The sequence below is a fragment of the Vigna umbellata genome, chromosome 1 (assembly GCF_029865625.1).
Source record: "Vigna umbellata cultivar VRB3 chromosome 1, Vumbellata_1.0, whole genome shotgun sequence".
Classification (NCBI taxonomy): Eukaryota; Viridiplantae; Streptophyta; class Magnoliopsida; order Fabales; family Fabaceae; genus Vigna; species Vigna umbellata.
In genome coordinates, this window is record NC_142165.1 from 46,894,676 (window position 1) to 46,955,623 (window position 60,948).

Below are 60,948 nucleotides of genomic sequence, written 5' to 3' on the forward strand. Positions count from 1 at the left end.
TCAACGATCTGCTTGGCGATTGATGATAATAACCCACCACTTCCATTCTCAGGGAGCCCTGTTTAAAAAGACTCGACCTTTTGAACACACGATGTATTTTCTGGTTGCAAGAAAGAGACTTTTAAATGGGGTTCTTCTTTAGGGGCACAAGGGTTGGGGTTAAGCCGCCATAAGGAGGTCCCGTCGTCGTAAGATATGCTCTCATCACCACTGCCTACACTCTCGACAATGGAGGAGGTGGAGGGACCTTGTTGGACGAGTCCACTGAGAATGCTTCTTCGATGCCACCATCAACCTCGTTGTCACGCGCAACCCACAACCTTGGTGGTGGCGTTTTCTGCTTGTGTGGCTGTGCATGGACGGATGGTGGTTCTGTTGTTGATTGATGGTGGCGAGGCGCGAGAATGTAGATTGGCCGTGAGCGTGGGCACAACGATTATGGGTTTCTCTGTGATTGGGTTTTTCTTTGCAGGTTGACGAAGGCGGTAATGGCTCGTGGTGCTCTGGCGATGGTGGACGGAGAAGATGAACGGAGATTCGTGGAGTGTGGTTGCTTGCGCAATGCGGAGAGACTCACCTAGCGATTGCGAGCGTGATTGATGTGTTGTGGTGGTTCTCTGTTTCTCTGCAGAAGCGTTAATGGCGGAGGCGCGAGGGTTTGGTTTCAATTGGGTTTTCTAGATGTTGGCAGGATGGTGACGGTTAGGATGGTTGGTGGCGCGTAGAGGTGATCGCGAGGGCGTCCTCGTGATAGTATTCTGGGTTGCGTTTGCAGGTGTGTGGCGATTACTATGGCCGCTGACATGAAGGTTGACGGTAGAGGTTATATGAAAGACATGTCAAAATATAAAGAATTCCACGTCATTTAAAAACAAAATAAGAATGTCATGTCAACTTAACAATAACACCGTTAGGTCCAATTTAACGGTAAGGATATAATTGATGTAATTTTCATAAAATAAGGACTCAATTTAGATAGTGAAAAAGAAGGAAACTTATTTGAGATTCTGGACAAAAATAGGACGTATAGAGGAAGATTAGTTTAGAAAAATTGTTTCTCAAAGTGATATATTTATGATTTGTTGTTAATGTTACGAAAGAATATTGATGATCAAAGGTATTATTAATTAATTTTAATTTTTTATTAAATTAAAATAAAATACTTAATGACTAAAACTGTCATCTTAACTTTTAACTTTTGATGTTTTAAAGCTTCGAGTCTCGTTTTGTTGTTTTATTTATTTTAGAATTTTATTTATCTCTATATTGGTTAATAATATAAAAGGAACGGGTGAAGTATATTCATGTCAATGAAGATTGTTTAATTTATGTTTGGAATAGTTTTAGTTTACATTTAATTTTTCTAAAGTTTTTTTTCCCTTTTGTGACAAATTTTTAAGCTGGGTTTATCTTTTTAGTTTATTCTTTTTTTCACACTTTTTTTCTTTCTCCTCCCATAAATGAAATGAATTTAAATAAATTGATAATATATAAATGATTAAAAAGGTATATTATAAAGCAGAAAGAATAAAATATGCGTGGAAAATTGAAAATGCAGGTTTTATGATTGGAGAAGAAAAGAAGAAAAGGATAGTGGGTATTAAAAGTATCAGGTGCCAAAAATTGAAGGAAGGAATTGTTGCAGAAAATGTAGGAGAATCCTCTGTTGTGTTCCACTTGTTGTTTTCAGCAAAGTGAACAACCCACGTGTTTACTCAACACTCTTCACAAACAAAAAACATAAAGAAAAACATTCTACAAAATATTTTTTATATTTAAATATTTTGAAATATCCTTAGTGAGTTATAAATAAATTTAGTTCAAACAGTTACATTTAATATCAATTCAGTTTTAAAAAACTAAAATTATTCAATTCATTTATTGTAATTAAATGCATTGCTATATATTGAGTTAAGTACAACAATAAAAATACATAGGAGTGTGCTCTTAAAAGATATTCTAAGTTTGATTATATCATACTTACTATAGTTATAACATAGTTATACCTATCTAATCATAGTAATGTTACAAGTTTGTATCAAAATACCTTATTAAATCTCAAAGATATGAGGTAGAAAAATAACATAAACTGAAATGTTTCAATTAATTAATGAAATTGAAAAGGTAAATTAAGAAACGGTAAATAAGAAGCAAACAGCATTTTGTTATGTTACTGTGAGCAATTATTGTTGTACTTATCAAATTGAAAAGTAATGATGTGGGCTTTGATCACAAAAATAAAAATATTTTTGTAGTTCATCGACAACCAAAAAGGGTCCCACTATGGTGCTTTCCTACCCTAAAAAATCTATCAAAATCTTGAAAAAAATGATCTCTTTCTCATATTATAATTATACCATACAAATTGATTAGTGTGTTATCCAACGTGATTTAATCTTTTGTTTAGATATATTGTTTTTCTTAAATTATTTTAAAACAAAATAATTCTTAAAAAATTAAATTATTACATGTTTTATAAAATATTATTAATATAATCTTCAAATATTAATTGGTGGGAATATAGTATATTAACAAAAATGCGCTTTAAAAATAGTTTAAAGATAAAAAAAGATATATTTAATTCTTATTTTTTTTAATCTCAAATATATATTTTTAAAATGTTATTCATTAAAACTTTATATAGTCGATAAAATAGACCATTAAAATTATAACAAGCTTAAATTAAAGATGTTTTAAGAATGACATTATTAACTAAAATCAAGTTATTTATGAATAAAACAAAATAAAAAATAGATAGAACTTATAATATTTGAAAACAACTTGTTAATAAATAATGTATGTATAAATATTCGTATAAATTAAAAATATAAGTGTTTCCGGTGTGGAGGTAAAACTAATATACAGGTTAAGGTTAAGTTGTGTTATCTAAAGTTCAAATGTTGTCTAATAGGTTGTCTCTCATCCGTTCAAAATAGTCGAAGAATACTTACAAAAAGCACTCCAATATCAAAATTAGTTCAACGCATAAGGCTTCGAAATCCTATGTACATATGAACGTATCGGTCAACCATAACCTAAACGGTCAATTATAGTTCACGTGGTCAACCAGTAAGCTAGCGAACCACCAAACAAGTCGGTTGATCATACACCAACCCAGATGGATGTTCTACAACCCAGAGTGGAAGCCATTGAACTTAATCAGTCACTAAATTAGTCGCCCGACCATGAACCACTTTGAACAGTTAATCATCGGCTTGGTGAACAAAACACCGAGTTTGATTGATCATACACTAGCTTAGATGAATTAAGCACTGACTCGGAGAACAGGACAAGCCTGGATGATCATTAAGTTTATTATTCGACCTTGAATTAGACGATCAGGATGAACAATACTTTAATAGATTAACCTTAAAGTTGATGAACTTAAAAGTAAAGTATAATTAATCACAAGTAGGTCGTAATTAGGCTAATATTAATAAAAAATCTACCATAAAACCTATGACCGGTTTGGACATACAGAAAACCACTTAAGAAAAATCTACCATGAAACCTTATGACCGGTTTGAACATACAGAAAACCACTTACTAGACAAGATTTAGACTTTAAATAACACAACTTAACTTAAACTATTGCTTTTGACTCTATATCTGAAATATTAAGATATATTTGTTTCATATTCAAGTGGAATAATATTATTAAATCAATTAGTGTAAGTGAAATATGTTTTGAAATTTGAAACCTTTGATACAATTAAAGAGTTAGAAAAAATTAGTATTTAAATTATTTTTAATACTAATTTTAAATTATATAAAATTATTATTACCTAATAAATTGTAGTCATTTATTAAAGATTTTAATCTTTTTTACAAGTACATTAAATTTATAGAACATTGAATAAGTATTTCCGAAATAAAATTTTAAATTTAATTAAAAAGATATATAAACAATATCATAGTACTTATCTTTTAATTAATTTTTTATTGGCATTTGGTGATAAGGACAATGAGTCACATTAAAATTACTTTATGGAAGGTCTATTGGTATCTAAAAATTGTTTGGTTACTGTTAGATAAGGTTGATATGTTGTCTAAGTAATTATCATACACACACTTATATATATAAATAGATGTGAAATATATAAACAATTTGTATAAAGAAAGAAGAGTAGGGTTGAATTAAATTCTTTAAAAAATACACATATATAATTTAATTTATTAAATTGGTGTGATGAGAAAGTGAGAAAATTTTATGACATATGATAAGGAAGTGACAGCGCATGATTTAGATTGAAGGTTGAAATCGTTGACTTCAAAATAGCAATAGCAATGCCATGCATGCATGCATTTCATGCATCTTCATGTTAATTTGGCAGACAAGCAGACAAAGTTTGGCAGGGTTAGAATTCTGTGCCTATTGCCCTATTACCCTACATTTTAATCAATTCCAAAATTGTCATATTTGAAACAGGAAAACAAAACTATATTTAAATATTGCTCTTTAGCATCCATTTAGTCTTCAAGAGATTGTGATCTCTTTGTTGATGGTTTTAATAGTTCTATTTTTTTTATTAGTGATTTTGATAATATATTGGAATGAGCTAACAAGATAAATTGTATTTAATTATATAAATTTAAATACCCCATAAATATGAGCGTGTGTTAAATAATATTTTTAGAGTATTTAGTATAAAAGTCTTGTTAACAAAAGTTGTATAAGAAAAGGTTAAATGATGATTGAGGTTTATATTTTTGTTTACTTATCTTAAATTAAATGGTTTTTTTTTATTTTTGTTTTTAACTGTATTCTTATTTGTCTAAAATGGATATAATTGGATATTTGTCGTTAAATTGACTAAATAATGTTAAAAATACATTAATACGAAATATTGATATGTGTATCGTGAGTTTCAAACATGATGAAACAATTAAAAAATCTCATTTTTATGCAAAACCCTAAAATCTAAAATCTCTAATTGATACTCTGTTGTCTCAAAAGCATGTGACGTTGTGTGACTCAGGACCAACAATGTTTAGTTGCATTCTCTTCTCTGCATTTTTTGAACTCATCTATTTTCTTCATCACTCGTAATTTGTTGAAGTGCTTTTGTGTTGTTTCACTTAGGATGGGCCATGACATTGTAATGTTGAGTTTGTGTTATCGTATTTGTTTTTAGGAAATAAAAATCAAAGAACAAAAATAAATAAGAAATCTATTTGGGACGAAAAACAAAAAATAAGAACCTTGAAAGAAAAATATAAAATAATTATATACTTTGTTGATAGTTAAAATGAATTAGTAGAGAAGAAACGGGTGAATTACGAGAGTGCAAGAATAAATTAATAGACTAGTATTGAATTTAATAATTTAAATGAGTTGTTAAAAGTATTTGTTGTGTAAAAAATATGTTAACATAATTAGTTGCATTGATTTTCCCCGGGCTTAGCCCCTTGATATGTTGTTAAAATTTGTATAGATGCTATTTGCACCCCTTTTTAAATGTTTTTTCAGTTTAGTATCTCTTTGTAGCCATGGTAATAATGGTAATAATCCCTCAACAACTTTACCTTTAACACTATTATCCTCTTTACCTTTACCTTCTCCTGTATCCTTATAAGTGATTCCTTAATATTTATTATCTTTACCCGTGATTATTTTTCTCCTCATTTTCAGTTGAGGGTCTATTTAAAAGAAAAATGAAACAGGTGGTGTATTAGTAAACTTGAAGGGTATCAATAATGAGAATGTGTAATAATTCTTTCTTTTTCTGTTGTTTACTGAGTCCAAAACGCAGACCCCTTCCAAGCCCAATCTGCCAAACAATAATAAATATATTGTTAGCTTTAAAATAATAAAACTTGTTTATAACAAAATTATTTATAATAAAACTATTTAATATTAAAATAATTGAATCTCTATATTATTTTTAGTTTTGAAATACTATTTTTTATTATTTTACATAATACATAATCAATTAAGTAGTTTTAAAAATCAATCGAGTATCGTGTGAAATATTTAATACATTTAATGTCAATATTTGTCATTTTCCATTTTAATTGGTAAATATTTATGGAGGAAAAAAATAGAAAAATAGTAGGATGGTTGGTCCTCTCACGCACTATTTGAAATATGGGTGGCCATTTTCTTAAGTTTACTCTTTTATTAAAGGTGTTCTAAGCGAACAAATTTTTAATTTTATATTATAAATAAATTATTGTCCATTAATTTATTATATTGATTAATTGATTTGTTATAATTATTTATGTAATTAATTTAATTATTTGTAAATAAGATTTTTCTTTTCGGAATAATATATTTTCTCTTCTTTCTTTATTTTTCTTTTTTTATCATAAATTTTATTTTATAATAATCAGTACAATGATCTAATCAACTAAATTAGTGGGGACGTTTTCTCTATTTATACTCTCCGTATTTTTTAATCTAGATTTGTTTTTATTTTCATTTATAATTTATTTTATATTTTTATTTTTGTGATAAAAATTATTTAATTTTATCAATTTTTATTTTTGTCTTATTATTACTATTATTTATATTTGATCATTTTTCTAGTACTTAATATTATTATATTAATTTTGCCGTTTCACATATTAATATTAAATTTATGGTCATGATATTACGGAACAACTAATTTACTTATGTAACAAAAATATTTTGAAAAAAAAATTCATAAATATTCTGAATATATTTCATATATTATTTTTGCTAAACAAAATAATGATTTTTTTTTTATGTTAAGGAAAACTTTAATAATGTTAAGGAGAAAGTGTGTTTTAAAATTGATATGATTTATGAGTCCACTGATCTTGTGGTGGATATCAAAGCAAATATTTATATATATATAGATAATAAATATACTTGAAATCTAAAAGTAATGCAATTTTCTTTATTGTGGTTGGAATTGACTGAGGAAAAAACCAATCAAATTATATATAATTGATATAGGTTTTGTTTTACTTAAACACCAAATTATATACGATCTTATTCTAAGACTTCTATAAATAAACAACCACAATTCACATTTTTCAATAATCATAAATAACATTTAAACATAAACAAACACAGCGTAATTCTTACCGTATTCTGTTTGACGTGATGGTGAATGGCTACACACATTTCTTATTTGTCTATTTCAGCAGTTTAAAAACGTTTGTTAAAAAAATAAAAAATATATAATATATTAAAACTGTTAAAATCCATCTCTCTTCATGTATGGATTTATTTATGTTTAATAAAATTTTAAATTAATTTAAAAATACATTTTAATCATTTAAAATTTTAAAAACATGGTTCAGTGTCTAAATAAGACTATCTTTTAAAAATTCATCTTAGGTTTTTTAAATTTAATATTTAGAAACTAAAATTGTTTCTGCAGTTTTTTTTTAATTTAGTTGACCAAAACTAAATTCATCTACAATGTATAATAATATAAATATAGGTATGACATTTATATAATTTTGGTACGCGTTCATTTATTAATATATATTGTTTTATTGAAAGCTGTCCACTCATTCGAAATTTGTCTTTTTTCATTCTTTAATTTAGATCAAAGAAAAATTTGTTAACAAATCAATTCACAAAAGTTACGTCCACTGATATAGCGAAATATTAATCATTAATATGCTTTTAAAAAAGTTTAAAATAATTAATGCATATATTACAGTAAAATGGTAATGAAAATTACATTTTCTATATTTTTATTGTTCAGTAATGGACTTTAATTATTTAAAAGGAACTCAAACTCATTATTTAATGAGATTATAATTTTTTAACCTTAAAAACATGTTATATATGGTATGATACTGAGTCCCATTTACAGTTTATTCCGTTTATAACAGAAAAAAAAGGCAACTATTTAGTATTTTGAGAAGAGACGTAAGAAATCTGTATATACATATTTTTGGATAATATTGGTATGAAATATTTTAAAAAGATATGGTCCATTATCATTTTGATATTTTTTTTACCACGTTTTTTTTATCAATTTGTGTTACAAAAAATTATTTAAGGATTAGAAACATTTTTCTTTTAATATAAACCTGATAAAGAAAATCTCCAATTTATTTTTTTATTCTATATATAATTATTTTTGTGGCCTTTTATTATTAATAATATAGGAGACTCTTGTCTCTGATACATTCACTTGTGTGTGCGTGCTGTGACTGTTGTGTCTGCGTCTTCTACTCTGTAATGGGTAGCGATATTCCAACAACGCAAATTTGACAAAAATTTGACAACGCCACGTGTCAACTTTTAAGTGGACGTAATTTGAATGTTATTTGTAATTAAAAATCTGATTTGGAGGGGCAGAAGTTAGGATTCCGAAAGTGCCCTCTTCATTTTCGAACTGTAACTTCTGTCGTTATCAACCTATTCTCTCTCCATTTTAGGGATTCGAAATGGAAAACGTTTCTTCAACACAGATTTTTGACAACAATTTGACAACAACACGTGTCTCACTGTCATTGGTTGTTTTTATTAAATTTTGTTTAAAGATTCATTTTGTTTTGGAGGGCATTTTTGGAATAATTTTCAGAAACTTTTTGGCGCTTTTCAGAAACCCTGCAAAAGTCTCTTTCCTCTTTTTCGAAACTCTCTTTCCCCCTCTGAAACTCTCTCTCCCCCTTTTCGAAACTTTCTCTCCCCCTTCACCGAAATATCCTTCAAAACTCTATCTCCGTCATTGAAGTTCCTTCCTTTGAAACTCTCTCTGTCATTGAAGTGGTGTCTCTGTCCACCGTTGTTCTTCCGTCGCTTGGGTCCACCAGTGTCTTTGGAGGAAGTCGTCTCTCTCTCTACGCCATTGAAGTGCTTTCTGTGCGCCATTTCTCCAAAGCTCTCGTTTTTCCGCTGGCACCGTTGTTCCTTCGTCGCTTAGGTGCATTGTTCCTTCCTCTTTGGTTAGCGAGTGGTTTTGTCACAAGCTCAGTACACCTATTTCCTTTAGCGATTCTGCAGTAAAACAACAGGGAATTCTCGTTCCCGAACCATAAAACCTCTCTCCCCTTATCATACCTCTCCAAACCAGATTAACCTAGGTTTCCTGTTACCAAATCTGCACTAAGTCAGCCACCGCTCACCCACTCTGACTCGGAAAGAATCAAATAACACCAAGTTACTGTAACCTCCCAATTAATCAGGGGATCCTAATATATTATGCTAGCTGCAAAGTTGCTTACCGGAGGGGTGATAAGGAACCCAAATTACGTTCAGCAAAAGTGGGCAGCAGCAGTTGGTGGTGGGTCTCTCCACCTGGAAGTGCTCCAGCCACCACCAGGAAACCTCCATCATCATCTCCTTAAGTGGGCTTGGCACTGAGAAATGGAAGGGGATGAAAATGGGGTTTCTGGTTTCTGGAAAAATCTGATGCGATTCTGTAGAATTCTGCAGAACGCGCGTACGTTCAATTTTGGTTAGTCAAAATTGGACGTTCGTCCAATTTGCTCGACCAATTAGTGGTCGGCCAAAATAGCATGAGCGTTCGGTTTTGTGTTCTAAGGTAACGAGCGTTCGCGTTCGTCCTTAGGTAAAGTTAGTAATATATTAGACATTCGTCCAAACAGTATCCAGTGAATTAGTGATTTTAGGCATTCGTCCTTAATTTAGTATTCTCATGAAGCAATCCTGAGCGTTCGGTCTTCACGTGGTATTCTTAGGTTGCAATCATGAGCGTTCGGTATTAATTTGATATTCACGTTCGGTTTTGATGTATTAGTGTGCGTTCGGTCTTAAATTGATATTCGTAAATTTAGATCTTGAACGTTCGGTTATAAATTGATATTCTTAAGGTTGGATCATGAACGTTCGGTTTTAGTGTATTAGAAATTTTAGCGCTCGGATAAAATTAGTACTCTCAGGATTTGATTTAGTACCGAACGGTCAGAATGGATTTAGTACCGTTCGGTCAGATTTTGATTTAATACTGTTTGGTTAAGTCGAGATCATTCGGCCAAGGTTCTAGACGTTCGGTCTGTACTCTATGTGTTCGGTTAAGTGATCTAGGTATTCGACGCAGACTATAAACGTTCGTCCTAATAGTTTCCGTCATAGGCAGCGTTGGGTCTCGAGGAGGCTTTATCTTTGAGCGTTCGTCCAAACAGTTTCTAGTTAATAGTATTCGGTTTAATAATGTTTGGTGTTTTAGTGTCGAGCCTAAAGAGATTGACTGAGTTTAATGGTCATGAGTTGTTTAGTGCAGCAATGTATGATGAACTGTTATGTACGTTTTCTAATACTGTTGTGTACTTTTTAATTTCAAAACTTATGGTTTGTTGAACTGTTGTTACGTTTTCCTATTAATCTATGTGGTTGTTAATATTGTTATAATTTTTCATTACTCAATACCCTTTATTTTTCCTTTTTTATTTGTTTAATATTGAAGTATTCCAACTTGAAGTATTCTAATAATGATCCATCCAAAAAACCTTCAAAACACAGTCAAAAGGACTCCAAAATAACCCTGGGGAGTGCTTAAGTCAGGCCTGGGTAGTTCTTCTCAACTTTCAGCACAAAAGGGGAGTTTTTTCCTGGTAAGCGATTACACGGTCCCAATAATCGATTACAAGTGCATCTGTCCTGTGTCAATGGTGCAGGACCTCACTTGTAAACCTATAAACAACCTGTAAACTCCTCCTTCACTTCACATTCAAAGTTATTGTAAAAATCATGTTGGTTACAGTGTAACCACCTTCATCTTTATTCTTCTCTTCAAGCAGCTTAGCCTGCAATGCAGATAACTCTTCTTCAAATTCTTCAATTACAGCATCTTGTTCCTCTAAAGCATCATTAATAACTTTTATGTGTTTTCTATTGATTGTTGATTTTTCTTGTTTCTTCAAATCATCTAAATTGACAACCAACAAACAATCCATGTAACAAATTTACCTGCAACACATATACACAAACAACTGCAAAAAACAATTGTTTTTTGATACAAATAACCAACGTAAGTCACAACCCAAAAGTAAAAAACATCAAAAAAATGACGAACAGATGCAAGACCAAAAACCCAACCCCAAAATACGAATACGGAAACATGAAAAAGTTCATACCTTGTTCGAAGAACCATTGTCACCGGACGAACCCATTGCACAAAAAAGGTAACAACTTCGATAAAATCGACACCGAACGAGACAAGCGTAATCTCCAACTCAAACAAAGAAGACGAGTTCACAGAGACACCGAAGGAGACAACGGTGATCTACAACTCAAACAAACAAACCCAATGTCCACAGAGATTCAAACCAAAGAAATGGTCACAGGGAAGCGGGACAGAGAGATCTTCAAAACAAACGAAACCCTTACAATGGAGGACGAACAACAGTTATGAAGAGAGAAGTTCAAATGAATTTCAAATCCCTAAAATGGAGAGAGAATAGGTTGATAACGACAGAAGTTACAGTTCGAAAATGAAGAGGGCACTTTCGGAATCCTAACTTCTGCCCCTCCAAATCAGATTTTTAATTACAAATAACATTCAAATTACGTCCACTTAAAAGTTGACACGTGGCGTTGTCAAATTTTTGTCAAATTTGCGTTGTTGGAATATCGCTACCCATTACAGAGTAGAAGACGCAGACACAACAGTCACAGCACGCACACACAAGTGAATGTATCAGAGACAAGAGTCTCCTATATTATTAATAATAAAAGGCCACAAAAATAATTATATATAGAATAAAAAAATAAATTGGAGATTTTCTTTATCAGGTTTATATTAAAAGAAAAATGTTTCTAATCCTTAAATAATTTTTTGTAACACAAATTGATAAAAAAAAACGTGGTAAAAAAAATATCAAAATGATAATGGACCATATCTTTTTAAAATATTTCATACCAATATTATCCAAAAATATGTATATACAGATTTCTTACGTCTCTTCTCAAAATACTAAATAGTTGCCTTTTTTTTCTGTTATAAACGGAATAAACTGTAAATGGGACTCAGTATCATACCATATATAACATGTTTTTAAGGTTAAAAAATTATAATCTCATTAAATAATGAGTTTGAGTTCCTTTTAAATAATTAAAGTCCATTACTGAACAATAAAAATATAGAAAATGTAATTTTCATTACCATTTTACTGTATATATGCATTAATTATTTTAAACTTTTTTAAAAGCATATTAATGATTAATATTTCGCTATATCAGTGGACGTAACTTTTGTGAATTGATTTGTTAACAAATTTTCTTTGATCTAAATTAAAGAATGAAAAAAGACAAATTTCGAATGAGTGGACAGCTTTCAATAAAACAATATATATACTAAATGAACGCCACGTGTCAACTTTTAAGTGGACGTAATTTGAATGTTATTTGTAATTAAAAATCTGATTTGGAGGGGCAGANTATATATATATATATATATATATATATATATATATATATATTCCAATTTCTAAATAAACATACACGTATATTTGAATTAAATTATTTCACTTCTCTTATTTTATTGAAGAATATTATATTGACTAAAATCTAAACAAATTTTTGAAAATTAAATTTTTAAATATAAAAAATAAAGATTTTTTTTAATAAAATTTGAATGGTTTAATTATTATAAATTTAAGATATCATAAAGGTTATATCATCAATAAATTACAAATTATTCTAAAAGAACATAAATCTACACCATTGAGAAGATATTCTTTTAATATATAAAAAATAAATAGTCACAATATATAAAATTTAATTTATTAATATAGTATTATATTTTTATATAGTTTTAATATAAATAAAATAAAAAATACTTGTTATTTAATTAAAAAATTATATTTTGTTGCTTATTTTTTTATATAAAATTTCAATTTGATGTTAGGAATGAAATAAATTATGTGGATATTAGTTGTCTTGGATGCATAATATTAAAAATGATATTGATTTAAAAATAGTGAAACTCGATTATTTTAATATTAAATGATTTTAATATAAATCGTTTTAGAATTAGTTTTATTATTTTAAAACACATAAAGTTCTTCAATTTTTCTAAGAATTCTTATCCTTTGTTTGTTATTGAAGAATCGAGAATGTAGGATTGATTCTTGCAACGAGTTCTTTAATTCCGATCGATCAGGTTCTTTGTTTGAGTAAGTTGAATTTCAACCATTTTCTTTGGTTTTTTCTTTTATCGGTTGCACGTGAGCCTTGTTATGCTTGCATGTGTCTTTTGAGTTATCAATATGAGTCTCTACTAAAATGTGATCATAATGATATATCCTCATCGTTCTTGTGATGTTTCTATGTGTAGATAGAACATCATCCTGCAAGTTGGGAGGAGTTTTGCTAGTTAGGGTCCTTTGAGTTGTTGGTTAAGTAAGGGAAGTTAGATGCTTTAGTATGTGTAGGTTGGATATTGCTAATTGAAATTGGTATTGTTGAATATGATTGTTTTTCGTGCTAAATTGAATGATATGGTTGATTGATTGAATTGAGTGTTTGGTTTGGGTTTGGATTATGGTGATTGCAGAAATTGAGGATTTGACTATTTAAGCAAGTAGGTAGACACTTTAACATTGAAAATTGTTTTTAAACCAAGCACTAAGTCCGGCATACCAATTTGATCATTCAAACAGGTTTATGATTTTCCAAACCATAAATTTGAGTTGGTTATTTTTCGGTATGATGTTAAGTAGTATTGGTGCGGCGCTAGCACAATCTTAGTTATACAAGTATGGAAGCAATTTTGCTCCAGACTGCTAAGCCCCCTTTTCACTCTTAAGTGACCTTTTTGCGAATAGTCTAGCGCTTACGCTGTGTTCACTTGAAGGTGATGCACTGTTTATGAGTAATAGTGACGATTGATTTGTGGGTAGGTGGTGTTCGCTTTGGACGATTTGCGAAGATGGAACGCAGCGGATTTGTGAGATACAATCACTCGCATATATGGGATGATTTGTAGTGAATTGAAGGCAAATCTCATCTTTGCCCTTCCTAGATATCATAATACCATATAAAAAGAAGAAAGTCGTTGCTATATTCGGTTCTGGGGTGTGCGTATTCGGTTACACTCCAGTGATAGACGAAAGCTTTTGGTGTATTTGATTCTGGTTTATTGTATTCAGTTCCAGGCGTTCGTTTCTTGGATTCGGTTTTGGGGTGCCTCTTCGGTTGACACATATCTTGATAGTTCTAGCCAAGGGCGCTCCATCGTCTTCTTGTAATGGTTCTTCCTCGTCTTCTTTAGCAGCAGTAGCAATAGATGGCGATGGTGTTTGAGTGTAGAAGGCGACGAGCGTGGCGGTGTTGGGCAGGAGCGTCAGGCGTTGGAGGAGGTACTGGTTGATGAGGAAAGCGAGGAGGTTGACGTAAGCAGCGGGAATGAGCAAGGACTCGACGAAGGAGTGGGCGAGGAGGAGAACGGTCGAACGGGTCTCGTGGGGGCGCATGAAGAGGTCGAAGAGGGAGCCGGAGGGGAGGTCGCAGTAGTAGAGTAAGGATTCGAGGGAGTTGAGACGGCGAAGGACGTCGTCGATGAGGAAGCCGGTGGTGAGAGGGGAGGAGGAATAGTGGGAAGACGAGAGTTTGAAAGCGGGGAAGCGTGGCTTGGTGAAGGTGAAGAGAGAGAAGTGAGAAGGCAGAGAGAGGAGAAAGAGAGGTTTTGGATTTGGATGAAGAGAGAAGTTAGAAAGGCTGTGTTTGGGTGGTGGTGGTTGTGTGATTAATTTTTTTTGTTTTTAAAAATATTCAATTTCACCTTGGTAATAAATAATAATACAATTAAAAATAAATTCATTTTACTAAAGTACATTTTTTGTACAATATTAAAATTAATTTTAATAATTAATGTAAATATTTTACTCTTTATAAACTTTTTTACAATTAAATATAACATTAACAATTATCATTTTATATTACATTAATAACTAAGGGCCTTTTTTGTAATCTTCAATTTCTACCAATTAAACAATTTTTTTATCTCTCACATCAATCAAATCCTACACTAATTCTCATAAATTTTACTTCCAAATCTACTCTCATTTACCTCCAAATCTACTCAAATAAACAACAATTAATTCACCCTCAAATTTATCCACTCACTCTCCCCCAATTTCTCTCCTCCAAGTGAACAAAGCATTAGCGATGACAGCGAACAGTTGAGCTCCATTTTTCATTGCAGATCTAGAACCATTTTAATTTCAGGTCATTGAATGACAAAAATGGTGTCGTTGGGCAAGCCATTTTTCAAGAAGAATGACATTGAGTGCCAGAGTTGCCATTAAGCGCCACCTTTGTGCGAGAGGTTTCGAGCTGAGTGCCACCTCGAGTGCTAATTTATGTGATTACTTTGGTTTATTCCTTTGATTGTTTTGTATTGATTTGTATCATTCTTAATTTTGTTGGTGAGTATATTGACTGCATGAATGTATATGAGAACCTTTGATATGTCTATGTGTGATATGATTGTTGAGAGAATTTCAAAGAGAAATTCTATGTTTTGGTGATGTTTAGTATATGCTTGACATATGAGAGTTCAAAAAGGAGATATTTTGATATACTACCAGTCATTCAAATCATATAGAGATCAATAGGGGAGAGAATGACAAAAGAACTTTACCCTAGACTTTTGGTCTTAGGCGTGAAAGATTAACCTCGTGAGTAGTAGGGTGATAACTCATGTGTTTATGACTTTGTAGAGCATAAATTCTATTACGAGTGTACACATACAGTGAAGTCATATGTCAAAGTATGTATTTAAATAGTTGAGTCTAGAGTCAACTGTATGTATGTTGTTTGTGAGTTTCTAATACTTTATAAATATTGATCTAGTATGTGATATAATTAAAAGGTTTGATGATGTCTTCTTTTGAAAACTAGCTTACTCTGTTGTCTCTTTTGTTGTCTTTTTGTGTATTGTTTGTTTCTTTTGCGATGATTATCTTATTGGTGTAAACAGATGAAAGATATGCATTGAAACATCTCTGATGAAGGATGATGATTCTACGTAATATTATTCAGTGTCGGCTAGTAATTTTCTGTAGTTAATTTAGATATATTTTATTAGTATAATTATTTTTTTTATAAATATATTAATATCATATGTTTATATGTTGAGACAATCTATTTTATTTTATTAGTTTTATAACATCTTATTTTACCATTATAAGCGGCTAAAGTGGAGACTTATCCAAAACTAATTATATATCATAGATCATAATACGAAAATACTTGTACAATTATACTAGTGTGATATTACGTGTTACTAACACTCAATTAAATCTTCTGCGGTATTTATTAAGAAATAGTTTGTTTCTAACGTTTATCCTTGTTTGTTTGGGCTTTGATATGTTTTATGTTTTATTTATTTTATATAATTTGGTTCCTTAAGTAAGAAGAATATAATTTAATTATTTTATCAAATCTAAACTAACATCACTAATTCTTCGTATTTTAAGGTAATTATTTTTCAAAATAGTGATAGTTAAAAATTAATTTCAAATTTCAAATTATAAAGATAATACTGTATCTCATCTTCTAAACAATGTAGTATACTACTTAGCATCCACTCAAAGCAAAAATAAATTGTGTTAACTTCAAAACCCTAATACCCTTCCACTGGTAGCATCTTTGTTGTTGCTGACGATGGCAACTCCAACCTTAGTCCTGACTTCAATCCATGTGGTTCCAATTAGGTAACTAATTCTGTTAACTGTCATTGGAATTAAGTGTGTGCTATACTCCAAATTTCGAAAGTGTTGTTTTCTCCAAATGTTTTTGTTGTTGTTTTGATAAGCAAATTTACAGAGTTAAAAATAAAATGAAAATTCTTAAATAGGTAAGGGATCAAACCATAAACTAAAACAGTTTTGGTGAATCTGATGTTAAACTATCAATAGCAGTTAGTTATACCGTACACTGTCAACAAATTTTCATTTTGAAAAGGAATACAACAAGTTATAACAGATTTTGATAATATTTCGACACGTGTCATTTTGTTATTGTTTCATTTTCTATTTTTAATGTGCTGACGTGGAAATTTGAAAGTGCATACTTTTAATGTTGCATCTTCTGTAATTATGTAAAACTTTGCTTAATCAGATGAGAGAAAATAGAAAAAGGCATAACTTCTAATTTGCATAACTTTGACATGTAAAAGCATGAAAAAAAATAGAAAAAGGCAGACTATATTCCTAAATATACAATGTTCTTTAATTTCCATGGAAAGGAAGTGGGCCTTCTTTTAATTCTACAAAAAGAACAAAGGCAAACGACTCTTTGGCTCCAATTCCTTTTCATCACACATATATTAAGAAAAAAAAAGAAAGAAAGACATCATGGTTCGAGTGATTATAACGGAAAGAGATGGATGATCAAGAACTACATCAACCATTGGAGGCTGAAGTTATTCTATAGTCACCAAGTCCAAATATTTCTAAACAGTGTTATAAATTTCATTCATTATTTAAACCATTTAAGAAGAAAGGAGTACTATGAATATGTTTTGCAGCTAACAGAACGTTCATCTCCGCACCATATATACGTAATATATAAATAAATATATATATTCCATTTAAATGGACACACAACGTACGGCATTAAGAAGTTAAACGACCAAGAGAACATGAGCCAAAGGAAAAGAAGGAAGAAAAAAAATTAAGTTTCTACTTTCTGAAAAGAGAAAGAAAAATGGTTATAATTACATTCTTTACGGTAAGAGAGGGTTCCTCCCTGTTATCCATGAAAGCCTCCGAGGCTATATAAAAGACTATGAACAAGCAGTGTCTTGTGATTTTTCTTAAAACCTCTTCATAATTAGTGCTTATGATATAACTTTACTTATAGATAGGCACTATATCAAATAGTTGTTCTGAGAACCTGAATTGAATATTTTATAAGAAAAATTTGTGCAAAAAGTTCAACATATTTGCTCTCTACTGCTTTGACAATTTTTCTTTTAAAACAGTGTATTCATGCAGTTGTGTTCATAATTACTACAAGTGAGACTTACTGATAGTACATCGAAATGGTTGTTATAAAAACTTTGAACGAATTATATTAAGAAAATGTATCCAAAAACTCTAACATAACTACCTACTTATTTGGTCATTACTATCCACTTAATTTTGATGTTTGTTTTAACCGTTTTTTTTTGAAAGAACAGTTTGCCCTCATAATTAATACATGGGATAACCTTATTAGTAAATAGACAGAACATCAAAATGGTTGTTGTGAGAACCTTGAACCTATTACATTAAGGAAAAATTATACAAAAATCCAAAACAACTACTCACTTATTTGTTCTTTGCTTCCCACTTAATTTTGATGTTTATTTTAACATTTTATTCTCAAAACAGTGGGTGTATTGATGTAGTTTGTCCTCATAATTAGTACTTGTGATAATCTTGCTAGTAGATGGAGGATACATCAAAATGGTTGTTGTGAAAACCTTGAACAAATTACCTTAAGTAAAACCTATACAAAAAATGCAATATAGCTACCCAGTTATTTGGTTGTTGCTTCCCACCTATTTCTTATGTCTGTTTTGACAACTTTTCTTTTTAAAACAGTGGATTCATGTAGTTTGTGTTCATAATTACTACTAGTGATGATCTTACTAGTAGATGGACAGTACATCGAAATGATTGTTGTGAGAACCTTGAACGGATTACATTAAGAAAAATTTATGCAAAATATCCAACACAGTCACCCACTTCTTTGGTCATTGCTCTTTACTTAATTTTGATGTCTATTTTTGATAATTTTTTCTTAAAGCAATTATTGATGCAGTTTGTCCTCATAATTACAACATGTGATGAATTTACTAGTAGATAGTACATCAAAATGGTTGTTACGAGAACCTTTAATTAACGAATTATCTTAAAGAAAATTTGTGCAAAAAGTCCAACACAACTACTCACTTATTTGGTCTTTATTCCCCACTTATTATCGATGTTTGTTTTGACACTTCTCTTTTTAAAATATGAGTGTATTCCTGCCGTTTGTGTTCATAATTACTACCAATGATGATCTTATTGGTAGATGGATAGTACATCAAAATGGTTATTGTGAGAACCTTAAACAGAAATATGTTTTGACATTTTTTTAAATAGTGAGTGTATTCATGCACATCGACTTCATTGAAAAACTGTGAAACAAAGAGCAAGGAACGAAAGAAAATCGAGCAAAATAGAGCAAGCTAGGTTTTCCACTTGAACTCGCAACTATGAATGGACAAAGAACTCGTATCTGAAAGAAACAACTCGTGCCTAAGAAACTCGCCAACCACAACAAAATGGCCTCTAAATGGGGGCAAAGGACACAATACTCAGTCCAAAGGTTGCCAACAACAAATGAAAGGAACAACAAAGGAACAACACGAAACCAAGAAGAAACAACTAAAATGCGAAAACAAAAGCTCATGACCTAGGTTTTGTAGAGTAAAAGTTCAAACGTGAAATGAAAATTGTAATGAGTCAATGAAAGTGTGCACTTTTAAGTTTTCACATAAATACAAAAAATAAAAAATGAATTAGTGACGAAATAATACGTGATTGTGTCAAAATATTATCGGTGTTGTTAACTTATCGTTTCCTTCATCATCCTTCATCATTGTATCTATTAAGGATTTGTAATAATATAAATATGGTGGAACACCAAATGCAACAACGGTTGCCAATTTTGCAGTGATCAACTTTTAATTTCTATCTTTTTCTACATTATTATTTATTAAATTACCAAAAAGCTGTTTAAAAAAAATTGGTCAATGTATAGTGAACTATTATTTTTGTTGTAGTTAGTTAACTAAATTTACCTATATATAAACTAACTAAGAAGAAGAGTTGAATTTGGTTATAGTAATTCAATTTTTTAAGTGAAGCACTAGTCAAACACGCACAACCCTTTCAAGAGAGAGAATGTGTAGAATGCATATAAGTGATTAAATACTAATTGAGTGTAAATGTAATCACCAAACCTAAACAAAGTACCTTTAAAGTCAATTTCTTTATATTCAAAACTAATTAATTGCTTTTTCGTTCTCTGATTGTATTTATTAAAAGTTACTTGAGTGCAACTTTCTTAAAGAAGGCACAAAAATTAGAAGTAAATACCACCATGAACATGTTCTGCCATTTTTCTGCCATGAATTAAAGAGTTAAAGTGGGCTATTTACTCTTTTTAGTTTTTACTTACCCAGGAAACATAGTACTATTAAATTGACGAAGGAGATAATTAAGAAACACGAAATAATTAATTGTTAGCTACGTTTATGAACAAAACTTTCGGCAATAATTAAGGAAACAGAACTTTAAGCATTGATATGTGATATCACTCTAAGAGGGGAACGTCTAAGCTACTTATTTAGAGATAAACCCACCAATGATTAAGTGCTGATATAATTAGTATTCGTCAAATATCATAATTAACATCTCCCATTAAATACATTTTTTTATTCAGCATGCTTATAATTTGAAATTTTACTTAGTTAAGTTATATCTTTTTGTAGGCTATAATGGAGATGTCAAAAGCTAGGATAAAGTACTTTTTAGTTTATTGAAATATTTTGAAATTTAGTTTTAATATTATCAAAACTGGTTTAGCTTGATCCTTCGTCAAAAACTGAAAACAGGTCTATTTCTTCATAAATAACCAATATTTTGATTATTAAAAACATGTTTTATGTAAGTGTTTATATTTTTTAATAAATTTACTTGTTTAAAAAAACACATCTTATCTTTCAAAACATGTATTCTCATTTAGAGGAATTAATTTCCTAAAAAAGTAGTTAAATAATTTTCAAACACTTCTCATTTATTTTTCTGAGACCATTTATATTTAAATAAAATTATTTGAGGGAAGAACACTAAAAACAAGATGGAGCTAACTTTTTTTATACACAAGAATTATATCTTAAACTTTATTAAAATAAATTAAACAAACAGTTCCTAAATCCAATAATCCCTCACTTGCTTGTTTTACTTTTTATTTATACTGTTAAAACATGCTGTTTAAAACAAAATTTCCTATGACTTGATTGGTAAATTTGTTTCTATGTTGATGAAATTATTAGTTCATAATTCATTTTAAATTTTAAATAACATTTATACATTTAAAATATTTATTTATTACATTTTTTTCATTTATAAAAAAAAGTAGTCGTGAGGATATATATGAAACTGTTACTAACATCTAAATTTATTTTTAATATATTTAGAGTTTTGATTTTAGAAAGGTGGCAGTAATGAAGTACTACTCAAAGTAATATATAAGAGAGCGGAACGACACATGTTCGGCATGTACATCGCACCGTGTATGCATTTGTAGCTGCCAAAGTTTGTTACATTATTATTCGTAATTGTAGGTGGCATAGTTAGATGCAGTTGCAAATTTCAAAGAAGAGGATTCAGATTATATAATAATAATCATTCTTTTCATTCGTTATCGTTGAAACGTATTTTCAAATCTCACCCCTCGTTCATACTCACTCACTTCATTCCTCACTCTCAAACAAAAAACCAAAATGCAGAAAACCATGCCGCTACGAAACCCTCACTCTTCCACCTCCGATCTCCTCACATGGTCCGACCAACCTCCGCCGCAATTCTCCCGTTCCGGCCACCGCTCTCGCCAGGTCACTACTGTTACTGCCTCTGTTTTTCTTTGAAAAAATTATTTGAGCATCGCTTTGGTTTGTCCAATTCAATCTGTCGTGAAAGATGTATAATGATTGTTTTGTTTGTTTTCTTCAATTCGTTATCGGTATCTTAGCCTTCCGATAAAATCGGGGAAGTTCTCCGCGGAAGCCAGCTCAGGGATGAAGAAGCGCAGAGTGTTGCCAAAAAGTAATATTATCATCTTTATTGTTTTTTGTTTTTCAATTCTATTCCAGTGTTGGTAAGTGTGCATTCAGATCTGCTATTTGTGTTGTTGTGTTTTTTCATGAAAATTTCTTTTTAATTTACGTTGCTGAAGCTTTTACTTTTGCGGGGTAGTTTGTGTCGAGTTTTTTTCACTATTTTTATGTCTCCTTTCTCATGAAAAGAGGAAAAAGTATGGATTATGATTTTACCCTCAGCCTCTTATGTTATGAAATTTGTGTAAAAATAAGAAATTAGAAACAAGACGTTATTAAAATTTTAATATGAAAAATTATATATTTTTTCTCTTTAACATTAAATAGAAAACCAAAATTAAAAAATTATAGTAAAATAGAACCTCAAATAAATTAATATATTTTAATAATTTAAAACAGAAATACCTATTTATCTCAGTAATATATATATATATATATATATATATATATATATATATATATATATATAATAACGCGACTTTTGAAATGAATTGATGAATAAAACAGAAACCCTTCTTACGTTCATCAATTAGTAATTAGAAGAGAAAAAACTATTGTGAGAACTTATATATTTTTTATAAATATTTTTAAATTTGTTATTTTCACAGCATAACCTATACTTAGATATATTTTTGTGTATATAACTTTTATTTTCAATTTATCTTTTATAATATAATTATTAATTAATTTTGAAATTATAATTATTGACTGATTTGTTAGAAACTAACGTTAATTAAAAATATTTTATATAAAACTATCATACATTTTTTTCTTTTTATTTTTTATTATATTTATAGTTTTTACTACTAATATTAAAATATTTTTCATTATTTTTATTTTTTTCTCTTATATATTAATTTAATTAATTTCAATATAATAAATATAAATATTTAAAAAATTCAGATTCACAATGCATGCCTTTATGCCAGATAGTTATAGTCTATAATTTATAAACTTTTTTTTATAGTAATAAAATAATAAATTTATTATTATTATTTATGTTTTTTAAATTAAAATATCTCTTTTCTATTTATTATTTATTTATTTATTTATTTTTCATCTGAATAAGTTTTTTCTTCTCTTCCTGCTTTTTTCCATTTCTCTTCTCCAACCCTTACTGGGAACATAATGAAAAGCTGGTCATTGCTCTCCTACATTCAATTGTTTTAAAATTCTCAGACTCTGTAATGATGAGCAATCAACGCCAAATTATTTTTGCATGCTTAAAGCATGATTGATTGGTTTACTATTAAAGGAATTTTTATTAGTAGCATAATTCTAAATCCTCTCACAAAAATTGTTTATATATTAGTTATGGACTCAAATTTCATACAGATTATTAAATTCTATTTGTTACTTTTATTTTATAAAATAAAGAAATATATTTTTAAATCACCTTCAATCATATTTATTGGGCTTAGTATCATTGTGTAAACATAAAATATGTTAAAGTAATACAATTAACTGAAATTGAGGCATTTAAAATTTAATTTTATTTAAGTCACTCAATATAACTTCTTTTTTGTTTACGTATCGTTGAGAAGAAGTATTTTATATGATGAATATGGATTTTTGTTTTGGTTTCAAAACATAGAATGCATTTTTTTTTCAATGCATTTTTTTTGTTCTGTATTAAAGTAGTTTTTTGGAAATATTTATTATTGTTCTTATTCTTAACCTATCATTTTTACACAATTGGGTGTTGTGACTACGACTATTTCTATTGCTAGTCTTTTTCAGAATGAAGCCACATGCATTCAGATATTAAAAGTTATTCTTAATATTAATTAGAATGTTGTAAGAGAACAAAATTTTGACTTCTTACATTGTCAATTAATTAAAAATCATTTTGGATATAATTTTTAAAGCAAGTATCATGAAAATTAATAGACTTCCAACATAACTATTTGCAAAAAGAATGATAATGTAAAATTATATAATGAACATATTTTAATTAATTTTTTCTTTAAAAGTCTATTTATTATTTAGGATAATATGTTATTAATTAATAGTAACAATCTTTACCCTAATAGAACGTCAAAATTAAACAAAGAAATAACGAACTTAAACTGCAGAATGTTTGTTACCTGTTAAGTTCAAAGGTTCATGTCAAATAATTTTGTTGTCAAATATATCTTTCCATGTTTCCGCTGTTAAATGATTCGTTGTCAATCTGCAGAATGGATAGTTGTTTCTTTCTGTTATTAATTGATCGGTTTATTATTTTGCTCTGTTGTGATTATAACTACCTTCAATAGCCTTAATTTTCTGCTTATAGCTTTATGGCAGTTTTTATAAATAGGCTTCCCGCCCAATGAATGAAGTCAAGTTCCATCTCGTCCAACCTATCATTTTTTATTTTTTTCTCTTCTATCGTGGTATCAGAGTGATCCAATCCTTGGTCTTGTTGTTTTCCTTATCCTGTTCTTGATACTCAGGAAACTATGCTCCGGATATAAAATGAAAGAGATGACTGGAAGTGGTATATTTTCTGGTAATGCTGAAAATACCACATCAGAAGCTAAGTCTGGAAATTCAGAAAACAGAACAAGCATACGGGTATATCAGGTATGCAAGAGGAGATTTCATCATTTGAAAGTGTTTTTCAAATACGAACTCGTTGTGTTAACAGTGTTCTTGTTTTATTTCCCTACAATTGCATTTCAGCAAGCAATGAATAGAATCAGTCAGATATCATTCAGCACCGAAGGAAACGTTTCCCCTAAGATACCAACCTCTCTTCCAGAGATAGCAAAGCAGCGTGAACTTAGTGGAACATATCAAAATGAATCAGAAACGAAGACCAAGAAGCACATATCAAGTGCCAAGACCAAGGAGCTCAGCGGAAGTGATATATTTGCCCCTTCTCCGGAAATTCTGCCTCGTTCCAGGGGTGCTGGATGCAATTTGGAATCAAAACAAAGTAAAGACACGAGAGAACCTGTTCCACGAAAAGTGCGCGCTTCGGTGCAAGTTTCTAATGTAAGTGTCTCTTGGACAAGAAGACCAATCACGAGTCATGTTTACTTAACCATCATTTATATTGGATGAACGTCTAAAGAAACTTTTGTTGTTATTTCTAATCCCGTCTTATGCATATCCATGGGTATTCATTCCGGTGAATTTTACCTTTGATGGTGCAAATACCTTTAGCTTATGTGCCTTTACCCGTCCACGTGTTTATTTTTTTGACCCTAGTTTGCTTATTGTTGTAGGCTGGAGGTGTCCAAAGAAATTTCTTATTCGGTGAAGAGCCAGTTAAGAATACATCAAGGAAAATACACGAGCAGAAGTTTGCAGAGCTGACGGGCAATAATATTTTCAAGGGAGACGTTCCTGCAGGATCACAAGAGAAAACTTCGAGCAGAGCTAAACTCAGAGAATTGGCTGGGAATAACATATTTGCTGATGGAAAGGCAGAAAACAGAGACCATATACGAGGTGCCCGCAGACCCCCTGGCGGAGGAAGCAGCATCTCGCTGTTTTAAAGTGGTTATCTAAACTCGCCCCCATTAACTGTGTGCGTTCTCTAGATTCCTCGTGTTCTCAAAATTGTATATTTATGGTATAACCCCCGACACAGAATAATTAGCGTTTACCGTAACGGGTGCAATTGTTTAATTATGTTGATGTTGATAAACACAATATTGATAAATAAAATTATTAAGATTTTTTTTTCTACATAAGAAATTTTTACAGTACATATGGTTTATGCATTTCATTGTTGAGAAATTAGAGTTGATTTTATGCTCCGTATAGACCAGCCTATTGTGAAGTGTGATAATATGTTGTAGAAACAATAGATCCTCAATAGCTGTAGATAAAGATGCAACCTATATTTCATTATTGAAAGGGTACAGCTCTATGTCATGAATTTCCGACATTCAAAACATATTATTTTAAAAACACCACGATAGTTTATGCCCTCATAAGCAGTATTAACAGAAAGACACCGAATTCCCCCGTCCAGATATATTAACAACAATATCGCATTTATGATTAGAGAAAAAAGCAATAAGTCTAACCAGCAATTCCATGAGAACTCTTAATTATCGTGCCCAGCCAGTGCAAGGAGAAATTTCTCGTAATCTCCAGAAGTGTCATTAGCTATTGCACGGTCCAGAGGAATGCTATTTCTTCTTTGGTATTCCTCACCAACTCGCTGCAAATCAACCTCGGCTCTGGTTGCCACCACTCTAGTAAGGGCCCATTCATCAGTTCCCAGTTTGTTTATAGCAAGCCTCAAGACTTTGGCAAAATATTTCTCAGGGAATGTCAAACACTTAATGGCAGCCCTCAATAATTTCAGATATTCATCTTTCGGATCAGTTTTCAGATCCTGTAGACATAAGCGAATTGTTAGTTCAACAACAAGCCACTGATTAATCTTATAATAATCACTTAATGACAATTTCTATCTTGTCTTTATATATTTTCGTTTTGAAGTAATCCCAGAATATTGTCCTTTTAAATGTAGTAATCGATGCATTTACTAAATAAAATTATAACAGGAAATCATGTTTCTTAAAGTGAACAGTAACATTGTCGTCAACAAAAGTTCAGCACTGCAGTTGATACTAGAATTGATTCATACTCGGCCAGGTCGTCTATACCTTGTTTATGGCATTCCCGAACTCATCTTTGTAGTGATTTAGAGTTGCTGCTAACTGTGCTCTACTCCTTGTTGACAAAATCCTGATCAGTTCTTCATCATTGTAGGCCTTATTTGAAATCTTCTCGTGAAGCAGTTTAGCCTCAGATTTTGCCAGTGTCATGCTCACCTCCTCCCCCTCATAACGGTATGTGCTCACAAGAGGAACCAATAGCTGTTATTATCAAAAACAAAGTTTCATCAGGTAATGGAAAAAAAAAATGTCTGAAAAGAATTGTTAGATCCCGTGCATGTCTCGAATCGCCTATTTTTTAAAGTTCGCTAAGTAACGTAGAAAAAGTTATCTTTGCCACAAAACACGCATCTTATACATGGCTTAGTAATGCATAAAGAAAAGGGGATTAGCTTTTAAATAAAACAATTCAACCGAATGGTTATATCCATATTCTAAAGGGGCACGTACTCATTATTTGGACGTAAATCTGGGAACACGTTTCCTAAACAAAGGTTCTCTTTTAAAAATACAAAAGGTTTATTTATTTTGGAAAAAACTGATTGATGAAGAAACAACATCTACCAGAGGCAACTTTTCCTATCAAGAGATAAACACGTACATTACAAAGTTAAGGTTTTACCTTGCGTATGTCCCCAGAAGTATAATAGGCAACATCTTCTTCAATGGACTTTTTGAAGCGGGATTGATATGCTTGCTTAGCTTTGAGGAGATCAATTGAAGATCTAGTGGTAGCAATTTCCAAAAGGACCCAATGACTGAAAGTCAACTTCTTAGTGGCTTCATTAGCTAAAAAGGCATCACGCTCAGCAGGATCCAGTGTCCACAACAGCACAATCCGCTTTTATGTTCACAACATCAAACATTAGACAAGAAACGAACTTCATCACTGCAACTATCCGTATACATAAAGAATGAAAATTGAAATGTTGGTAAAAGATGGTGAAATTGAAAGTTCTACGTTCTGACAAGTGAAATGTGCGTCAAATTATCAATTACCTAAAGAAACCAGATATCAATAGATTTAAACTGACCTCGAAGTCACTTGAAAGTTCTTTGTCTAGATCTTTAAGAAGATCTTCTCCATAGGCTACATTATAAGCTTCACGAATCAACTTACGCTGAACTGCATTTCTATGTGCCAGGATTGATATTATCAATGCTTCATTCGTTCCCCAGCCTGCAAAGATATGCCAGTGACAATTGGATGGACAATGAAAACAAACTTCCTAATGAGAGAATAAAAGGGACTCATGCCACGATAAAACAAAGGAACAGAGTAAATTCCCTGATTTGTTTTAGCACCTCTGAATAATTCAAATTTCCAATTTCACAATGTATTAATTTTCTGTAATAGTAATCTGCACTGCACTTATTTTACTGACATTGAACACATACACAGTCACAGGTACAGAAACTATTTTTTTTTATCAGCACAGAAACTAGAAAAATTACTTTCATTTACACAGGTAGCTTATTACTTATTGTTAAGGCTGTGTCAAACATGTGCATGAAACCGTTCCATTTCACTCTTAGAAACACAAGAGTAGACACCATCGGCAACCAAACCAAATCTGAATGATCATCATTCGCTACGGTCAAATTTTCAACATGTTCACGCAGTGAGCAAATTGTAACCGTTGGATGAAGATCAAAAGGCTTGTATTATATATTAAAATGGAACTTAAAAACATTTTTTATTTGAGACCAGAGTTGTCTGATATTCATCCAAATATCAGATCAACGGTCAAAGTTTGCTGACTGCAATGCATGTGTGAAAAACATGACAGCACGAAAGCTGTTCCAGCATTCATTCATTCACTCATGCATCAAGAAGCACAAATAATTAACAGTGACCCCATAAATCAAACATAGAACATGTAAAATTTGATCAGAACAGAAGCGTTACGATTAAAACTTGATAGATAATAAACCGAACACAGTCAGATCACGAACACAGCAAACCAGTCGAATCCGGAGAGGATGTAGATCGAGAAAGTGTTACGCAGAGCGATGATCCATTAACAAAATGAAAATCAGTGAAATAAAAGAAATAAATGAGCGAATGTAACCTTGAAAAGCTTTTCGCAATTGCTCACTGTCTTCCGATGGAGGAGGAGAATTAGGAGGAACCTTCAACGTCGCCATTTTCGCTCACAATCTCTGTCCCCAAGACAATGTGATATGATGCTGAAAATTGAGAGGAATGTGAGGAATTGTTACCTTCATTTATACCAAGAGAGAGCACGAAACTATTGGCTTTTGTAATGCCTCAGACAACACGTTCTTGACTTTGTGACAACACATTTCTAATATAATGACATTGGGAAAAAAATAATTTACTTTATTCGTTTTAAAATATTAATATATCAATATATCAAATTAGCATTTGGCTTTAAAATTCTTTCTTTGGTATTTATTGATAGATAACGCATACTTATAATTTAATATAAATAAAAAAGATAAAATATTTTATAGAAATAATTAGCATTTTTTCTCTAAAATGTATCTTATAATAAAATAACAAGTATAAACGGATTACTATTTTAATAACATATTAATTATTTTTTAAAAATGTACTGAAAATCCTGACTCTTTTTTATTATAATTTTTTGTATTTGTGTATTACTATTAAATATTTATTAACTTTATTAATGAATAATTTATGAGGGATTTAGTAACTTTAGTAAAATATTTCCTCTTTAAATTTTGTTTTTCAAACCGCAGGACTTAAACTTTTGGTATCTTTAAAATTTAGTTATATGTCAATTTTTAACATTTCCTTCCGTATTTTATAATTTTATGTTGTTATGAAACCGATTGTATAATGAAAAGTCCCTTTCTAAATCATGAATTTTTTACTTTTCTTTCAACCCTTATTCATCTCCAACGGTCCTTAAATCTTTTATTCTCGTATTAGTATTTGATAAGAAATTCTAATCAAAGATTAATGTAAAAACTGAGATGAAATTATAATTTGCATAATATTTTTTTTAGCATACTTTTTTTAACTGAGTCTCATCCAAATGGGTTACAATTTTTTCATCTCAATTTAATCTTGACATTTTTAAAATTATATATATATAAATAATTTTATAATTATTATGTATTTCAAAAGTTATTTTTTAATTTTAATTTGAAGAAGATAATATTACTTTATTTTAAAAAAAATTGAAACTAAATTAAATAAAAAAATAAATATAGGAACTAATGTAATGTAACATTGTCTATGTAACAAAATAATTAAATTGAATCACTTTTATAAATGTCAGAACCAATGAGAAGAAAAAAAAATTGAAAACCAACTTAATAATTTTCTGACAAAAATAAAAATGAATAGTTATAACTAAAATTTTATATGTATATATTTTTAACTTGATTTTAATACACCTTTTGAGCATATAATTATAAATAGTGTTTCTAATTCTAGTAAAGTTGTTTAAAACTTTTGGCATTTTTTAGTTCAATCATATAAATGGTGATAACGAAAAAAATAAGAACCAAATATTGAATTATTAAAGCGGTTAATTTTTAATCTAAATTTAAATAAGATAATATTTTATTTGACACTGTAATCGTTACTAGTCTACAATGAGTACTTACCACTACCATTAATTCATATAAGATATTAATAAATCGTTTTAAATGTGCGCATCATCTTCTAACAACAATAGGGTTTCAAAATTCTGATCTTTTTCGTCAGCGGCTCCTTGAGCAGTTCACTTAGGTTTGCTTCACCCATTCTAGACGAAGTCACAGGTAAACTTGTTATTCTCTTTTTCGTTCCCTTCTTCTAATTTAGCTTTGGCAGCCGAATTGAAGGATGATGTAGTACATCAGCCTATTTGGTCGTGAAATCCACAAAGTGTGTTTTAATCAATCCTAAACATTGCCAATTTTTTCAAGGTTTCTTTGTCAAATTTGTCTCACAGAAAATGCCCAAAATTGCTGTGAAATTGGTCTAGGAAATTAATAATGCAGTTTGCAAGATTATTCATTGCGTTTATTGGAATTTTATATATATTCAGTGAATGAACATGTAATTGTTGAATCATTAGTAGAAGAAAGATAGTGGGGATTTTTACCTCAGTATACCCAAACCTCATACGTGTGAGTTTTACTGTTTTAATCGTGTCTTTGCTGCATGAGAAGGAATGCTAATAGTTTTGTAGCATTCTGTACGACGAATTTCAAGATCGATTTGAACTATTTTTTATTTTCATAATATGATGTAGTCAAGGGACTTGTAACCTCTTCCCTTAAATCTCATTTATCCTTCCTTTTGAATGCAGTGATGGGAAAGATGGGCAAGAAGAATAGGAAAAAATCTGGAGGGCATAGTTCTCCAAGAGAGCATACGGATATGCGGGACCAAGAGATGGATATAAGGAAGATTATGAAAGATGTTGAAAATTTTAGTAATGTCCATTTTCCTTCTTCATTTTGGCTTTCTTTTCTTTTACATGAATCTGGTCTGTATCTTTTCTTTGCATCTGCTTTCTGTTGTTGAGGCGTATTGAATATTCAATCCAATAGAAACACTGCATTATGAAAAGTTAATGACTATGTTCTTGCTTATTAGGATAATATTTATATTTTTATATAGTTAGATTGGATTTCTTTACTCGGCTGTGATGCTGCTTGATTCTTGAATAGCTGTGCAATGCATACTTTGTTGCTGAACTCTTTGATTTTAAAGCACTGTATTGATTTATACGCTGACACTGATCTCATAGTTTAGAAGCTTAGTGTCATTTGAACAGGTGACATTGTATTGCTGAAGGAAATTATGTATTGTTATTGTATGTTTCAATTAATATTTGGTTTAGGGTTTTGGAAGTTCATGGAGGAGTAAGTAACTTGTAAAAATTCTTAATTTTGTTAGTCAAGGAATTGACTTTCATGGGTATTCATATCTTCTTCCTTGTGGTTTGTTCTCCTTTCCGTATAAAGTCTCCTCTTTTTTGTGCGAAACATTAGTTACTCTTAGTTGAAAATATTCAACCTAAACTTTTGATTTAGGATACGTGACAGAGGTTTCAATTTCTCTTGTAACATCTATAACAGGGCTGCATGTAACATATGTTAATTCTTCAGTAGTTTATGACTACATCTTTTTTAACCAGCCAGGATGATTTAGAGGATTGAATTCCATGGTTAATAGACAGTTGTGTAAGTGTTGAGGATTTCTGTTGTTTATGGAAATATAAGAACGCTTCTTAGAAAATGTTTGCTCCTTTATTTTAATTTTGGGTGGTTAGAGCTGAAAAATTTATGGTAACCATTCCAAGTTCACCTGGTGTTTTTTGCCTTTCCATTATGTCTAGCAAATAAGATGGTGCAGTTGCTTCTCATAATGGCTGCTAATTATCGTATTTTGCAGGTTACTCACATATGACATGGAAAGAACGCAAGAAAATTGAAGATAGAAATATTGTTTCTCTTGGTGGAAAGGTGAAGGATATTTTTTATATTCTATTTTGATCAGCATGTGTCAATCCAAATAGTATTACAAGGATGCTCGGTAAACAAAATTCTTAATTTTTATCATATGTAGGCCCCCAAGAATCAGAGATTACCTTTAAGTGTGGCACGGCCAATGATGAAGAAACAAAAAGAGAGGGAGCATAAAATGCTCCAAGAGGTAATTAATTTCTATCATTCCCCACTTTTATTTTGTGCCCTATTGTGATTTTTTGTCGGTCTCTTACTGACATTATTCATGTATGATATGTACTACTGTGACTTTTAGCGTTTGATTATGGGACAATTTGGGGGAAAGCTCGGAGGTAGCAGTAAGAAATCAGCTGTGAAGCACAAGCCCGAAAACAAGGGTTTGAAGTTGAGTGAAGGTCATTTTAGAAATGGCATACTCAACGTGAAGCATTTGTTGAATTCGGCCCCACCAAGAGATCGTGAAACTGGAACCAATATGTCCAATACATGGAAAGGGAAAGGTGGTAAAAAGAATCATGGTAAAAAAGGTTTCGGCAAGAAACCCCGTTGAGTACATCCTTTTTGATTAAGGTTATAAATCTAACATGTTACTGGTGTAAGCCTTTTGCATAGTACACTAGAATTCAACAGAACAGAGTGCAACATGACAATGATGTCTTGTGTATTATTGTAATTCAAAACTGAACAAGATCTTGTGTCTTGTTTTCCGTTTTTGTGCTTATCTTCCATAAAGTGGTATGAAATATAATATCAATAACAGATCATAGCTGCTTTTTCTTTACATTTGATCTCCTACTCGTACCATATTATTATTTTTATAATTATTCTGATCTCAAGTTCATTAAGCTATAGTTAAGGTCATTCATGGTATTATTATTCGTTTTGAAACCTACAACTTTTTCATGGTTTTTGCATTAGAAGGTGACTTAAAGAGTTAGAAGAGGAATGTGTATTTAAATTGTTTTGATTTTAACTATAACTTCAATTGAGGGATAAGGAAATGAAGATGATATCTAGAACTTCTTTTTCATTGGAAATGAAGGTTCGTTTTTGGAATCTTGTTTTTATTTTCATAAATGGCATCAATGTGTACTCATCGGTGAGAATGTTTAGCTATCTATTTCAGTAAAGGTATTCTTCAATTGAAGGCTTCTTTTTCATTCTCTTAAGAAACGAAGGTTCGTATTTGAAATCTTGTTTTTGCTTTCTTAGATGACATCAATGTGTACTTATTGGTTTGAACGTTTAGGTATTGATTTAAGTGCCTAGAGATCGTGTAACAAGGAGTATACTAATATGAGTTCTTAAACGCCGTATTTGTCGTGTACTGTCATAATTCTGGAAAACACCTACATACTGATCAGAAATGTTTTAATTTCATATCTTAATAGATCTTTAGACATATATATTATTGTTTAATGAACAAATATATTAGCTATAAAATAGAAAGATAATTTAAAGTTATAGATATTTGAATATTCTGGTTTGAAGTTATTTAAACTTTAAACAAGAAGAATTATCATAAAAGATATGTACCCAAGGAGAGGAGGTGATATTGTGTCTGTGTTCCCCACTAGTGGAAATACTAGTGTTTTTTTTTTATTCTAGAAAAAGTTTATTAAATTATGAAATATTTTTTATTAAAATAATTAGAAAAATAAATCATTTTTATTGTTAATTTTTTTATTATAAATAATTATTTAAATTTTTAAAAAATACTTATTAAAATGATAAAATAGTAAAAGAAATTATTTTAATTATAAAATAATTAAAATATATATAAATTGGTAGTCAATATTTATTTTCCTTTAATTTTATTATAATCACCTGATTTGTTGAAAAAATATTTAAATCAAATTCACTGAAAATAACTATATATATATAAATTGTAAGTAACTTTTTAATAGTTAATATTTATTTTCCATTAATTTTATTATAATTACCAGATTTGTTGAAAAAAAGTAGTTAAATGAAATTCACTGAAAATAATTACTAGATATTCATGAGTAATTTATCTTGATATCTATATTTTCCATACCAACAAATAAACAGTTAATATGTTCATACTTGTTTTTTAAATATCCACTGAATATATCTTTGAAAGATTATAATCACAAATATATACGATTTTCTTTTTGTCATTCCAAATGATCAATTACCAATATATTACATTAGGAGGTAAAAACATTTTGATCTATTGTCTTTGTAATAGGCAAGAAATTACAGGAAAATGAATAATAATTAGTTTAATCTTTTCTAGACGTTGAAAGACTGAAATATGGACATATATTAATTATATATCAGAGTTTAATTTCTATGGCTTGTTAATGCAAAAGATTTATCCTATATCATGTTAAAATTAAATTAAAGTTATATTGGTATGATAATGACATTGTTGATGGTGAGAATAACTTGGTAGCAACAGAATATTATTTTAAATATCGAAACCAAAAATTAAAAATTTATAAGCAAAATATTTCGGCTGTTTCCGTAGCGACGAAGCTAAAAAGACGACTTCACTGGGGATCGAACCCAGAATCTCTGGTTCCGTAGACCAGCGCCTTATCCATTGGGCCATGAAGTCCTTTGATATCGATGTTTCATATTAGTTAATTGACCTTTTTTCTTTCAAGTTAAGCTGCATCTTTCTTTGCCACCTTTTGCCGCTGTTTGATCGAACCAACTTCTCAGCAACCGCAGCCAAGTATGGTGCACGAAGCCACTAGCACCAATTATCCTATATATTATTATTATTTATTATCTGCCGGCGTTGTTTTCTTCCTACTTTTATAAAGTCGTATCGTAATAATAATAAGAAGAAGAAGAAAAGTGGAGTTTTTTTGGCGCAGAGAAAAAGGGGGCGAATGAATGAATGAGAGCGGTGGGAATATTGGAATCTTAGTTCTTTTTTTATTTTAATTTTTAGCGGTGGAAATTCTTCGTGAATTGCATCTTATTCCATAAATAGGAATAGCATATGGGTAAAGAGCAATCGTTTCGGAGCAAAGCAGCTTACTTTGTTTCTGATTTAGCCACTGTTCTTCTCAACCCTATTTCTGACAACAAATCCCCCTCTATCCCTCTATCCGTAAGTATTCACTCTCTTGTTATTAGTTTTTTCTTCAATTAATTTATTATGTGCTGTGATTTTTAAATGGTGACTATCTTATTGTTATTGAATTCAATTGAATTGATTCTTTGGTAGCAATTTTTGACACGGTTTTGTGAAATTTATATGATCGTTGTGTAGGTAGAAGAAGGAGACGAAGATGATGATGGGTCAAAGGTTGGTAGTCATGATGAAATAATTGATGGGCCTGATACTTCTTCATTCACTGCGTTTCTATATTCTCTGTTGTCTTCTTCGGATTCTGGAGATAACATTGGTGAAGCTGATGAGAAGAATGATGATGGGGTGGCAGATGATGACTCTTCATTACCAGACTCTGCCACGAAGGAAAGTTTTGTTGTGAGGAGAAGTTTGTTTTCCAGGGGCAGGCATTCACTTGGTTGGGCCATTCACCAAGCTTCCAAAATGGGTGGATTTCGCAGCAGGGATAGTAAATACACGGACGAAGGGCGCCGCGGCGTTGAGATGAAGTGCATTGTGAAGGAGCCTGTGGCTGTGGCTGTGGCTGTGGCTGTGGCTGGTCACCATCCGCCTGAAATTTCTGAGCCTTCAATGCTCGTCTCCAATGGGTTGAGGGATGCTGTGTATGCTTCACTTCCGTCGGTTCTTCACGGCCGGAAATGGATGCTGCTGTACAGGTATGAATGTCTAAGGATGAATGTGAAGGCATTTGGAACTCTTCTTGTTGATTGTGCTGTTCTGAGGATAAGTTTGAAACTCTTCGTTTGTGCAGCACTTCGAAGCATGGTATATCACTTTCAACTCTCTATCGGAGAAGCATGCTTTGGCCTGGAGTGAGTTTGCTGGTAAAGTTTCATTGACCTAGGGAAGATTACCAATATTATGCATTGTTTGTGAATTATCTATGTGTGTTCTTCATTTGACATTTTGCCATTAAACAAATTTCTGAATTGAGTGGACTAGTTGAAGTCTGCTTGTACTTTTCTTGATTGATAAAAAAATTAGCGCACGTTGAATTTGAGATAAGTCATGCATTACGGTTACTTTAATTTAAGTTTAGTTCCACTTTAACTGTCAGAATACATATTTTACACACGAACAAGCTGTTTTTGATTAAATTTGGCAGAAGCAGAAAAAAATAACTATTAATTTTGACAACATTTTCTTTTTATTATTGGAACTTGCTGAGCAAATGGATACTAACATATGGTTCTATGGTACCTAAAAAGATTTTTTTTCCCTTTAGAATTTAGCTATACAAATGATAATTAAGTCCATGGATTGATGGATATTACTTTTCAGTGTGACCTGTTTTTTGTTAATAATGAGCAGTATATTGTGTTGGTTCAAGGTGATTTTAACCCTTTTTTGTAGTTTATATTCGTCAGATTGATGATTTGTATGGATGCATGACTGATTTTTAAACTGTTCTGCTAGCCCTGCTTCATTGAAGATCGCAATTTAGTTTGTATATAAATAAGAAAGTGGGATCTTGTAACTAATAGTATTGTAATAGCATGCAGTAGTTTACCATGACTATGTATTTAATTATAGAGAACACATCTTGAAATTCTTTTATATTACCATGGGTTGGCTTTATCTGATCGGTAAAGGTATATGCATTTTTGTGTCCTTTACTCAGCAAGACTAATTTCTATTCTCTTCATTCTTGAATGGGTTCTCAGTATCAGCTTTTCTGTTCCAGGTTGTTGGAGACCGTAAAGGAGCAGTGTTTGGTGGTGTGGTTGAAGCTCCTCTTAGACCATCTAACAAGAAAAAATACCAGGTCCACCACTCACCTCTTATCTCTACTATCTATGATGTTGGGCATTGGCTGCTTCATTTTGCAACATGTTGATTTTTATTTTTTTTTATCTTGTTGGCATTAAATTTTCCACAGGGAACAAACAATTCATTTGTTTTCACAGACACCTCTGGTTGTCCTGTTATATATCGGCCAACAGGTATTTTTCATCGAGTTTGAGTATGCCATTTCTTTATATTTTGCCATTATGGCTATACTGCACTATGCTTGTTATCAAAACCAATCATTGATTTATGAATGACTTAATCGATAAATGAACATTTTGATTTTTGCAGTAAAATACGGTTTTGCTCCCTCTAAAATTTGGACAACTAACTTTTCGTACCTTTAAAATTGTCGTGCATTTTTTGTTCCTACAAAACTAAAATGTGTTAAATTTGGTGTCCGTTGGTAACTCTGTTAAATGGAGTCTGGCATGTATATCTGTTTGTTTTGGAATTCCGTATGTTTCGTTTCTTCTTACGGATTAACCACAACATTGCAGGAGTAAACCGCTACTTCACACTTTGCTCCACTGACTTCCTAGCAATTGGTGGGGGAGGTCATTTTGCGCTTTATTTAGAGGGTGATCTGTAAGAACCTTGTTCATTCATTATGCTATCTTTTCTACCCTTCTCCCAAACAAATCATTAGCCTTCCCTCTACAGTATCATTGACCTGAATTTCTTTTATTGTGTTTGTGGGTTACTATTTCTGACATATCTGCTCAAGATTGAACGGATCAAGTTCGGTTTCAGAAACTTACGGGAATCCATGCCTCGCACATTCTCAAGAGTTTGAAGTGAAGGGAGTAGAGGTGGGCATAAAGCTTCTCAACCTACACAAACCCCTCACTCACATTCATCTGACTCCCCTTGTCTGTTTCCCTTAATCTGATTGTTCTAGCTGATTAGTTGCCCACCAAATCCAACTCCATTAGTTTTAGAGATATTTACTCCCAACAAAACAATAAACTCATAACAAAAGCTCTTTCTTTCTTCCATGCAGTTGTGGGGCTTCGTATTTCCTACAAAGTATGAGGAAATGATGGAATTAATCAGAACAGAGGCACCGGGGATCTGTCGCAGCTAAAATATCTCTGGATAAGTATCAATGACTTGGTGCGTGCATTTTATGGAATGCTGATGCTGCTGACTCGTAAACATGACAATAGCAAGGGATGCAAAGTTGATTGATAGACAATACGATGAAGAAATTCCATGTATCCATCCACTCATGTTACCACCTTGTAACGTGCTTGTAAATATTTGCAATGTTGTATATACAGGTTCATACCCATTACAAAATGGCTGATTTTGTGGGGAATAAAATCTAGAGCAAATTTATGCGTTTGCATATTTAAGTAATGCACATGAAGGAAAACGCAGGATAACTTTCGGCTCAAAAGCCTATGAAAGAATAAAAGAAGGTACAAACTGATCAAACTAAAAACATTGTTAAGAACAGTTTTTTTATTTTCTAATAGTTGTTCTGTTTATCAGTTCACCTGATATTTTTAATGTATTATTAAATCAATGTTTTCTGTCTATTGTGTATTCAACCCACCTAAACGAATGAATTAAACGGATTACCCTGATCGGTAATTATGTTTTTTTCTTTATTAACAAAGGATACCAATTAAGATGCTTTAAAATGTTCTAGGATAGCTGCTATAAAGGCTAGTTTATTAAGAAGAAACCTTCCGTTTTTAACAGAAACTTTGATTCCTTTTATCAAAATGATCATCATTATTGAGATGGTTTAATATCAGATTAACGCTACATTTTGTAATGTTTTCTAATGCAAATCTTAAATTGGAATTAAATACATGATTTTGAAACCAAATATATTTACTTCCATCTTTAGTAGCAAGCATCTCCTATAGCGGCTGCTGATATAGATTCCCGATCAATCAAAAACATAAATCCTGCAAAAATAAATTTCTCAAAATTGAAAAAATCAACTAAATTAAAAATGTATTAAAGCATTATTTTTTATAAAAAAAATAATGTAAACGATTCCTGGAAATATAAATTAGTTTTAAACAAGCCCTAATGTAGGTAGATGTGGAGTGATTATATGATGTTACCGGTATAGTATCTTTTTCGTCTGTTCTTTAAGGCAACTACAGAGTATACAACATCACTTTTTTTTATGTTCCTTTTTCTTGAACAGCATGAGTCATTGTCCCCACCACCAAAAAAGAAGAAAACATTTGAGAAACCATTCAATTCAAGCCATACATGATGCAATTGCACAAATGGATGACGGGCAAAACGAAATGATACGCGCACTTTCGGTAAATACATCATCACAAACGCATGCGTAACAACCACTTCCATATAGCTTTTCAAAATCAATTTCACACACACTTCACGTGCCTCACAAAAAAAGTCAAGGGGAAACTATTTTTCTTTTAGACAAATCCACATTCTATTATAAAATCTTTCAAAAAAATATAATAATTCAACTAATAAAACTATAATAGAATTAAATATATTTTTACTTCATAAACTTTGATGAAATTTAAATTTTTTTATATCTTAAATTTAAAACATTTTTGTTTCAAAATTTAATTTTTTTTAAATATACTGATTTTAATACAAAAATATTTTTTAGTATTTAATATGTTTCGGACTTACATTAACTAAAACTTGTTCAATGATATAAATAGTTCAAACATTATTCTCAAACACTTATTAAGGTATTAAACAAATTTAATATAATTGAATTATAAATATTATATTTATTTATTTTTAAAAATTAATGACTAAATTATATTAAAATTTCGAAAAAAAACAAATTTTAATTTTATTTTAAGAATTACAAATATATTTAACCACTGTAATATCATTAAATAGACTAATGCAATAATAGCAATAATAATTTTATTATTTTTATTATCATAAAAAAATGTTACAAATGTGTCTTTATTCATATATATCTACAATGATATTTGTTTTAACTACATAATAATAATAGTATCTTGGTGTACACATTTTACTATTAATTTTATCAATCTATACAATTATATAAATAATTTCTTATTTTGATATATGCATTTATTTTTCATTTTTATCTTTTAAATAATTACTTTTTTAAAATTAAAATAATTACTTTGTCAATTATATCCTTTAAGTGACATTTTTTACGACTAAGTTTTTTTATTTGAGCATTTTTAAAATTTAACCAGTTTTTATATTGAAATAATTATTTATATTAAAATTGTAAAAATTATTTAAATTTAATAATAATTTTATTATCATGAAAAATGTTAATACAGTGTTTTCACTAGTTTTTATAAATATAATAGATAAAGTTGCATAAATTATAATGTTTATATTTTATTTAATAGATTAAAAGTTAAAAATGATATGGATATCGATTTTTAACTCATTAGACTTAGCAATAGAAGAAGTATTACAAGAAAATGTTAGCATATAATAGAAAAGAAAAAACATCATTAAACAGTTTAATATACTAATATATTGTTTATACTTATTCGGAGTATAAAACTTGTTTTTCTTACCTTTTTGTGGATTAACAAATATTAATTATTAATATGTTAATTATATATATATATATGTTATTAAATTTGATGATCATTGAATTCAAACAATACTTAAAAAAACCCATGTTAGTGAAATGTAATAAATATGAATCTTTAAGATAATCACTTTAATGATACATAAATTTAACCCTTATACACATATATGTAAAATATTTCTTATGAAATTAAATATAATATGTTTGAATAACACTTTATTGTAAAAAAGAACCTTGTATTTACTATTCACAACTGATATTCTCACTGTTATGATAAAAAAGAAGTGTAATAAGAACAGTTAATATCAAAAGCATTTTCAAATTTTCAGAATTCTTATTTTTACCACTGTTTTTCTTTTTTCCATGGGTTTATTAAGGCCAAAAGCAAAAGCGCTGCAAATGTGCTGAAAATTCGTTCATTGAAACAGTGATGGTTGCGCAACGACGTCGTTCTGTTGCAGGCGTGGGTAGGGTGGTGGTTTACGGCGTTACTTGGAGTCTGTGATAGGCATGTGCATCTATATCATATCGACACTCAGTCACCGTCAAATCGAATCGGAGAATTGAAATCAGCAGAGGAATCAGAATCAAAGCCCCGAATGGCGCCGCCGCCACCACCCAAATCAAGAGGGGCTACTCAGGTAAGCAGCAATGCTTCCAGGATTCAGTTCTTTTCCCTTCTCCTCGCTCTGCAATACGGCGCTCAACCTTTGATCTCCAAACGCTTTGTCAGGTTTTTCTTTTCACACCACTTTTCACCTTCACCGTTTCAATTCTATACTTTCCTCTTTTCTTCTTGTTTGCGCGACCATTTTCATCTCCTTTGAAGTAAAATAAAAGTTCTGCAACTTGAATTTAGTCGCCAATTTTTCTATTACTACAAAATAGTCGTTACTTTAGTTATCGGAGTTAATAATATTTCCGGTCTGATCTATGCTGTGGCTGTTGTAGTAAGAGTGGTTAGAATTTAGAATTTAGTAGTAGTGCGGGGTGGATTAGGAATCCTAATCCTAATTTGACTTAATTGAACAAACTATTTTTTTTTAACTGTATAAAAATCGGGAATGGTGGAACTTTGGAGGGTATGCAATCCCGCTGGAAAAGATTAAGAGTCTTTAAAGAGTGGAAGTCCAGTTGATCGAGTATAATGTATGAAAAAATTGTATGAATCATTTGAGAAATCAGCAGTTGAATGTATCTTTTCCTTTTTTGTGTTGATGCTTGGGCATATGGGATTTGATGGTCTACGTAGTTTGGTGCATGGCTTTATCTGCAAGTGGGGATTCTAGTGAACCATTTAGAATTGGCTGCATTTTTTCACCTTGTTTCGCTTGTCATACTAAATTTACATAATTGAAGACAGCCATTTATAAAATTATGAAGTTGTTAAAATTCCTAACTGTTGATTTCTAATTAACGGCCATAATGACACTTATCCTCTGAAGTGCATTTTCCTCACTTTGGAGGAGCTAAATACATCCTTGTTCATTATTTTAGAGTCTGATAATGTTACAACTATTTGTCGGTTGCCCATGCAGTTATTCTTGCTCTAAATAGCATATAGTGTTACATGATGTTTTAAGCATAGCCCACGTATCTTTGTCATGTGCATGTAGTCTAGAAAATATGAGAACAAAATTGGGCTGTTTTTCCATCTATTTTTTTAATATTTGTATTTACATAATTTTCCTTGTGCATGATTCCTGTGCCAGCAAATGTGCTTTCTGTTTTACTTAGTGGATACAAGGATGCAAATAAATTCAGTAAAAAGAGGGATACGTCAGAGTTTGTTTATAACATGAAAAATTGATGATCAACACAAACATAAACTATAACACGATCACTTGAACTCAAAATGTAAGCATTTATGCATGGTTATTCCTAGTGAAAATCCTATAATCAAAATTAAAAAGAGGCACAGACGTTTCAAAACTCACCGTTAGTCATTATCCACTATCTTATTAGGGCCCCTAAGGGTCCTGCTAATTAGGGCCCCTAAGGGCATTGTTTAAACAATTAAAAGGAGAAAATTCTTATTGAAAATCACATGGGAAAATCACAGAAAAGTGCATTTCTCTGCATCCCAATTAAAAAAAATCCCCCTTTTAATTCCTTAACCAATGGGAAACTGGTTAGCATTTGCCTTCTATCCCAATTCCATTCCATCCAGACGGCACAAATAATTAAAATGGAAAAAATGCATATCCAAGATGGCATATCTGATTTGTGTATCGGGCCTGGATATGATGTTAACACCAGTATTGTTTGGTAATCATCATAATATTAATTGTGATTTGCCGAAATTAAAATTTAACATTTTTGAAGGCATTCATTTCCTTGGGCATCAAACCATTAATTGTGAATGACCATGTGAAGCATGTCTTATAACCTATTTTCCTCTTCCTGCAGACGTGAGGTTATTGTGACTTCATCTGTTTTGATATGTGAGCTAGCAAAGGTAAATCTTGAACTGTTCTACATAGTTTTGGCATTGGTTATTGTAAAACCTGTACTATAACCTACTTTTATTGACAGTCATCCATCTCTGTGATCTGCCTTTTAGGTTTTATGTGCATTGTTTATCATGGCAAAAGATGGTACTCTAAGGAAAGCGTATAAAGAATGGACTTTGGTTGGTGCACTGACTGCATCAGGACTTCCTGCAGCTATATATGCATTGCAAAATAGTTTGCTGCAAATTTCTTACAAGAATCTTGATTCACTCACATTCTCAATGCTGAATCAGACAAAAATATTTTTCACTGCATTCTTTACATATCTCATATTGAGGTATGTTCCTACATTACAATTAATTAATATTTCTGCTATTTTTGGCAAGACCTATGTGTTCACATGTGTGATAGAGGATAAGCTAAATTATTATCTATGTTTGTTAAGTAAATGGTTTCACTCAATAGCTGTTGTGTCTGTAGAACAAACTCAAACTAAAAGTAATTTATTCTTAGGAACAGAAGTTCTACCGGTTTCTTGTGGTTTTGGCTGGTTAAGGTATATTTTTGGTGTTGTTTAGGATGTTTGATTTGAACCTACTATATTCTTGCAGTTGGAGGGTTGGGTTGAGGCCATATGTGCACTTGGTGTTTCTGGAACCTTCGTCTAAATTTTGTTAGGTGTTTGGATATGTTGATTTCTTCTGTTGTTGGGGTGCTTCTGCAACACTTTCAGTGGGTGATTATAGGGAGACACTTTTGAGAAGCATTTCTTCTCTTCTTCTCTTACTTAGCTTCTCGTACTAGATTTCTGCTTTTCTTTGCTGTGTTTGGATGGTTCAACGATCTTTTATGTTGCTGGGTTTCTTTCCCTTCTTTGTGATAACTTCTGTTTAAATGGGTTGTCTTTATTTTTAATTCTTCTGTTTATAAGGTTATTGTTCTTATTGTTGGCGGGTACAAGTACTGATAGTACTTGACCAAATTATTAGCATAAACAGGATTGAATGAATATTGGATTAGGGTTTTTTTAATAGATTCATCCATTGTTGTATTTTCATATATTCTAGGTCATCATCATCATCTTTTCCTTCTTGAAACTTGGACCTATAATGCTAACATTTTACACTACATGCCATCTGATAATGCTTCATACAGGCAAAAACAATCAATTGAACAGATTGGGGCCTTGTTTTTGCTAATTGTTGCGGCAGTTCTTTTAAGTGTTGGCGAAGGCTCTAGCAAAGGTTCCTCTAGTAGTAATGCTGATCAAATTTTATTCTATGGAATTATTCCTGTATTAGTTGCTTCAGTGCTCTCTGGACTGGCTTCTTCCTTGTGTCAGTGGGCCTCTCAGGTTACCACAACTTTCAATTTCTATTCAAATTTTAATTGCTTTCTTGATCAATATTATTGTTTATGTATTTATTCCTTCTGTCACAGGTTAAAAAACACTCATCATACTTGATGACTATAGAAATGTCTATCGTTGGAAGTCTATGTTTGCTAGCCAGTACTTTTAAATCTCCAGATGGGGAAGCTATGAGACAACATGGATTTTTCTATGGGTGGACTCCTCTTACTTTGGTAATGTTCTTACCGCTGTTTGACTTCTGTAATTTAATTCTTAGAACTGTTAGACTGTTGTTATGCTTATGCGTGAAGAGAGGAACATAGACAAAGAATACTGAAAGGCTCAAATTTTGGCATTCTGCTGTCTGTCCCAAGCACATGAATATACATGTAAATTGGGTCTGATACTTTTTTATATCAGGATTGGTAACAATTTTATTTTTGTTGGGGAGACGAGGGGGGTTGATTAATTCCCTCACATTCTTGTTGATGGCAAATCTGTGATAACTACATTACTGAATAGTGAGTATGATAACTACTTGGAAATTCAGATAATGGACTTTATAGTGCCTTGTTCTGGCTATTTTTATCCATAGCTGATGTGTCTTTAATAGATATTGATGTACATCAACTTTAAAACGTTACTTATCTTTTTTTATTCAATTCAGATTCCAGTAATGTTCAACGCCTTTGGTGGAATTCTTGTTGGTTTAGTTACAAGCCACGCTGGTGGTGTTCGAAAGGTAAGTTTAACTTTGTAAATTGTTATTGAATTACTTTAGGTATGCACTATCCTCAGATGACAAGTAAAATGGTGGTCAGGTGTTAATCAGCCCTTATTGTTAGTTTGCAATTTGGTCAATTAGAGAAAACAGATTGTATAAATTTGTTTTATCGGGGCTTTAATCTGAATTCTAACATGCATTATTAATGTTGATTAAGAGAAATTATTATTGCACCATATTGATGGAGCATTCAAGGCAGTAACTGCACAAACTTTTGGTCCTTCGAGTGATTACTAATTTGGTAGTGGACAACTTAAAATTATTGAGAAACTTGAGTTGCTGGACATGATGACAATTTTATGACTTCTGAAGTCATTTCACAGGAAATATTAGGGGAGAAAACACTCCGCATTTTTTTGTTTTGTACGAATCTACTTACAGTGGCATTTATTCAACGTGGTTGCAGGGCTTTGTCATTGTGTCGGCTTTACTGATTACAGCACTGCTACAGTTTGTTTTCGATGGAAAACCACCTTCGCTGTATTGCCTTGTGGCTCTTCCAATAGTGGTCACTAGCATTTCAATATACCAGAAATACCCCTATCAGGTTAAGAAGAAGGAGTCATAGAATCTGGCCTATTATAGCATGGGGATTTATTCATTAGTTCCCCACTAAAACTACTTTGTTTTTTTATCCTGAATATAGCATATTGTAAATGATAGAACATAGAAGGCAAAGCATTCTTTTCGATGTCTTCTCAGTCTCAATAGAATTAGGGTGTTATACAGAGTTTGTTTTGTTCTTTAATATTCTGGAATCTTTAAATGGTCATTTATTTGTCTCCTCTTCATTGTGTGGATAACAGGATTTTGATTTGAAATTTATATCATTGGATAGATTCCCTGTATCACCAACGAAATTCACGCATAAAAACGTTTGTTGTCTATTAATCCTTTATCTCTGATGAATTTAACATTAGGAATATTTTTTATCAATTCCTACACTAGCCTAACACTAGATGTGCATGGACCCATTGTGATTAGATGTATGTATGGCACTTGCTTTCCACACCAATTCAGAATGTGTTTTTACATTGTGGATTCCTAATCCGGAAGTAACTAATTCTGCGATTAATTTTGCAACTAAAAGTGAATGATCAATATATCATAAAAACAACTATTTTTTATATCGGTTCCTTCCCATCCAATTCTTTTTGTTAGGATCACTTGTGTGAATTTGAAACCAACCTGACGAAGATTCAACAGGAGAAAATACATCTTTTAACACACCCTCTTATATTAAATGTAATTTCTAGAAAATCATAAGCAGAATTTTGTATCTCACGTCCTACTTAATAACTTTCTTTTATGGTTATTTTTTCTTTTTCAATAAATTTCAACCAATATTAAAGTGTGTTAGGAGGAAAGTATTAAAGAATGTCTTGTTTTATAACTGACAAACAGATTTAATTTGATAGACCAACTTGAATAGCCTCTAAAAAAAGTTTGCTCCAAGTTGAAAAAAAAATCTAAATTGTAGACCAATTTTTATGTAATTCATTTTAAGTTGGTACGATCTATTTTAAAATAGTAATATTTTATTAAAAACACTCAAATTAATTTCATTTACGTAACTTCAAATTTTAAGAAAAACGGAAAGTTATCTTTTCATTTTGAATTGATGTCAACATTTTAAATTGAAGAATAATTGCTACAAACAAATGTTACCAACAATAATAAACATTTTGGCAAAGCCTGATTACAAAAAAAAAACATATTTTGAATCACAAAAGATCAAAACTGAAAAAAAAAAAGATACAAAAGGAAAAAACAAATTCTAAGATTTTAGGGGTACTAGAGGGTTTTTTTAGCATTGGAAGCAGTGCTTAAGGAAGGTGGGAGAAAGGTCCAAGCTTTAAAGAAGAGATGGCGCACATCACAAACCTTCCGATGATGCCACTCATTCCTACCACTTCTTCAAATGAAATCAAAGAAATCGCATTTAAGACTGCACCTTCGGCTTCCAAGCTCCAAATCAAGTGCTTCCTAGAATCCTTCTATGGCTTGGAGGTCCAAAAGGTGCGAACTCTTATCATGAAGGGCAAGAAGAAGCGTTACGCGGGTTCCTTGGTCGCAAAACCTGATTACAAGAAGGCCTATGTCACCCTCAAGAACCCGCTTTCTTCCTCCCACAACCCTTTCCCCTTTGCTTTCACCCTCCAAGACAACAAGAATGAGAAGACGTTGACCACTCACAGCTAGGTCTGTAGTTTTGTGGGTTTCAATTCACTCTTTTCTCTCTCTCTCTCTCTCTCTCTCTCTTTTTGTTCCATTTGGGCATAGAAAAACATAGAATGGTAACTACATTAGTTTGTTGGAGTTTATTGATTAACGAGGATTATGCTTCGTACGGTTTTAAGAAGTGGTCCACGTCTGCATTTTTGGCGCAATGTCGAGGTTTTTAGATTTGTGGCTCACGTTTATCTGTAACTTTCTGTATGGTATTTGTTTCAAAATCTAAGAAGTTTCTTGAGTCACCTCCCATTCAATTCATTCATTCTGAAATGGCTTTTTTATGTTTAGGAAAGTCAATTCTGAAATGAATGGTTTATCCCAAAAACAAAAGTTAAATCCTTTTCTGGAATATCAAATGTTATAGAGAAATCATGAGGGTAATTTATAATAAAAAATGTTTTTTTTTTAATTTTGATGAGTTGTGGTTGTCGGGGAAGCACACACTAATAAAATAGAATCATGCTCGGAATGAGAAAGAAACGATTCCACTACTTAGACATGCTAATGCTTATGTTGCCCATAGGGATGGTATTTTAGCTGAATCGATTGTTGACACAAATTTATCTCAGTAATTCTGCAGCATCATGTGCTTGTTCTAGGAAGTGAGATCCATTGTTCTCTGTATATGAACTTGTTGGTTGTCATACGTCGTGTCAAGTGCAACCCTTTTGCATCCGAATTTGGAGCTATAAGCCTTCAAATTCTACTATTCCTGGTCCAATTGTGTCAGCGGTGTATTTTTTTCAGTACAGTTCAACAGTGATGTTTGAAATGGTAAATTATTCTATTTAGTTTCTTACAATGATAATTTGAATTGATGCCATTGATTTTACTAATGTACCCGGAATTTGAGTTCGGAACTTTCAACACCATGTTCAGTTTGTTGCTTACCTCGAACGTCAACAATCTTGTTGCTACGAACATTGAACCGTATGACCATGATTCCAAGAATCTTTATTTATGAAATCATTGAGCACTCAGTTGTTATAAGGGACTTATTAATCACTAAACCAGTATAAGCAAACATCCTCCTAAATTACAAATGTTGTTTCCATTCAAGTTACATTTTTTGTTTTGGCTATGCTAGAGCATTGTGTCCTCCCTTCATCAACATTTTTTATGGTTCTTTGCTGAACTTAAAAGGTCGATGTTCTATCAACTGTAAGTTGTTAGGGTCCATGAGCTTGTATCAGTATTGTAGCTATTTTTCTGTTTTGTTCTTAGATGTGTAAACTTGTGTACTTGTATTGCTGCATTTGGGAGTCTTAGTCTGTATATGGAAGCTAAAGCCTATGACTAACAATATCTTAAGATACAAAATTTAGACCATGTGCTTCATATAAAGAATGGCTTGCTAGGTGTTTTTACTACAGTACTTTTTATGTTGAAACTTGAAGCAGGTAACACTTTAAGACATGGAGAGCCTTCTTCTAGGGTTTAGTATACGTAGAACGGTGTTTGGTGACTTGGGTGTGTCCTGTCTGTCTCCAATTTCAATTCCTGCTGGTTTTGTATGTAAGGAGTTCTTAATCTTCCGCCAATGTAAAATCCAGCCTGATGAATTCTTTGGCTTGTTGCTTAACTTTTCATACTCCTGTTGCAATTCAAAATAGTCATTCTGCAGATCTACCATTTTGGTCTTTACATTCTCAAGTTCTGCTTTGAGTGCCTTAATGTCCATAGATGCAGATGTCTGGTTTCCTTCTTGTTCAGATTGGATTCCGCTTTGTGCTGGCTCCTTCTCCTGCATTGCTGTCCTCATTTTACTTGCTCTGAAAACAGAACCTGCATTTCACTCTTGTTATATTAGCACTAGAAAACCATTCTTTGTACAGTAAACTGTTGTCAACTATTTTCCATTTGGATAGGATTGTTTTAAGCCTCTCCTTGATAGTTTCTGGGAGGGATTGGGAGTGTTTCTATTTTGTTTCTATTTTTCTGCCTATGAGGAGTATTTGTATTATCCTGCCTCAATATGATCCTTCTTTCCTTCTGATAAAGTTACTTCTTTCGTTTGAAAAATTGCCATTCACCTACAGATTCCGTTAGTGTTTTAAGGGTTTTCCGTTGAAAGTAAAAGAAAGAGGTCTAGGTCTATAAAGTCACAATTATTAATATAATGAACACAGTATAATCTATCCTAAATTAGTTCAAATTTTTAATTGGTTCCTAAATTTGTTGAACAGACACTGCTAAATCTGAATTCGGAATTGTGCTATTATTTTTTGCTTTTTTTATTGGTGGAATGGAACCAGAAATTCCGAAATAGTTGGTCATTTGTTAATTTATCATGTATGAAGCTGAAATAGTTTGATTGCAGAGATTGCAAACTTTACCTGGACAACTGTTCTTAGGGGCAATCTCTCATTTTGTGCGGCATGAAGGCATGCATCAAGTGAGAGTTTTTCACAGTTCATGATTTTGCATAGTCTTTTACGATCATGCTCGCTTAGTGAAGGATGGGTCTGTAGGGATGTCAAATATCAGAATGTCAAAACTGTGTTTATAAATGCCTTTAGTTTTAACAGGAACCAGAATTACAAAACATAAGAATTAAAATGATGACCTTGAGGTAGGTGTCAATGGCTCTATACAGACCGTCGTCATATGATCGAGAATTTTCGGGTAGCAATTCAGCAAATACTTGGAATTTAGTGATTGAAAGATTTGGATCTCTTGCAATCTCAGCTAGGTAATTGTCCAAGAGCCTACTAATATTGAATTTCCTCGTCTTCTGTTGCTGTTGCATCTGCTGTTGTTCATGCATCAAGAAGTATTCAACAATTCGTTGAACCACGTCTATGTCTAGCATGGTGCATTCTTCAGATGAATTAGTCATGCTACTAATGAGGAGGAAAAAAGGATAGAAAAAGACAATATAGATATTAGTTTCATTGGTCATTTTCATAATTCTAGGGTTTTATCTTTTGCATTTCTGGTTCAGAGTTGTGAAATCAAATTTGACCAATCGCATAATTTTGCCAATTCCAATTTTGAAGAAAAAAAGGGAGAATTGTAGCATACTCACATGACTGTTTTTCCCTGATCTCCATTTTGATATCTTGGAATCAGAAGATCATTCACCTCAGCGTCTTCCAACACCATACTCACTCTCTTTTCAAGTTCTGTTGTGAGAGCTGGTGAGACAGAATACATCATGGCCATCTTTAGCAACTGCAACATGAACTTACATGAGACTGCATCTGGCTGAGGAGGAATAATGCTTATCAGGGTTTCAATAATTGTCTTTTGCTCCTTGCTGTGCCCACTGCTCTCTTTCTTCTTCCCACTAAAAATACTGAACTGTAGGTTATACTTTTCATGCCCATATCCTCTTAGCCCTTCTATCTCCACATCCATTCCTGGCAGCCATTTCTTGGCATATTCTATGATACACTTACCGATGATCTCTGCTCTGGTTCCTTTTGCCCTTATTGCAGAAATGATCCTCATAAAATGATCAATGCGGAAGGTGGCCACATCATTGAACCACCAGCTTTCTTGATTTGGCGCTGCATCCTCACTTGTGTGATCATCTTTAGAAGCCTTCCACGCAATGGAGTCGCAACATCTTCTTACAATTTGGAGGTTTTCAGCCCATGGAGATAGGTTTTCACAAGATTTCAGAACAGTGATAGTGTCTTTCCATGAAGAAAGCACAACAAAGGTGAGGAAAGCTTCAGTCTTGGAAATTAGATTTCCATCTTCTAGTTCTTCGGTCATCTCTAGGAACTCTGATGCACATCTTAGTGCAGCTATGTTATCTGGGCTGAAGTCTACTGGGAGGCCATAACAGAACTTTAGAACTGTTTCAAATGTTTCAGACCCACCTGGGAAGTTTTCAAGCTTCAGAGCATTCCCAGAATTTGAGATGAAAGGCTGAATCTCCAATCGTCCTATGTAGCCGCACTTCGATATCAAGGGGTACTGTGGTTACAGAAAACGTTATCAAAGTACGTAATCATGTTACAGCAAAGAAGCTAACACACATAATGATTAAGACATAAGTTGCTTGTCTGTCTGTTACAGCAAAATGTAACTTCATTTCCATTATATGTTGTTTTCAAGATTTTGTAAGTATAATTAGGGTTGTTAAAAGAATATTCAAAATTGATCAAATATATACCGAATTGACATGCTAATTTTTTAAGCCTTGTGAAAATTCTAACTAAAACAATCATATTATTTATAAAAAATAAATTATACTCAGATAAAATTGTTTGAAACAAATTGGAATATAACTCATTAAATTGGAAAATATATTTTAAAATAATATGTTGTATACTCTACGATGCTATCAATTTCATGTGCTCTAAATACACAGCTGATTAATCTAAATTAAGAGGGAGAAGTAAACAATTTTCTGCACTCGGTGCTTTAAACATGTCAAAGCATTTATACCTTGTGAACATTATAAGTGGTTTCCTGGACTTGAATTGAAAAGTCTGTTGGGATTTGAGGAGCAATGAACCTGCACAAGACCAACTCAGAAAAGAAACAAAAGAAAACCAGGAAGTGAACATACTCAAACATGTTACTGCAGAATTTTTAACTTTCTAATCCATACAAAAAAGATGTTATTTTGCAGACTGTACCATGAGTGTTCTCCTTTGAAGCTATCAGCTAGTGCCGTGAGTTTGTTGGGAATGACAATGGTTTTGTCAGAAACCTTATCACTTGAGTCTTGTTTTGGTTGAGCCACTTGAAGGGATTTCATGGTGAGAGTGTATCTAATTGCAGTATAGTTGAGAGAGAGAGAGCATTTTTAATGAAGAAGAGAAAGAAGAGAGCAATGTCCGTATTAATGCTAGAAGTTCATTCTGTGGTCAGTGTAGGACTGCAGTTAAGACGGTTGGTGACTTGTTTCTTTCCTAACTTTAATAACATTCTGTTGCTCTGTCCAAATAATAATCTTGTAATTTTTCTACTACACACATTTATATTTGTTTTATACATAAAGATAAAATGATTATCAAAGAATACATTTTTATATTTTAAAAAAGAAAGAACAATAATAAGATGATACACATTCATCTTACACATATTAAAATAAAATAATAATGAAAAATCAACTTTCATATTTTTTAAACAAAATAAAAAACAACAAATATAGTAATTTGTAAATATCAAAATACCATTTCTAAACAAAAAAAATAATATCAAATAAATATGAAAATTTTGTATGTATCAAATTATCATTTCTATAATAATGTTTCAATTTTCTCTTACATCATAAATTTCACTTACCATTTTAAAAAACCAGATTCTCGTCTTAATTCCTATATTTCTTTTTCTGCTGTTTTTTTTTCCGGCATTTCCCCTCTCTTTATATAGTAATCTTACACGTTTTTTTTTATGGTGAAATTACTTTTTTAAGATTTTGAAATTTCAGAAATTTAGGTTATTATGGGTATGCTATCATTTTTAAAATTACTTTTAAATTAAATATTGCAATTTGAATTACTACAATTTTTTTTACTTTAATATATTAATGAATCATATTGTTTTCAAATATTCTTATTATAATTATATTTATAGTCATGTTATTATCTTTATTGTTGAATTAAATATAATTAAATGTGATATTATTTTATATTGGATAGAAGTCGAATGATACCTTACATCATTCAATAACTTTTCTCATAATGTAAATTCGACTATTAAATTGTAAATATATATGATTTTGATTATGTTTGTTAAATTATATAAAAAAAAAGGCTTAATTACCTACTTAGTCCCCATGTTAGGAGGTGATTTTCTGTTTAGTACCCGGTTTTAAAAATGTAGGCATTTGGTATCTATGTTTTGAAATTTGTATCAATTCAATCCTATCCAGTTAACGGCGTTATAATTGATGCGTGAAATTAAGGACGTTAATAAAGATGCATTCAAACATTTGATAGCTATTCCACCCAGGCTATCATTAACGTCCTTAATTTCTCGCATCAATTATAACACCGTTAACTGGATAGGATTGAATTGATACAAATTTGAAAACACAGGTACCAAATGTCTACATTTTTAAAACTGGCTACTAAACAGAAAATTACCTCGGGACTAAGTAGGTAATTAAGCCTAAAAAAATAATGATGCATCAAATAAAGATAAGGAATAATTCTTATTTTAATATATTTTGAAAAATATATATTACATAAATTTTCTAATATTAAATAATTTTATATTGTCAAGAGAATAAATTACATCTCTCTCGTTCCTTCTACATCAAACCCGAATGATTGTTGCATTTCTGTTTTATTTTTGGTTTGATGAGGTCAAAAATAATTTTAAAATCAATCTTTGATTATTATTATTAAGGATTTGGGCTTTGAAGCTTCCACACTGCAACGGAATTGCGACTTGTGGCTTACAGCTATTGTACGTCTATTTCTCATTTATTTCTACTAAATTTCTTCGTCAACGTTTGTTTTGGAAAAGAAAAATCTTAAACCATTTTATCCTTCTGATGAGAAAAATAAGAATGTAAATTCTATATTGAGATTTTAGTGTTGTGTTTCTATTGAGTTTTTTTTAATGTATATTGATGTTAATATATTAAAAATATATATATTTTTAAAATATTAAAACCATTGTTTATTCATATATTTTGGAGATTTAGTGTTGATACAATGTGAGAAATCAGTAGATAATTTTAATTTAAAAAATACGTATATATTCTTTATTCAGAAAAATAAGTTATTTAAACAATAAAGAGGTTATAGACTCTGATCTATTTTCAAACTTTTTTTTTATATATATTTTTTAAAATGTTTAGACTTAATTAATTTTTTGGATTATGATAAATTTAGATTTAGATTTAGATATTTTTAATTGTAATTATTAAAGGATTAAAATTTTAATATTTTAATTGAATTTTTATGTTTAATTTATTTCTTTAAATAGGTTATGTGATTGTTTAATGAGAGAAACGCATGAAACATTGGCATTTGGCTTATGGGATGTTGTGACCATAAAACTTGATTGTGAGCAAAGTGAAATAAAATGAGTTTGTTATTGTAAAAAATCAATGATACATTTTATCATTTGATTATTATCATGAATTAATTTGAATTAATTTTAAATTTTGTGAATGAATTATACATTTTATTATCATTTCTTCTTCTTCATATTTTACCATATAACTTTTAAATTTGAATTAATTTTACTAATTCGATAAGTTTATAATATAATAATTGAATTACATGAAAAAAAAAGAGACAAAGACATTATTGTTTACAAAATTTATACTAAAACATCATCGTTTTTCATATTTTTAACATAACGATTGTTAAGTAGTAAAATATATGAATGATAAATATGAAAAACTAATAAAATAATAATAATTAAGTGGTATAATACTGAAAAGAACATACTTATATATAATAAATCATTTTTTTTCTTCATAAAATTGTGAACAAAAAATAGGTGAAAATTATCTAAATTTATACTTACTCGTCTTATTAAATGGAAAATCAAATTATTACAATAAAAAGAATGCAAAAATATAAAAACTACCTCACCACCATGCACAAATAATGGTGGTTACCTAATAAAATCAAGAATTAAATATTTTTAAAGGAATCGGTCAACGATTAACATGAGTTTATTTAATAAAACACTACTTAATTCAAAGAGCAACTTAATAACATAATTTAATTATTACCAATCCCTCCCTTAAACTAAATGTCTAAGCAAACGTTAGTTTACTTTTGATGTTCCAATCATGTCCAACTTATTTAAGATCTTTACAAACTGCTCCAATTTGAGTGGACTAATTATTATATCAACTACTTGATTTTTAGTGTTGTAGTAACTCAACTTGATATTTTCTTCTTTGACCATGTCCTTTAAAAAATGAAATTCAACATTAATATGTTTACTCCTTCCCTGAAATATTTGATTTTCAGACAATTTAATTGTTGAATTACAATCACATAAAACCTAAATGTGTTTTTGTTCTTTAAAACTAATAAATTGTACGTTAGTTCTTAAAATAAAACCACGATGATTTTTACCACCCACATTAAAAATGTATTATTAAAATTGCGAGATTCGTATAAATTATCTATATCAATGTTATTAAGTTCAGATTGGACCAACCTATCCAATTCGGTTTAATTGAAAACTGTACTCATAGGTTAAAACTGTTTCTTAATATACAATGTTTACATAATTGATCTCATTCTATAAGTCAAAAGTCAGTCTTTTTATTTATTTGGAATAAAATAATTATAAATATCTTTCTAAGTATTATTTATACTATTAGGTTTTCACGTTAGATTGATGGTTTACTTTATTCCCTAAATATTGTACAGAAAGAAAATACTTTGCACAAAAAATAATATGACAAAATTAATGTTTATTCTTATTTTGAGAGGAGAGAAAACCGACAAAACACACTAAGAAACAGACTAATGTTTTTAAAATTAATTTTAATTAGTATTGATATCTCTCAATGGTATTTAATATTTAACAAATAAAAATTTAATCATAAAGATAACTCTCTTAACTTTCAATTAACGATACTTACGTTTAATAATCCCAATTGTATAGCTGTATGAAAGGTTATAGAAATGAGAAAATTAGCGTGTCACGGTCTTCATAGTCATCGAGGTTGGCGGTTCGCAACCCCCACACATTCATTCATACATAACGCATTGCACTCGAAATTAGGTTAAATTTGGTAATCCTTCATTTGCTTTCTTTTCTTGGGATCAAAGAGAAGAGAATTTGGGAGATTCAGATCTGCTTGCGTCTCTGAGAGAGAAGAAAGAGATTTTCGGAAATGGCGACGGTGTCCCCTCTCGCCAAATACAAGCTCGTTTTCTTGGGCGATCAATCCGTCGGGAAAACCAGCATCATCACCCGCTTCATGTACGACAAATTCGACACCACCTACCAGGTCTCTCTCCATCCATGCTTTGTCAATCTCAATATATGTTATCCAATTTTAATATATTCATTTTCGTTTCCGACATGCGTTTTATATGTGCATGTGGTTCACGTCAATCAATCCCTCATTATATCACCACGTCACGCTGTATATATTTTTTAATTGGTGACTTTGTTTGGGAGATGAGTTCCGCTATAAATTTTGCTGTGATTTGAATTTGGTAGGAGCTTTGTTATCAATTATGCGACAGATAGATGTGCTCTGAGATTGAGATATGCTTTTGCTCTGATTTTTTTTCCGGCTATCTTAACTTAATCGGATGATGAAATTGAGGGACGGTTGTTTTCTTGTGTTGAGATTCAATCCTCAATCTGCCAGTCACAGTTTAAAATGGAAAGTAGAGTCGTTTGAAATTCGTTTTCAAATTGAACATGTTAGGCTCGGGATCCTCGTTTTTTGAGTTGGTGAAATGCTAGAATAGGAAGAACAGCTTGTTTTAATCATTGAGAAGGGATTGACTCTAAATCCTCTTTGTGTTGATTTTTAAGAGGCTTGTTTAGTGAGACTTCTGATTGCTTGTAATGCTTATTTTTTAGGAAATATATTGGGTAAACAGTCCGTGGGTATATATACCTTGTGAAAGATAGGAAAAGAAAGAGAGAAATGAATGGTATCGCGCGTAATGCGACTACACGAAGAGAGAATGAGAGAAATGAGATGAAAGTACACTGCTGGTGGCATGTGAAAGGTTGTCTTGTTTTTGCTTATATTGGGTATAACATAAAATAACTTATAATGGACATGTGGGGACTTGTTTCTTTCTTGAGTTTTTTGTATTTTATTTTTCTCTTCAATGATTGACCTTTTTTACCCTTCCTGCGGTTTGGTTGCTGACAATATTTGGTTATTTAAATTTCAGGCAACCATTGGTATTGACTTTTTGTCAAAAACAATGTACCTGGAAGATAGAACTGTTCGCTTGCAGCTTTGGTAAGTTGAATTCCTCTTCAAGTCTTATACTAGCTCGGTTTTAATTTGTACTTCAATAATTATATTAGAGTGCACATTACTGTGGCATAGCCTTGTACGCATTTTCTTTTACACTTTCTGAGCTTAGTTTATGTTAACTTCACAGGGATACTGCCGGGCAAGAAAGATTTAGAAGTCTGATTCCAAGCTACATAAGAGATTCTTCTGTTGCAGTTATAGTATATGATGTTGCTAGTGAGTTTTATATGTTCTTTTATATAGCATTTTCATTGTCTACTTAACAGGATCTTTTCTGGATCTTCATGGATTTTTTCATGACATAACTTTCCAAATTATTTGACCATGTAACTCAAAAGAGGGTTTTCTAGGGCATAATATATGTAAGGGAGTGAATGTTCTGTTCTTACATTCCAATGCACATGTTATTACAACCTAATGTTGTTTGTGTGCTTGCTTGCTTACACTCTGCCGGTTCTATAGCATATTTTTTTGTTTTATGTGTTTGCATGTGGATTTGTAAATGCTTTAGTTTTCATTTTTCATATGATAATAAAAATTTAACAGCATTTTATGATTATTTAAGCTAGGTAAGCTGTTCTTATGCAGACAGGCAATCATTTCTGAACACTAACAAGTGGGTTGAGGAGGTCCGCACAGAACGTGGCAGTGATGTTATTATTGTCTTGGTTGGAAACAAAACTGATCTTGTTGATAAAAGGTGAGTATTAATTTGGTCTATATGATTTTTATAATGCTGATTGGATGTTTTATGTGTTTGCTTATTATCATAGTGGGGTTTCCATATTATGCTTCGATCTTCTCAGTTTTAGTGTTTCCATATTCTGTTTCATCCGAAAACAGTAAAATTTTGGTCGATTAAATATAATTTTTGGATAGCTTAAAATTTGTCTCAGGGCATGAACTTTGCATGCATTAGTAGTTACAAACAGTAGAAATCATAGTTAGTCCATTTACTAACCGGCTTGCCTCTAGTGTTTCCATTGTAGTATTTTGTTTTCACCATCTGAAATTTTCTTTACAAAGCCATTTTGATACTGAAACAGGCAAGTTTCAATAGAAGAAGGAGATGCAAAGTCCCGTGAGTTTGGAATCATGTTCATAGAAACCAGTGCAAAAGCAGGCTTCAATATCAAGGTGAAAATTAGTGAACTTTTCAGTCATCCCAATATTTAGTTTACTAAATCATTCTTATGAACAAGGATGCCGGTGATATGTCATATATGACGTCAAGGCGAAAATTAGTGAGCTTTTCAGTCATTTACTAAATCATTCTTCTGAACAATGCTGCCGATGATATGTCATATGCACCATCTTTGTTTCCCAAAATTATCTTCTTTCATATGTTTGTTCTGTTCCCTTAATGTTGTGTCAATGCAAAGTGCAGCCTTTGTTTCGTAAGATTGCTGCTGCCCTGCCAGGGATGGAAACTCTTTCTTCCACAAAGCAGGAAGACATGGTCGATGTAAATTTAAAGCCCACAGTGAATTCATCCCAGGCAGAGCAGCAAGGAGGAGGTTGCTCCTGCTAGAGAAGACTATCTCAAAAGTGCCAATAGTAAGTAGTTCACCGAATATGATTCTGGGATTGGCTGATTAAATGGTTAATGCTGGTGCTGGAGGAAGCGTGCTTTCGTAGCAATGATCATTCAGTTTTGGGTGGGGGGACAAATTACAGTAGTGGTTTGATGTACGAACGTTGTTCTTTTTATTTGTTATACAATTAGTCCCGTGATGTTAGAATACAGATAATAAACAAGCTCGCTCAATCCGTCATAGGTTTATGGTTATACTGTAGAAATGCATAGCTTGTGCCGAAGGCAAGACAAGACGTATGTAACCCTCCATCTGGCCCTTGTTCTTTTTGCGGCATGGATGGTCATCCAAAGCAGAGTTGATTGGTTTGTAGAGTCAATTTGGATCTTTTTAACTGAGACCCTACTGTTAGAATTCCCTTGTTGAACGATCTATCTAGGCTTAGATAAGCATAAAAAAAATTAATTCACGTAACCGAGATGCATTGCCATAATAATTGTCTCAACCAAACTCGAAGGTAAATAATATCTTGTCATTGTAATGATTGATGTATTTTATTTTTTCAAACTTTAGCATTTGAATTCGAAGATGTAAAAAATGATAGTTTCTACAAATGCTACATCTAATCTATTATATATGAATTTGTTTTGTTAAAAAGGTAGCTGTTCAGTCCGACATTATCTCCGTCATATAACTTGTATCAAGAGAATAGTTTAATCACTTTTTAAAACTATTGTGTTTTAGAAAATTTCATTCATTTCCTTTATTATGTCCATTATGTCTACTGCTATCACATATTAGACAAAAATACTATTAAATTAGCATTGACGGTTCATAAAAAAATTCATCGATGACTAATTTTACTTTACTGTTACATATTTCAAAGTTTTTTATATTTCGTTAGAGTAACTGTAAGTAGTCACCATTAGAGTTGGTAGTTATTATCATTACCAGGATCGATCACCTTCCTCTATCTTTTCTCACATGTGAATGATCTTCAATCCTTTTTAACTCTTTTAAAATTGTTTCTTGACTTAAACATTTGGGTTTTACGTGTATTACTACTTCCTGAATTGTACCCCATCGCATTCCATTCCATTCTAACTAAAGTAGCAAATCCCATGCCTAACTTACAAAAACCATCCATTGTAAACTTATCAATTTGCTCGAACACATCTGATTATATATTAAGATTCTTTGTTAGTGGAATCTAATATGATTTATTGGTTAATAACTGTAAATTTATTATTTGTTTCTCTTAACACTATAAGAAAAGGAACAATATACAAGGAATAAAATTAAGCAAGTTCATAAAAGTTGTCACAAATATACGCATATTCTTTGACACAAAACTTAGGCATTCCCAACTTTGTTTTATCTAGCTATATTGTTCGAAAGATTAAAAAATTACCAAAATATAAGTTCATATAATAAAATAAAAGAATTTTTGTTCATATTTTATATGAACTTTCTTTTGTTTGTCAGCTTGATGATACGCTTTAGGCAAAATTTTCCACTAGCAGCATTTGCCTTTTTAACACAATAAATTATTGTATTTATTTTAAATAGAATGAGGAAGGCAAAGAGACATGGGTTTCATTTAATTAAAATTAAAAGTTTCTTACTACCAAAATAGCTTGTTTTAAATTGAATTGAGATTTATCTTTGATAATAATAACAAAAATGGCAACAATATATATAGCTGTCTAAGAATATTGTCCACACCTTATTAAGTTATCTGTCTCAGGGTTACATGGAGTGGCACTATGCCCCAATATAAAATAAAAGCTTCGTGACAACTGTACGAAGGAAAGAAACACCGTTCTCAAACTCAATATAGAAAACAAAATATTCGTTTTCTTCAACATGAAAGTTACGTGTAACTTTAAAGACGAAAGTTACAGAAAGCAAATTACACAATCCCACTAATAGGGCTGGGCAAAAATAACTGATCTGTACTGTACTATAGTTAACTGTACTATATTATACTTAAAAAAACTGATCCACTTTTACTAAAAGTTCAGTATACTATTTTATGGTTTAGTTTTTAAAAACTGAACTTATAACAGTTTCGGTTCAGTTAACTGTGAGAACTGTATCTACTCTTTTCTCTTCTCTAGTTTCTATTCAATTGGTCCATCTTGCTAAGAAAACGTTATTTAATAATAAAATATTAATAAAAGAAACCGTTCAAATAAAAAACTTATAATGAATTTTTAAAGACAAAATTTTTTTATCACAAATTTTTATATTTTTTCATCAATAAACATATATTATTTTTTAAATAATATTATTTTAAGTAATAAAAGTAAAATATATTTTTTTAAATTTAATTTATTAAATGATTAAGTAATATAAATCATAAAAAAAGACTATATAAAAAAATTACTTTAAATATA

General features: G+C 31.2%; 6 protein-coding genes, 1 non-coding gene and 1 pseudogene across 9 annotated transcripts; 5 read left to right on the plus strand and 3 right to left on the minus strand.

The window, feature by feature from the left end:
- The first annotated feature begins 21,402 nt into the window (after nucleotides 1-21,402).
- Nucleotides 21,403-25,451, plus strand: LOC148205506 (uncharacterized). Its single transcript, XM_088103398.1, has 5 exons — nucleotides 21,403-21,548; nucleotides 21,686-21,759; nucleotides 24,209-24,338; nucleotides 24,438-24,752; nucleotides 24,986-25,451. Exons 1-5 carry the CDS (start codon nucleotides 21,438-21,440, stop codon nucleotides 25,256-25,258), a joined length of 903 nt encoding a protein of 300 aa, XP_087959524.1. The 5' UTR covers nucleotides 21,403-21,437; the 3' UTR covers nucleotides 25,259-25,451.
- A 134-nt stretch (nucleotides 25,452-25,585) lies between these two features.
- Nucleotides 25,586-28,671, minus strand: LOC148205507 (annexin D2-like). Its single transcript, XM_088103397.1, has 5 exons — nucleotides 28,468-28,671; nucleotides 27,430-27,575; nucleotides 27,018-27,236; nucleotides 26,384-26,596; nucleotides 25,586-26,109 (listed from the first exon to the last, which is right to left on the minus strand). Exons 1-5 carry the CDS (start codon nucleotides 28,541-28,543, stop codon nucleotides 25,816-25,818), a joined length of 948 nt encoding a protein of 315 aa, XP_087959523.1. The 5' UTR covers nucleotides 28,544-28,671; the 3' UTR covers nucleotides 25,586-25,815.
- Nucleotides 28,672-30,018: 1,347 nt separating this feature from the next.
- Nucleotides 30,019-32,633, plus strand: LOC124821368 (uncharacterized). Its single transcript, XM_088103399.1, has 5 exons — nucleotides 30,019-30,154; nucleotides 30,688-30,813; nucleotides 31,779-31,849; nucleotides 31,953-32,039; nucleotides 32,148-32,633. The coding sequence occupies exons 2-5, from the start codon at nucleotides 30,690-30,692 to the stop codon at nucleotides 32,400-32,402; spliced, it is 537 nt and encodes a 178-aa protein (XP_087959525.1). The 5' UTR covers nucleotides 30,019-30,154; nucleotides 30,688-30,689; the 3' UTR covers nucleotides 32,403-32,633.
- Nucleotides 32,634-34,338: 1,705 nt separating this feature from the next.
- Nucleotides 34,339-38,258, plus strand: LOC124821364 (uncharacterized). Of its 2 annotated transcripts, XM_088103400.1 has the most exons (9): nucleotides 34,339-34,733; nucleotides 34,821-34,940; nucleotides 35,103-35,620; nucleotides 35,716-35,788; nucleotides 36,649-36,729; nucleotides 36,844-36,907; nucleotides 37,253-37,340; nucleotides 37,480-37,564; nucleotides 37,756-38,258. In XM_088103400.1, the coding sequence occupies exons 2-9, from the start codon at nucleotides 34,830-34,832 to the stop codon at nucleotides 37,837-37,839; spliced, it is 1,104 nt and encodes a 367-aa protein (XP_087959526.1). In that variant the 5' UTR covers nucleotides 34,339-34,733; nucleotides 34,821-34,829; the 3' UTR covers nucleotides 37,840-38,258. The 2 variants fall into 2 exon arrangements, with proteins under 2 accessions (XP_087959526.1, XP_047149188.1); XM_047293232.2 differs by having other exon boundaries at nucleotides 34,339-34,940.
- On the minus strand, nucleotides 34,364-34,436 carry TRNAR-ACG (transfer RNA arginine (anticodon ACG)). Its single transcript has one exon. It is a non-coding gene; the product is annotated as a tRNA-Arg (tRNA).
- A 2,421-nt stretch (nucleotides 38,259-40,679) lies between the features above and the next one.
- LOC124821355 (UDP-N-acetylglucosamine transporter ROCK1-like) lies at nucleotides 40,680-45,729 on the plus strand. The gene is made up of 7 exons (XM_088103401.1): nucleotides 40,680-41,026; nucleotides 42,703-42,751; nucleotides 42,857-43,083; nucleotides 43,902-44,100; nucleotides 44,187-44,330; nucleotides 44,765-44,839; nucleotides 45,288-45,729. The coding sequence occupies exons 1-7, from the start codon at nucleotides 40,893-40,895 to the stop codon at nucleotides 45,447-45,449; spliced, it is 990 nt and encodes a 329-aa protein (XP_087959527.1). The 5' UTR covers nucleotides 40,680-40,892; the 3' UTR covers nucleotides 45,450-45,729.
- Nucleotides 45,730-48,343: 2,614 nt separating this feature from the next.
- Nucleotides 48,344-51,906, minus strand: LOC148205509 (BTB/POZ domain-containing protein DOT3-like; annotated as a pseudogene). The gene is made up of 6 exons (XR_015783287.1): nucleotides 51,712-51,906; nucleotides 51,518-51,587; nucleotides 50,145-51,043; nucleotides 49,683-49,959; nucleotides 49,453-49,581; nucleotides 48,344-48,901 (listed from the first exon to the last, which is right to left on the minus strand). The product of XR_015783287.1 is annotated as a BTB/POZ domain-containing protein DOT3-like (transcript).
- A 3,839-nt stretch (nucleotides 51,907-55,745) lies between these two features.
- Nucleotides 55,746-58,928, plus strand: LOC148205510 (ras-related protein RABH1e). The gene is made up of 6 exons (XM_088103402.1): nucleotides 55,746-56,015; nucleotides 56,926-56,996; nucleotides 57,142-57,230; nucleotides 57,603-57,714; nucleotides 58,061-58,151; nucleotides 58,402-58,928. Exons 1-6 carry the CDS (start codon nucleotides 55,899-55,901, stop codon nucleotides 58,543-58,545), a joined length of 624 nt encoding a protein of 207 aa, XP_087959528.1. The 5' UTR covers nucleotides 55,746-55,898; the 3' UTR covers nucleotides 58,546-58,928.
- Nucleotides 58,929-60,948: the final 2,020 nt, after the last annotated feature.

Coding starts and splice junctions, on each gene's coding strand:
- LOC124821355 (XM_088103401.1), top strand. CDS start 40,893: ATGGCGCCGCCGCCACCACCCAAATCAAGAGGGGCTACTCAGGTAAGC. Junction 43,084..43,901: donor TTTACATATCTCATATTGAG/GTATGTTCCTAC, acceptor TGCTTCATACAG/GCAAAAACAATCAATTGAAC. Junction 44,101..44,186: donor TGTGTCAGTGGGCCTCTCAG/GTTACCACAACT, acceptor CTTCTGTCACAG/GTTAAAAAACACTCATCATA.
- LOC148205510 (XM_088103402.1), top strand. CDS start 55,899: ATGGCGACGGTGTCCCCTCTCGCCAAATACAAGCTCGTTTTCTTGGGC. Junction 56,997..57,141: donor ACTGTTCGCTTGCAGCTTTG/GTAAGTTGAATT, acceptor TTAACTTCACAG/GGATACTGCCGGGCAAGAAA. Junction 58,152..58,401: donor AAGCAGGCTTCAATATCAAG/GTGAAAATTAGT, acceptor TGCAAAGTGCAG/CCTTTGTTTCGTAAGATTGC.
- LOC124821368 (XM_088103399.1), top strand. CDS start 30,690: ATGGGAAAGATGGGCAAGAAGAATAGGAAAAAATCTGGAGGGCATAGT. Junction 30,814..31,778: donor GAAAGATGTTGAAAATTTTA/GTAATGTCCATT, acceptor CGTATTTTGCAG/GTTACTCACATATGACATGG. Junction 32,040..32,147: donor AGCATAAAATGCTCCAAGAG/GTAATTAATTTC, acceptor TGTGACTTTTAG/CGTTTGATTATGGGACAATT.
- LOC124821364 (XM_047293232.2), top strand. CDS start 34,830: ATGGGTAAAGAGCAATCGTTTCGGAGCAAAGCAGCTTACTTTGTTTCT. Junction 37,341..37,479: donor CTTTATTTAGAGGGTGATCT/GTAAGAACCTTG, acceptor TATCTGCTCAAG/ATTGAACGGATCAAGTTCGG. Junction 37,565..37,755: donor TTGAAGTGAAGGGAGTAGAG/GTGGGCATAAAG, acceptor TCTTCCATGCAG/TTGTGGGGCTTCGTATTTCC.
- LOC148205507 (XM_088103397.1), bottom strand. CDS start 28,543: ATGGCGACGTTGAAGGTTCCTCCTAATTCTCCTCCTCCATCGGAAGAC. Junction 27,237..27,429: donor AACTTTCAAGTGACTTCGAG/GTCAGTTTAAAT, acceptor TGAACATAAAAG/CGGATTGTGCTGTTGTGGAC. Junction 26,597..27,017: donor CTTCTGGGGACATACGCAAG/GTAAAACCTTAA, acceptor TGATAATAACAG/CTATTGGTTCCTCTTGTGAG.
- LOC148205506 (XM_088103398.1), top strand. CDS start 21,438: ATGCAGAAAACCATGCCGCTACGAAACCCTCACTCTTCCACCTCCGAT. Junction 21,549..21,685: donor CCGGCCACCGCTCTCGCCAG/GTCACTACTGTT, acceptor TCGGTATCTTAG/CCTTCCGATAAAATCGGGGA. Junction 21,760..24,208: donor GCGCAGAGTGTTGCCAAAAA/GTAATATTATCA, acceptor CTTGATACTCAG/GAAACTATGCTCCGGATATA.